The sequence below is a fragment of the Solanum stenotomum genome, chromosome 12 (genome assembly GCF_019186545.1).
Source record: "Solanum stenotomum isolate F172 chromosome 12, ASM1918654v1, whole genome shotgun sequence".
NCBI classification, from domain to species: domain Eukaryota; kingdom Viridiplantae; phylum Streptophyta; class Magnoliopsida; order Solanales; family Solanaceae; genus Solanum; species Solanum stenotomum.
In genome coordinates this window covers 1171089-1225833 of record NC_064293.1, presented here as the reverse complement: position 1 = coordinate 1225833, position 54745 = coordinate 1171089, and the positions used below count along the sequence as shown (strand labels likewise).

Below are 54745 nucleotides of genomic sequence, written 5' to 3'. Positions count from 1 at the left end.
AGGTGGGGTTGTAAAAAAATAAAAAATTGAAATTAGAAATATCTTTTAAAAACAACTTTTAATATTTTTTTGGGAGGGGTGGTGGTAGGGGGTGAGGGTAGGGGTGAGGGTGGGGTAAAAATATTGAATTTAAAAACAACTTTAGTGGTGGTAGGGGGTGGGGGTAGGGGTGAGGGTGGGGTAAAAATATTGAATTTAAAAACAAACTTTAAATTTTTATTTTTTTTGAGGGGTGGTTGGGGGGGCTGGTTTAAGGGTAGGGACGAAATAAATTGATTTTTTCAACAATTTTTTTTTAATTGGAAGTTGAAAGAGAGTTTTGGAAAATGTTTTACTTAAGTTTTGAAGGGAAGTCATTTTCCTTAAATTTGAGGAAAATGAGTTGATTTGAAAAACATTTTCCAAAACATTTAACCCAACCAAACATGAGAAAATTGGAAAACATTTTCTGGAAAATGTTTTCCTTCATACCAAACACACCCTTTATCTTAAAATATTATCAACATCACAAATATAATGAGTGAAAATTATACCTTGGGTTGAAATATAGTTCGTCGTTTATTTTAAATTTATAGTTTTTTGAATCCTCTAAAAGGGACAAAAAAAGAGATACCGTCCATAACTTTTCTTTCATTTTATTTTTAAAAAAATTCCAAAAAGCGACGTAGTCCGTCGCTTTTCCGAAAATTGTTTTATTTTTGAAAAACCTAGAAAAGCGACGTTTTAAAGGACCCTGTCTATCGCTTTTATATGTTTTTTTTTTTAAAATACAGAAAAGCCACGGACAAAGCCACGTTGTCCGTCGCTATTTCTGCATTTTTGTTACAACACAAACTGGCAGTTTCTGCTCCCACCTGCAAATTAGATTCAATTCATTATCAAATCAATTAAGCTCATTCAAGCAAAACACATAATAAACATGCTACACAAAATACAAACTAACAAACTTAATTAAACCTTCAAAAAAATAAAAATCACAATTTAAAGACTTATAAAGTCTTTCAAAATTCGTTTCAAAATTCAAAAAAGTTCATAAAAATAAAAGATTCAAGCTAAGGGGTGCAATGTATGAAATCATCATCCTCCTCACTCACGTCGTCAGTGTCCTTGGAAAGAGACGATGTAGATAGTCGAAGAGTGAGGTTCAACACTTGTTCTTTGATTTGGTGAACGGTCACACTCATGCTTTCTTGTTCAACTACTCTTCTTCGCTCAAACTCTGCCACTGCTGTTGTATGTTTTGATATTTGATCCGACATAGCATCTACCTGAACATTGTCACATGCCTCGACTTGACGTGATGATCCAATACCTTCTAAGCCTGATTGGAGTCGTCGTTAATAGTTTCGAGAGCCTCGACCATCGACTCTACCCTTCTGTGACCCCCTACCACTTTTTCTTTCCAAATTTGAGTGGACATTTCAGGCGTCATTTGGATCAAACTATGTAGATCGTATTGATTATACTCTCCATGTATATTAAAAATAATATTAGCATTAATATATATATATTCACTATTCATATTAAATAACTTATAAAAGTTCGTTCAACCTTTTCCTACACCCACACATCCGAATCTGACTCATTTTATTTCTTCTTCACATGAGTCCTCTTGAAAACATCTGAAACAAGGGGAGTGCGCCCAAATTCTTTTTTCTATAAATAAAAATAAAATTTATGATGATAATAACCAACTAATTATATTTTATCAACTATTTATTTATTTAAAAGTTTGAATTAGAACTTACAATCTCTCTTGTAATCGTTCCAACGCTCTTTGCACCCTTGGTGTGCAACGAGTGTCACGTCCCAAGGTAGCCCCTAGGTGTAACATGGCGTATAGGACCCCGAGAGGACTCATACAAGCCACTTAGCATTCATAACATAAGAAATAGACAAACAGATTTAAAATAGTTTCAAGGTATAAAAGTTTTATAAAGCAAAAAGGAAAATCTAAGCATCGTCTCAATAGCCATCTAGTACATCATAATAAATATGGGACTTGCCCGTACATCATGTCAAAAATTGGAAATAAGGAAGAACTGAAAACAATGAAGATCCGGTCATTGAAGCATGAGGACTCACCAAAGCTTGGAATCTCATCAATAAACTGTAGCCACGAAACTGGGAACCCTGGCTGTCGGACCGTACATTTGGAGAAATGTAGGCAAGAGTATGAGTTAGTACAAAATATGTACCAAGTATGATAGCCATGGACAAAAACATATTAGAAAGGGACATTTTCAAGAAAATGCAATGATCAAGCTAAAACATGAATCTTGGATGTTTGAAAACATAAGTTGTAAAACATGATCAATGCAAGTGAACATCATCGTAAACAAGTATGAGATACGTCCTTGAAGTAACCTTAGTTCATAATAAGCTTGTTTGCAAGAAGTAGCCTTAACCGATATATATGACCATGTGATCTATCAACATGGAATCTAGTTCTCCCATACCGAAAAGGGTTGTCCTACTTGCAAAAGTAAGTATCATGAACCTCTAGCTAATTATATGGATCCACTAGCTAATGTCTATCTAGACAATCTTATGCTGGCACATAGTTTATGGGACATTGGTAATCGCGACTTGTCCGCTCAGTACTAAGCTTAACTTCCACGGAGTAGTCCTTATTCATATTCATATTAGCTCATAAAGGAACATGGGTAATCGCCTCTTGTCTTTATATCATATGACATGGGTAATCACCTCTTGTCAATCTATTAGAGAGCATGGGTAATCGACTCTTGCATCAACATTAGATTAACTCCTTAACATTGGTTCATTTTAGGTGAGAAGACATTTGAACCCTAAGAATGTGAGAAAACCTTTCACAAATCATGTTTTCATGTGTATATGAGAAATCCTTTCAACAACACAACAACAACAACATCATTTATACTTCACTCTCCAAGCTTTCTTAAAACATTTACATAAATTCAATGAGAACATGCTTGATTTCATAAACTCTTCTTTCATAATCCAAAACCCACATATATAATTATAACTTGGAAAACATGGGAATTACATGGGTTCATGGGGATCATCATAAAAAACATGAGATTAACTCAATTCATACATAAGAGATCATAAATCAATCAATTAAACCAATAATCAAGCAAGCCCACAATATGGAAGAAAAACCCTAACTCAATTGAGGGATTTCCAACTTTAAAAATTAGAGAAGTTAGAAACTCCATGAATGGAAGTTATCCATGGATGAAAACTATCATACCTCAATGTTAATTGCTTGACTTCAATGGTGGAATTGGGGACTTGACTTGAAACCCTAGGTTGAACCCTTTTTTCTTCAACTTTTAGAGAGAGAAATATTTGAGAGGTATTCTGTTGTGAATTTGAGAGAATGATTTGAATTGAGTAAATTTTGGGGTTAAAACATTTATATGGGGGTTTTGGTGAATGGTAAAATGACATATTATTAGGATAAAATAATTAGGAAAAGTCCCAAAAGACCCTAAGAAATAACTGTCGAACAAAGTCGACGATGGGGACCTACAGTCTGTGGGTCAACCTACGGACCATCCTGTCCCTCCTTCGATTGGTTCAGAGACTTAAATTTTGGAACCTCAAATAATGGGCACCACCCACAGGTCGTGGTCCAATCGATGGGCCGTGGGTCCCAGTTGTGGTCCTCAACTTTTGACCTCAAAATCTCTCTAAGTATGGGACTTACCTAGGAGACCTATACGAATCGTGCATTGAACGACGGACTGTCCTAGTGAACCGTTGAAAATTACTGAAAACTTAAATTTTTTAGAAAAACCAAATGGCCAACCATGACCACCAACTATGGACCGTTGTCCCACCTACGGTTCGTGGACTTACCTATGAGACCTATCCAAGACTCGTGCATTGAACGACGGATCATCCTGCCTGGTGAACCATTGAAAAATACAGAAAACTTGAAATTTTTAGAAAAGCCAACTGGCTAACCATGGCTACCAACTACGGACTGTCATCCCACCTACGGTCCGTGGATGGTGTCGTGGTTGCTGACACCAAGTTGTGAAAAACTGAAATTTTCCTGCCTTTTCAAATCCAAGGTGTTACATTATCTTCCCCTGGGGATTATTCATCCTTGAATGAGATTCAAGATATCATAAGGAGGGCAGGAACTTAAACCTAAAAACCCAATCATAAATGCAGTCACATAAATGCACATATCGGAGAAGGAAACATTAACTACAAGCTAAAGTATGTTCAAATCATCATACCATGAAGTCTATATGCAATTCATACTCAAATGCACATAAACATTTAGAAATCAATTAATTTGACTCATTTTCTCAAATTTAAGCTTTTTCAAGAACATTCATAAATAAGGAAATCATGGGAATATCTAATACACGTGACACCAAAAGAGTGAACCATGATGAACTCAATATCTCAAGCTAGAGTAGGGGTAGAAGGAAAGAGATGAGGATAACGAGACATCATATCTGCCTCGGCCTCCCAACTAGAACCCTCAACTAATTGATTCCTCCACAAAACTTTTACGGAAGCAACTTCTTTATTTCTCAACTTCTTGACTTGCCGGTCTAAAAGCTCTACCGGGACTTCCTCAGAAGAAAGATTTTCTTTAACTCCCAAATCTTCTAAGGGGACTATAGTTGTCGGATCACCAACACACTTCTTCAACATGGAGACATGGAAAATTAGATGCATCGATGCCAATTCATCAGGCAATTAAAGTTCATAAGAAAACTTACCAATTACCTCAAAATCTGATATGGGCCTACATGACGAAGACTATTCTTCCCTTTCTTGCAAAACCTCATTATATCCTTCATGGATGAAATTTTCAAATAAACTCAGTCAATCATATTAAACTCAAGATCTCTTCTTCTATAATACCGCGTAACTAAAAAGAGATAGAAAGAAGTTAAAAAGTGGAAATAGTCATTTTTGGAAAGTATAAAAAATTCTGGAAAATGTTAAGTATGTTGTTAAAGTTGAGTTTTTGGTCAACTTCAAACAAACATAACTTCTAGCTTAGGATGATTTAGGTGTATTTCCAGATATTGTAGGAAATATCTTGGAACAATCTTTCCAACTCCGCCGAGTTTGTGCGATTCCGAGTTCATATGAGGGAGATATGCCTATTGGAAGTTGGGCTGTTCAAATAAGGAAATGTCCAATCCGGATTTTAGAGGGGCATTATGGTCTTTCCTTACCCGATTAATTTATTTCATTTTTGGGTAATACTTTGGGGTCTAAATTGATCTTAGACAGTTTACTCTTTTGGAAAAAGAGTTAGGGTTTTGAGAAAAGAGAAAAAAAGAGGAGAAAGGAGGAAGGGAAGCAAGAATCGTCCAGATCTTCACGAATTGCTTGTAGATTTCGTCAAGGGGTGATCCTACGAGGTATGTGAGTTCACATAGCATTGGGTTCTTCCACCCATGTGCCAAATATGTTTTATTTAGTGTAATTTCGTCCTAAAAAGATTGAGAACTTAATGTTCTTGAGTTATATTCTTGAATTGGTAACGTTCTTGAATTTAGGATGAGATTGAGGAGTTCTTGAGAGTTTAAGATTTAGATTATTAGAGTTGATTTGAGTTAGATTCTTGTGTATATGTTGTGGGTACTTGAATCTAAAGATATATGGATAAAAAGAATCCAAATTAGGCGAATTGGGGCAAGAAAACGAAGAATGAACAAGTCGGAAAAATCTGGGTACCAGGTCCGCGTTGCGGACCTTTCCTCAGATTTGAAAATTTCCCTCACGTCGCAGAACGGTCACAGACCGTTCTGCCTAAAAATTTACTTCGCAACCAAAAATTTAAATACATGTTTGCGTTGCGGACCAACTTTCAGACAATAAATTCTTGATATTTTCTCATGTTTAGCTATCTAAAATCATTCTTAAACATCATTAGATAATTCATATCACAAATCACAATCCTTGAATCCATAATTCAATTCAAAGAAAGTTAAGAGTGAAGTCAAGAGAAGTTAAGGGTCAAGTCAAGTGAAGTTAAGAGCCAAGTCAAGAGAAGTTCATAGAGTCTTCCAAAAGTCTTTTACAAATGATTTAACTTTGTTGTAGACATGAGTTTTGAGTTCAGTAAAGAGTAAAGTTGAAGTTCATTTCTTCAAAAGTATATGGGGACTATGTATTCGCAAAGAGTTTAAAATTATTTCACATTTAAACAAGTAAGGAAACTTTGATTTCCAAAGAGGCTTTGAGCTAGTTTTCAGAAAAGAGTAAATTCTTTCACAATTAAGCAAGAAGGAAAACTTTGAATTCCAAAGAGTATTTGAGCTAGTTTTTAGAAAAGAGTAAATGCTTTCACAATTAAGCAAGAAGGGAAACTGAGATTTCCAAGATAGCCTTTTAGCTAAGTTTTGAGCAACAATCTCAGACCACAGAAAGAAGTTATGTTTTTAAAACATAAAGAGGTAGTGTATTTTGAGAGTAGTATTGAGCACCGATATGGGGGAGAGTTTAGAGAACTCCGAGGGGTTGAAAAGGGTCATATTTTTTAGATGATTCCTTTAGTGCTTTTTAGCATAGACTAGTAGATCCACTAAGTAATTTAGGTTCTATACCCCTGACAAAGTATAGGACAACCCTGGCAGTGTGAGGAAAAATGATGTATCATCACGATAGCTCTGAAGTGATGGCTGTCGGTTAGAGAAACTCCCACTGCAGTACTTTGTATTTTTATATACATCAGAAATATTTGTGTTTTTAGATACAAACAGAGTTTATATTGTATCTTTGCATACATATACAGAGTTATTATTGTATTTCTAAATACACAGAGTTGAAAACCATGTTTTAAAGTTTTCTTTATACTGCATTTATACACACTACTTTATATTGAAATTCAGTTGAGTTGAGCTAGGTAAGTTCTTCAGTTCCTTTCAAGCTTATGTCTTGTTTTAGAATTCCCCTTGCATACTCGTACATTGAATGTACTGATGTCATTTGGCCAGCATCTTCTCGTGATGTAGAGATAGGTAACCAGGATCCGCATCCAGCGCGTCGTTGATCCAGTTGAGTACTCAGAGTCTTGTGGTGAGCCTCCTTGCTTCCGGAGGATCCCTTTTATTGCTTTTAGTTTTATCATTAGTTCATTAGGATGTCGTGGGTCTTGTCCCAACATCCATCTTAGTTTTTTAGAGGCTTCATAGACAGTCAGATGTTAGTTATTGTGTTTCTATTTCCTGTTTTAATGGTTGAGAATTGAGTTGCCACTTTTGGCCAGTGAATGTTATCTTGATACATTCTAAGTGTTTATTGACTAGTTCAGTTTACTTTAAAAGTATTTTTTTCATGAGTTAAGTCTTCCACTGAGTAAGTAAGCCAAGTCAAGGGTTCGCTTGGGGCCAACAATGATTATCAAGTGTCGGTCACGTCCAGGGTGTAGGCTCAGGGTGTGACAAACTTGATATCAGAGCAAAGAGTTTAAGAGTTCTAGTGAGTCTATGAAGTCGTGTATGTCGAGTCCTAGTTATCGGTGTGAAGCGCGCCATATCTATAATTAGGAGGCTACAATATTTAGGAATTCCTTCACTTCTTTCATGCTCACTTCGTGCGATAGAGTGTATCTCTATAAATGTCTCTTTCTAACTCGTGCTTACGGGTAATCGATTTTGAGCTGGACTATGGTCGAGAGTGCCTTCATGAGACGTTTCTTTCCTTGTACGCTAACAGAAGCAAAGAGATGGTTGCTGACATGAGGAGCAGGATGAGTTATTCGTTATTGGGTTGACTCGTCTGTTAAGTAAGGAAAGTAAGGAAGCCATGCTAATAGGTTACATGGGCATAGCAAGGCCGATGATCCATGTGCAACAAGTTGAGAAGAACCAACTAAAGAATATAGAAGAATTTGAGAATAAGAGGGCTAAGACATCAGGGAATGAATTCAAGCAGCAAAAGAGTAATGCAAACCAGTCTTCTTTCCAATATAAGCAGAAAGGACCTGCTCCATCATCTGCTCGTGCACCTGCACCAAGGAACAAATGTGAGTACAAAATTTGAATTCTCCAAACTTCAGAGCTAGACCTGCGCATTCGAAAGGTAGTAATGCACAAGGGGCTACTAAGACTCATGCATGTGCTAAGTGTGGTAGGAGCCACTCAGGGATGTGTCGTGATGACTCCACTAGTTGCTTCAAGTGCGCCAGAACGGTCATTTTTATGAGGGAGTATCCTAAGAGCAGACATAGTAATGGTTATGGAGGCAATAGAGCCTAATCTTCTACAGTTGCTACACAAGATAGAGTTGCATCTAAATGAGCAACTTCAAGGGCATGCAGAGAAGGAAACCTTCTTTATGCTATCGCTAGTCGCCGAGAGCAAGAGGATTCGCCAGATGTTGTCACTGATTTGATCCAAGTCTTCAATTTTGATGTTCTTCCTGAGCAACTTCTTGAGCCTTCAGTGTTTCTACACCTGATAGTGTGTCTATTCTAGCAAAAAGAGTCTATCGTGATTGTTCCGTTTCTGTCAATCACAAGAGTACCATGACTGATTTAGTTGAGTTAGACATGGTAGAGTTTGATGTCATTCTAGGTATGGACTGCCTTAATGCCTGTTATGCATCAATAGATTGTAGAACTGAAGCAGTCAAGTTCTAGTTTCCAGTGAATCAGTTGTAGAGTTGAAGAGCTATTGAGCAGTGCCTAAGGGTCATTTTATTTCGTACCTTAAGGCGAGAAAGTTAGCTTTCAAGGGGTGTTACTAACACTCAGTCTGAGTTAATGACTCTAGTGTTGAGATATCTCCTATTCAATCAATTTCAATAGTAAAAGAGTTTCTAGATGATCTTCCTGGAGTCCCTCCTGAGAGAGAAATAGACTTCGATATAGATACTATTCATATGCTCGTCCTATATCTATTCCGCCATATAGCATGGAACCAGCTGAGTTAAAAGAGTTAAAAGAATAGTTGAAAGATCTTTTAGAGGAAGGTTTCATTCGACCAAGTATCTCACCTTGGGTGCTCCGGTCCCATTTTTGATAAAGAAAGATGGTTCCCTTAGGATGTGTATAGATTACCGTCAGTTGAACAAGGTTACCATCAAGAACAAGTATCCTCTACCGAGAATTGATGATCTTTTCGATCAGCTTCAGGGTGCTTCTTGTTTTTCTAAGACAGACCTCAGATCAGGCTACCATCAGTTAGGAGTGAGGGAATGTGATTGTCCAAAGACAACATTCAAGACACGTTATGGTCATGTCTTTTGGTTTTACCAACGCGCCTGCAGTATTCATGGACCTTATGAATAGAGTTTTCAAACCTTATTTAGATATGTTTGTTATCGTCTTCATTGATGACATACTAATCTATTCAAGGAACGAAGAATATCATGCTAGTCATCTCAGAAGAGTTCTCCAAACTCTAAAAGATAGAGAGTTGTATGCCAAGTTCTTTAAATGTGAGTTTTGGCTTGAGTCTATGGCGTTCTTGGGACACATAGTTTCTGGTGATGGAATTAGAGTTGATACTCAAAATATAGAGACATTACAGAATTGGCCTAGACCCACATCTCCCATTGATATTAGGAGTTTATTGGGTTTGGCTGGCTATTATAGAAGGTTCGTCAAAGGGTTCCCGTCAATTTAGTCTCTTTTGACTAAGTGACTCAGAAAAGAGTAAAGTTTCAATGGTCTGAAGCTTGTGAGAAAACCTTTCAGGAATTGAAGAAAAGGTTGACTACCACCCCAGTATTAACCTTACCAGAAGGTACGCAAGACTTTGTTGTCTATTGTGATGCGTCTAGAGTTGGTTTGGGTAGTCGTTAATGCAGAATGGCAACGTTATAGCTTATGCTTCCAGACAGTTGAAAGTTCATGAGAAGAGTTACCCAACCCATGATCTGGAGATAGCTGCCGTAGTATTTTTTCTTTGAAAATATGGCATCATTATTTTTATGGTGTTCATGTGGATGTGTTCACCGATCACAAGTCTTTAGTATGTGTTTAGTCAGAGAGTGTAACACCCCTAAATACTAACCAAGAGTCGCATGTCGATTTACCGTTGCTTAATTACTAGAATATGTTTTAGTCTCATTTTGGGAACTTGAAATGTTGTGATAATTGCTAACTTGCTTAACATAAATTGTGATCGTAGTTTAAGGTATTGTATTAGGGTATTTTCGTAATATTCTAATTATAATTATGTATAACTTTAAAAGGAGATGAGGGATATATATATAGGTGTATATGTATGCATTTTGGGCAGCACACAACTATTTGGGCAGCCCTTTTTGGAGACAGCTGTACAAGTGATAAACATCACTTGTGTGACTGTATATAATTTCACCTCCTTAAGTTAATTCGTTTTTTTTCCAAGTCTAATAAACCTTAGAGCCTTCTTTAATCAGTTGTTCTTCAAAATTACAAAAGAAAAACTTGGCCCTTTTGGCTGGAATTCAAGAACACACACTTTTTGTTGGTAAGTGACAAAATTTGTTTGTGAGTTGGGTAGTGTTTGGTATTTTATGCATATATCTCGTTCTAGAACTTAGTTTACAGTGATTAAATATGATTTGGAACGATAATTCGTATACCCACAATTCCTATGTTGATGTAAAACTCTGATTTAGCTGGTATGGATTCAAAATATTGGACGCAACATAGGACAAGTTCTGTCCAGATTTTGGAATTTCAAATCCTGTATGAACAACTTTTAGTGTTTTTACTATATCTTGTTGTACAAAATATATTTTGCGGTGATTCTTGTTTGTTTTCAACCTTAAGAGATGTAGCTACATCTTTCATGAAGGCTATAAAGTCTAGTTTTGCCGTTTTCCTTTCAAACCTAAGTTGCGACATGNTGAACAACTTTTAGTGTTTTGACTATATCTTGTTGTACAAAATATATTTTGCGGTGATTCTTGTTTGTTTTCAACCTTAAGAGATGTAGCTACATCTTTCATGAAGGCTATAAAGTCTAGTTTTGCCGTTTTCCTTTCAAACCTAAGTTGCGACATGAGGTACTAGGCTGGACAGAATCACTGTTTTGGGAGCATAGTTGTGTTTGTATAGGCTAATCTTACTTGTGATGATAATCCTATTTTACATCAATATTATTGAGCTACTAGGGATTAAAGAAGTTATTTAATTGTATTTTAAAGGTTGTATATACTCGTGAACCAGTTGAGGACATTGATACATTGGTTGGTCTACGGTTTGAACTCTTGAAGTTGTGTTGGACTGTTTCTTTGCTAAAGCACTGAGGTTTGTGTATAGACTTGTATTTGTACTCTTTTAAGTTCTGGTATATCTGAAGGTTGATCTTGGTAACTTGGTTACCTCTTGTCACTTTGCATTGTTGTGTTGGTATCCTTTAAGACGTTAAAGAGGCTTGTGTAACTCGCCCACTTGTACGGATTGTTTGATCACTTGGCACTCTTGTTGGGACCTTGTCCTTCTTGTGGCTATGACTTTGTCACTATTGGCATGCCTCTTAATTCAGATCATTTTCCATCTTGACTCTGGATTTTTAGTCCATCTTAAAAATGGAAGTTGTCCATTATAAGTACGAACTACAAAGCCATTTTTAATATGGTTCTTGGTTCTCTTGATTATTGGGCTTCGGCCCTTCTTGATACAGGGCGTCGGCTTTTCTTTATACTTTATTGTGCTTGGTGTGAAGACATGATGTACATATTGTGCGAGCCTTGTTATTGAATCTTTTGAAAATTGGTACTATGAGCGTTCTTGACATTTGGACCTCTAAATATTGAACTTGATACTCTTGATATATTGTTTACTTGATTTATTTATTATGTTCGATTATGCTGCCCATGACTTGAGAAAGGTAGTTTTGTGAATCTGATGGCTCCGAACCTATAGTTTTTACACCACTAAGCTATATGCTTAGCGATAGTTGTTTCTATCGTAGGGAATGATCGAGAGGAGGCATGAAGCTGGCCATTGGTGATGGAAGATCACAATTGCATATAGGCATCTATATTTTGTATAAACCTTGGGACTTGTACATGGTCTATGTGATGTATATTTACATGAAATTTTGAGGACTAATATGATCATATCACCATGGGTTGTAATATAAGTATGACTCTATGTTTTGTTCTTTTGGGATGTGTAAGCCCAAGTCTTGTAATATGCTAAATTTACCTCTAATTTTGAATGATTGCGTGAAGCATGAACCACATAGTTTGGGTTCTCGAAAGCTGGTAATATTCTTTTTATATCATTTTTACTAGTGTGAGGACAATATATATATATATACATGCAAAAATCTCGTGAGTTATTGGCTTATATTATTATAGGCTTATATTATTCCGGAAGGGTCGTTACAAGTGTTGGTATCAGAGCCTAGGTTTGTGGTTCTAGGACTTTTGTTGTGAATTACTTGTATACTTGTTCACATTCGAAAAAAGGTTTTATTTGGATTATTTGTTCACTTACATGGTTTAAAATATTTTTTATCGCATGTAGAGTGCTCATGCATCATGTACATGTCCCTAATGCAATGTGATCTTCCCTTTTGAAAGAATTAAGTTATGGCCTCATTTTCTGACCGACCTATGGAAGCTACTCGTGAAGGTTTGGGTACCTCTATTCCCCAACTTCATGCACTAGAAGAGGTTGGAGAACCTATCTCGAATCTATATGCTCCCCACACTAGTGGGCCTGAAGTGGGAAACCATCAGGGTGTCAGGGTGTAAGAGCTAGTTCACATCCTCACATGAGTCATAGTACTCAAGCCATGAATCCTCCTTTTCAACAAATGGCTGCATTCTTCCAGCACATGGCTGAAGCGATGTATGATCCCAACGTCATTAACTTTGAGAAAATGAGAAAAATGGGTAGAGTGGAGTTTGAAGGCACCATTGATCTCACGGATGCTGAACAATGACTGGAACGCATGGAGAGGGTATTTAAGTAGTTAGAGTGTTTAGATGTTGCCAAATTTAAATATGCTATTTCATTATTACAAAAGGATGCTTACGATTGGTGGGTAAGTGTTCCAAATGCCAAGGTAAAACCTCATGTTCTTACTTGGGATGATTTTCTTAGGAAATTTCGTGTGAAGTATGTCCCACCTACTTATTGTGATGCAAAGAGAAAGAATTTTTTGTATCTAAGGCAGCGAGGTATGTCTATTGTGGGTACCAACAAAAGTTTCTAAGACTCTCTCGTTATGCTGGAGGTATTATTAAATAAGAAAAAGACAAGTGTAGGAAATTTGAAGATGGTTTAAATGATTCCATTAGAAAGAATGTGGCGATCCTGCAACATGAGAACTTTTGTAAGCTAGTGTCTGCTGCTTTTACTTGGGAGCGACTTGATAAAGAAGAATCTAGTAGAAATGAAAACAAATTCTGGAAGCCTAGACTAGATTTTGGGGGTCCATCAAAAAGGGGAAGGTTTGATAACTCTAAGGATAGTAGTGATAACAGGCCACTGCAGCAAAAGCAAAACAGATCAGATTTTTCTACAGCTAGCACTCCAACTTATGGCCAAGGCAAGCCTCGTGTTCCCACTTGTCCGCAATGTGGAAAGAATCATTATGGTACTTGTAGGAGAGCTTCTGGTGCATGTTTCACTTGTGGGAGCTTTGATCATAAAGTGAAGGAATGCCCTAATCCTAATAATGCTCTTTCCTTGAGAATTGAAGGCTCAATTCATAAGTCTTCTATTAATCCTCCTCAAACTAATATAGGTGCAAGACCTAAAAACACCCAAGCAGTAGGTACAAGTGGAGCTAATCAAGCTAGTGGACAAATAACTACTGCACGCGTTTATGCTATGAGCCAGAGGGATGAGCAGGATGGACAAGACATGGTTGTCGGTAAATTTCACTTATTTGGCTTATGTGTGTTTACACTATTTGATCCTGGTTCTACACATTCCTATATTTGTTCATCACTTGTTCTTCTTGAAAATGTGAAATCTATGAGGCTTAATTATGATGTGCTGGTTGAAAGTCCTTTGGGTTATCAGGTTGTGTGTAATCGAATTTATCGTTATTGTCCCTTCGTGATTCAAAACCTAGTCTTCCCTGCTGATTTGATTGAAATGCCCTTCAAGGATTTTGATGTTATTATCGGGATGGATTGGCTTCATAAATATCATGCAGTGGTAGATTGTAGGTCAAAACATGTGACCTTTAAAGATCCGACATTTTCACACATTATTGTACAAGGTGAAAGATCATTGACATCTAGTATTATTTTTGCGGCCTTGGCAAGAAAGCTGATGCATCAAGGTTGTAGGGCATACCTTGCTCACATAGTTGATACACAGTTGAAAAGTCCTTGTATCAAGGACATACCTACTGTATGTGATTTTCCAGAAGTCTTCCCAGAAAACCTTCCTGGACTTCCCCTGGAAAGAGAGGTTGAATTTCCAATCAAGCTTATTTCTAGATCTACCCCTATTTCTATCACTCCTTATAGAATGGCTCCGGCAGAATTAAGGGAATTGAAATCTCAATTGCAAGAACTTCTTGAGAAAGGTTTTATTCGACCTAGTGTTTCTCCTTGGGGAGCCCCTGTTTTATTCGTAAAGAAGAAAGATGGCACTCTTAGGCTTTGTATTGACTATAGACAATTGAACAAAATAACAATCAAGAATAGATATCCACTACCGAGGATCAATGATTTGTTTGACCAACTAAAGGGTGCTAAAGTATTCTCAAAGATTGATTTAAGGTCTGGATATCACCAACTGCATGTTAGAGAGAAAGATATTCCTAAAACTGCTTTTAGAACTCGGTATGGTCATTATGAATTTTTGGTGATGCTGTTTGGATTGACAAATGCTCCTGCGGTATTCATAGATCTAATGAATCGAGTATTCAAGCCTTATCTAGATCAGTTTGTGGTTGTTTTTATAGATTATATTTTAATATTTTCTAGAAGTAGTGAAGACCATGATAAACCCCTCCGGATTATTTTGGAAATTTTGAAGGAGAAGGAACTTTATGCTAAACTTTCCAAGTGTGAATTTTGGCTTGATGAAGTGACGTTTCTGGGACATGTTGTATCAGCCAAAGGCGTGAAGGTAGATCCTAGTAAGATACAAGCAGTTGTTGAATGGAGACCTCCCAAAAGTCCAACCGAGGTAAGAAGCTTCTTAGGCTTAGCAGGCTACTACAGAAGATTTGTGAAAGGCTTTTCCATTATCGCTTCTCCCTTGACTAATCTCTTGCAGAAGGAAGTAAAGTTTATTTGGGATGACTAATGCCAAGAAAGCTTTGAAACTCTCAAATCCTTGTTGACTCAAGCGCCTATACTTACTCTACAAATTGAAGGGCAAAAGAGTGTAGTATACAGTGATGCTTCTCACAATGGTCTAGGATCCGTTTTGATGCAAGAAGGGAAGGTTATTTCTTATGCCTCTCGGAAATTAAAACCGCATGAATTGAATTATCCTACCCATGATCTTGAACTTGTTGTTGTAGTGTTTGCTTTAAAAATATGGCGGCATTATTTGTATGGAGAGAAATGTCATATATTCACTGATCACAAGAGCTTAAAGTACTTGGGTACTCAGAAGGAGCTAAACCTTCGACAACGTAGATAGCTTGAAATCATCAAGGATTATGACTGCACGATTGATTATCATCCAGGTAAAGCCAATGTGGTTGCAGATGCCTTAAGTTGAAAATCCTTTGCAAGCATTTCTTTGAGTCATTTACCCTTGCTCCTTGAGTTAAGAGCCATGAATGTTTGTTTTACACCTGATTCAAATGGTTCAGTTATTGCTAATTTGCAAGTAAAGCCAATATTACTTGAACAGGTGAAAGAAGCACAAAAGCACAAAAGATAGATGAGAAACTTGTAAAATTGACCAGAAAAGTTCAAACTGGGGAAAAGCTGGATTTTACATTAACAGAGGATGGTGTCTTATTTTATCAGAACAGGTTATGCGTCCCTAATGATGCCAACTTGAGGAGAAAAATATGGAATGAAGCACATACTTCACCATATGCAATGCATCCTGGAGGTACAAAGATGTACCAGACCATCAAAAAAACTTTATTGGTGGAATAGTACGAAGAGAGACATTGCGGAGTTCATTTCCAAATGTTTGGTTTGTCAACAAGTAAAGGCAGAACATCAAGTCCCAGTTGGTTTACTACAGCCCTTGTCGATGCCGGAATGGAAATGGGAGAGAATAACTGTGGATTTTGTTTCTGGACTTCCTCGCACTTAGAGAAATCATGATGCAATATGAGTGATTGTGGACAGGTTAACCAAGAGTGCTCACTTCTTAGCAATCAGGATGGATTACTCACTTGAGCGTTTTGCCGAATTGTACATTAGTGAGATTGTAAGACTACATGGTATCCCTATGTCTATTGTATCTGACCGAGACCCAAGGTTTACATCTAGATTTTGGGGTAGCTTGCAGGAATCTTTGGGTACTAAGCTGAAATTTAGCACTTCGTTCCATCCTCAAACAGACGGCCAGTCGGAAAGAGTGATACAAATTTTGGAGGATATGCTTCGAGCTTGTATTATGGAGTTTGAGGGTAGTTGGGACAAACACTTGGCTTTGATAGAATTTGCTTATAATAATAGTTACCAATTGAGTATTGGAATGCCTCCCTATGAAGCTTTATACGGAAGGAAATGCCGGACCCCTCTTTGTTGGAGTGAAGTTGGTGAAAGAAAGCTTGTTGGTCCTGAAATTGTGCAACAAACAGAGGACAAGGTAAACATTATCAAGGATCGTCCAAAGATTTCTTCGAATCGACAAAAGTCGTACACTGATCTTAAAAGCCTTGACATTGAATATCAAGTGGGAGATAAAGTATTCTTAAAGGTGTCTCCGTGGAAAAATATTATGAGATTTGGCCATAAAGGAAAACTTAGTCCCCGATTCATTGGACCTTATGAGATACTTGAAAGGATTGGACTAGTTGCATATAAATTATCTTTGCCACCGGAGTTGGAGAAGATCCACAATGTCTTTCATGTTTCTATGCTCAAAAGATATCGTTATGATACATCACATGTTCTTCCAGTTGAATCTATTGAGATTAATCTTGACTTGACGTATAATGAAGAACCTATCCGAATTGAAGCTCGAGAAGTAAAGCAACTTAGAAACAAGAGAATTCCCTTAGTAATGGTGCTTTGGAGGAACCATTCTGGAAAGGAAGCTAGAGAAGAAAACATGAGGACCCAGTATCAGCACTTGTTTCGGGACTAGTGTAAGGTAAATTTCGAGACGAAATTCTTTAAGGGGGAGAGAATTGTAACACCCTAAATACTAACCAAGAGTTGCATGTCGATTTACCATTGCCTAATTGCTAGAATATGTTTTAGTCTCATTTTGGGAACTTGAAATGTTGTGATAATTGCTAACTTGCTTAACATAAATTGTGATCGTAATTTTAGGTATTGTATTATGGTATTTTTGTAATATTCTAACTATAATTATGTATAACTTTAAAAGGAGATGAGGGATATATATATAGGTGTATATGTATGCATTTTGGGCAGCACACAACTATTTGGGCAGCCCTTTTTGGAGACAGTTGTACAAGTGATGAACATCACTTGTGTGACTATATATATTTTCACCTCCTTGAGTTAATTCGTTTTTTTTTCAAGTCTAAAAATCCTTAGAGCCTTCTTTAATCAGTTGTTATTCAAAATTACAAAAGAAAAACTTGGCCCTTTTGGCTGGAATTCAAGAACACACATTTCTTGTTGGTAAGTGACAAAATCTGTTTCTGAGCTGGGTAGTGTTTGGTATTTTATGCATATCCCTCGCTCTAGAACTTAGTTTATAGTGAATAAATATGATTTGGAAAGATAATTCGTAGACCTACAACTCTTATGTTTATGTAAAACTCTGATTTAGCTGTTACGGATTCAACATATTGGACGCAACATAGGACAAGTTCTATCTAGATTTTGGAATTTAAAATCCTGTATAAACAACTGTTAGTGTTTTGACTATATCTTGTTGTACAAAATATATTTTGTGGTGATTCTTGTTTTTTTGCAACCTTAAGAGATGTAGCTACATCTTTCATGAAGGCTATAAAGTCTAGTTTTGCCCTTTTTCTTTTCAAATCTAAGTTGCGACATGAGGTATTAGGATGGCCAGAATCACTGTTTTGGGAGTATAGTTGTGTTTGTACAAGCTAATCTTACTTGTGATGATAATCCTATTTTACATCAATATTATTGAGCTGCTAGGGATTAAAGAAGTTATTTAATTGTATTTTAAAGGTTGTATATACTCGTGAACCAGTTGAGGACCTTGATACATTGGTTGGTCTACGGTTTGAACTCTTGAAGTTGTGTTGGACTTTTTCTTTACTAAAGCACTAAGGTTTTTGTATAAATTTGTATTTGTACTCTTTTAACTTCTGGTATATCTGAAGGTTGATATTGGTACCTTGGTTACCTCTGGTCACTTTGCATTGTCGTGTTGGTATCGTTTAAGACATTAAAGATGCTTGTGTAAGTCGCCCACTTGTACGGATTGTTTGATCACTTGGCGCTCTTGTTGGGACCTTGTCCTTCTTGTGGCTGTGACTTTGTCACTATTGACATGCCTCTTGATTCAGATCATTTGCCATCTTGACTCTCGATTTTTAGTCCGTCTTAAGAATGGAAGTTGTCCATTTTAAGTACGAACTAAAAAGCCATTTTTAATATGGTTCTTGGTTCTCTTGATTTTGGGCTTTGACCCTTCTTGAAACAGGGCGTCGACTCTTCTTGATACTTGATTATGCATGGTGTGAAGACATGTACATATTTGGCGAGCCTTGTTATTGAATCTTTTGAAAAATGGTACTATGAGCGTTCTTGGCATTTGGACCTCTAAATATCGAACTTGATACTCTTGATATATTGTTTACTTGATTTATTTATTATGTTCCATTATGCTGCCCATGACTTGAGAAAGGTAGTTTTGTGAATTTGATGGCTCCGAACCTATAGTTTTTACACCACGAAGCTATATGCTTAGCGATAGTTGTTTCTATCTTAGGGAATGATCGAAAGGAGGCATGTGCTGGCCATTGGTGATGGAAGATCACAATTGCATATAGACATTTATCTTTTGTATAAACATTGGGACTTGTACATGATCTATGTGGTGTATATTTACATGAAATTTTGTGGACTAATGTGATCATGTCACCATGGGTTGTAATATAAGTATGACTCTATGTTTTGTTCTTTTGGGGTGTGTAAGCCCAAGTCTTGTAATATGCTAAATTTACCACTAATTTTGAATGATTGCATGAAGCATGAACCACATAGTTTGGGTACTCGAAAGTTGGTAATATTCTTTTTATATTATTTTTACTAGTGTGAGGACATTATATATATATATGCAAAAATCTCGTGAGTTATTGGCTTATATTATTAGAGGCTTATATTATTCCGGAAGGGTCGTTACAGAGAGACCTTAATCATAGACAGAGAAGGTGGTTAGAGTTACTCAAAGATTGTGACATGAGTATTCTTTATCTCCCAAGTAAGGCTAATGTTGTTGATGATGCCTTGAGTAGATTATCTATGGGTAATACTACCTATTTTGAGGAAGATAAGAAAGAGTTAACAAAAGAGGTGCATAGATTTGCACGGCTAGGAGTTCGACTAATGGATTCCATAGAAGGAGGAGTAGTGGTGATGAATGAGGTTGAATCATCGTTAGTGTCAGAAGTAAAAGAGAAGCAAGACCAATATCTTATTTTTCTTGAACTAAAGGCAAATGTTCATAAGCAAAAAGCAATGGCTTTGAACAAGGGGGAGATGGTGTTTTAAGGTATCAAGGTAGATTGTGTGATTGATTACAAAGGTAATTGGGATGATCACCTACTTCTCATTGAGTTACTTACAACAATAGTTACCATTCTAGCATCCAGATAGCTCCTTACGAAGCTCTTTATGGGAGAAGATGCAGATCTCCTATTGGATGGTTTGAAGTTGGTGAAGCTGGGTTAATAGGACCAGATTTAGTTCATCAAGCTATGGAGAGAGTTAAAGTTATTCAAGAGAGATTGCAAGCAACACAGAGTCGTCAGAAATCCTACAATGATGTTAGGAGAAGAGAGTTAGAGTTTGAAGTAGATGATTGGGTATATTTAAAAGTATCACCCATGAAGGGTGTTATGAGATTTGGAAAGAAGGGAAAGCTTAGTCCTCGGTATATTGGTCCTTATAGAATATTTAAGAGGATTGACAATGTAGCTTATGAGTTAGAGCTGCCACAAGAGTTAGCATCGATTCATCCGGTATTTCATATTTTCATGTTAAGGAAGTTCATGGAGATCCTTCACTTACCATACCAACTGAGGATATTTGTATCAATGATAGCTTATCTTATGAGGAGATTCCGATTCAGATTCTAGATCGTCAAGTTCGCAAGTTGAGGACTAAGGAAGTAGTATTAGTCAAAGTTCTTTGGAGGAACCAGTTTGTTGAGGAAGGTACTTGGGAAGTTGAGGAGGATATGAAGAAGGGATATCCACATCTCTTTGAAACCGGAGAAATTCTAGATCAAGGTACTAATCCTTTTCTTAGCTTTTATTTATAAGATTAGCATGTTGGAATTGCATTGCTTGTTGGGTGTTTGAACTGAATGTTAAATGTTACACCCTTAGCCTACTAAGAGAAAGCTCATTCGAGGACGAATGTTCCCAAGGGAGAGATATTGTAACACCCCGTAACTAGAAAGAGCTAGAAAGAAGTTAAAAAGTGGAAATAGTCATTTTTGGAAAGTATAAAAAAATTTGGAAAATTTTAAGTGTGTTAAAGTTGAGTTTTTGGTCAACTTCAAACGACCATAACTTTTAGGTCAGGATGAGTTAAATTTTTTTCCAGATATCTTAGGAAATATCTTGGAACAATCTTTCCAACGCCGCCAATTTTGTGCGATTTCGAGTTTGTATGAGGGAGATATGCCGATTGAAAATTGGGTTGTTCAAATAAGGAAATGTCCAATCCAAATTTTAAAGGGGCATTATGGTCTTTTCCTTACCCAATTATTTTATTTCGTTTTTGGGTAATTTATTGGGGTCTAAACTTATCTTAGACAGTTTACGCTTTTGGAAAAAGAGTTAGGGTTTTGAGAAAAGAGAAAAGAAGAGGAGAAAGGAGGAAAGGAAGCACGAATCGTCAAGATCTTCACGAATCGCTTGTGAATTTCGTCAAGGGGTGATCCCTATGACGTATGTGAGTTCACACAACGTTGGGTTAGTTCACCCACGCACCAAACATGTTTTATTCAGTGAAATTTCGTCCTAAAAAGATTGAGAGAATTTGATGTTATTCTTGAGTTATATTCTTGAATTGCTTTCGTTCTTGAATTTTGGATGAGATTGAGGAATTCGTGAGAGTTTAAGATTGATTATTAGAGTTTCTTTGAGTTAGATTCTTGTGTATATGTTGTGGGTACCTGAATCTAAAGAGATATGGAGAAAAAGAATCGAAATTAGGAGAATTGGGGATAGAAAACAAAGAAGGAACAAGTAAGGCAAATCTGGGTAGCAGGTCCGCGTTGCGGACCTGTTCCTCAGATTTGAAAATTTCCCCTCGCGTCACAGAGTGATCACGGACCGTTCTACCAAAAAATTTATTTCGCGACCAACAATTTAAATACATCTCGGCGTCGCGGACCATCTTTCAGACAGTTAATTATTGATATTTTCTCATGTTTAGCTATCTAAAATCATTCTAAACATCATGAGATCTTTCCTATCACAAATCACAATCCTTGAATCCATAATTCAATTCAAGGAAAGTTAAGAGTCAAGTCAAGAGAATTTAAGACTCTAGTCAAGAGAAGTTAAGAGCCAAGTCAAGAGAAGTTCATAGAGCCTTCCAAAAGTCTTTTACAAATGATTTAACTTTGTTTGAAGACTTGAGTTTTGAGTTTAGTAAAGAGTAAAGTTGAAGTTCATTTCTTCAAAAGTATATGGGGACTATGTATTCCCAAAGAGTTTAAAATGTTTTCACTTTTAAACAAGTAAGGAAACTTTGATTTCCAGAGAGCCTTTGAGCTAGTTTTCAGAAAAGAGTAAATGCTTTCACAATTAAGCAAGAAGGGAAACTTTGATTTCCAAAGAGCCTTTGAGCTAGTTTTTAGATAAAAGTAAATGATTTCACAATTAAGCAAGAAGGGAACTGAGATTTCCATGATAGTCTTTGAGCTAAGTTTTGAGCAATTATCTCAAACCACATAAAGAAGTTATATTTTTGAAACATAAACAACTAGTATATTTTGGGAGTAGTATTGAGCACCGATATGGGGGAGAGTTCATAGAACTCCGAGCCGCCATAAACCATATAGCCATAATGAGTAGAAAAGGGTCATACTTTTTAGATGATTCCTTTAGTGCTTTTTAGCATAGACTAGTGGATCCACTTAGTAGTTCAGGTTCTATACCCTCGACAAGGTATAGGACGACCTTGGCAGCGTGAGGCAAAATGTTGTATCATCACGATAACTCTTAAGTGATGGTTGTCGGTTAGAGAAACTCCCACAACAGTACTTTGTATTTTTATATACATCAGAAATATTTGTATTTTCATATACAAACATAGTTCATATTGTATCTTTGCATACATACAGAGTTATTATTGTATTTCTAAATACACAGAGTTAAAAACCATGTTTTAAAGCTTTTCTTTATACTGCATTTATACACACTGCTTTGTATTGAAATCAGTTCAGTTCAGTTCAGTTGAGCCAGGTAAGTTCTTCAGTTCATTTCAAGCTTATGTCTTGTTTTAGAATTCCTCTTGCATACTCGTACATTTAATGTACTGATGTCATTTGGCCTTCATCTTCTTATGATGCAAACACAGGTAACCAGGATCAACATCTAGCACATCGTTGATCTAGTTGAGCACTCAAAGTCTTGTGGTGAGCCTCCTTGCTTCCGTAGGATCCCTTTTATTGCTTTCAGTTTTATCATTAGTTCATTAGGATGTCCTGGGTCTTGTCCCGACATCCATCTCAGTTGTTTAGAGGCTTCATAGATAATCAGATGTTAGTTATTAAGTTTTTATTTCCTATTTTAATGGTTGAGACTTGAGTTGCCACTTTTGGCCAATGAATGTTATCTTGATACATTCTAAGTGTTTATTGAGCAGTTTAGTTTAATTTAAAAGTATTTTTCTGCATGAGTTAAGTCTTCTGTTGAGTAAGTAAGTCCAGTCAAGGGTTTGCTTGGGGTCAGCAATGGTTCTCGAGTGCCGGCCATGTCCAGGGTGTAGGCTTGGGGCGTGACATCTTCTAACATCGGCATATGACTTTGCCGACTTTGAGCCGTTTTCAACCTTTCTCTAATAAGTCAAAATTTTTCCATAGCATCATGTACCAACTCGGGGTGTATCAAAGCGACTTCACCTATTTCAAGCAAACCCAAAGGAGATCCACACCTACCATATAATGCCTCAAATGGAGCCATACCAATACTTAAGTGATAATTATTGTTATATGCAAAGTCAATCAAAGGCAAGTGCTCATCCCAATTACCTTTTAAATCAATCACACAAGCTCTCAACATATCTTCCAAAGGTTGGATAGTACGCTCCGCTTGCCCATAGGTTTGTGGGTTAAAGGTCGTACTTAGCTTAATACGAGTACCAAGACCTTTTTGAAAAGATTACCAAAACTGAGAAGTGAATTGGGTACCCCAATTCAGAGATAATGGATAAAGGAACTCCATGCAACTTTACCATTTCTCTCAAGTACAACTTAGCATGGTCCTTCTCCAAATAAGAAATCTTGACGGGAATGAAATGAGCCGATTTTGTATTTCGATGTACTATAACCAAAATTGAGTCATGTTGTTGCCGGGTGCGAGGCAACCCAACGATGAAGTCCATATTCAAATCTTCCCACTTCCAAGTAGGAATGATAATGTCTTGGGAAAAACCTCCCGATTTCTAATTCTCAACTTTCACTTGTTTAAAATTGGGACATTTAGCCATAAATTCTGCAATATCCTTCTTCATCCCATTTCACCAATAGATCTCCCGCAAGTCACGATACAACTTCGTGGCTCGTGGGTGAATGGAATATCGAGAGCTATGGGCTTTTGACAAGATCTATTCTCTCAAGTCATCGACATTAGGAACACACAAATGACCTTGATATCTAAGTACACCATCTCCCCCTTGGGAGAAAGCCTGTACGGACTTTTCAAGCACAACTTCCTTTAATTCAACAAAAGTTGGATCAAGACCTTGCTTGGCTTTCACATCCACCACAAAAGACGATTCTGACCAATTGTGAACCATAACACCACCGTTGGCAGAGTCTACTAACTCAAGACCCAACCGGGCCAATCTATGAACATCTTGAACCAACTCATTTTTACCATCTTCTATGCGAGCAACACTACCCATAGATACCAACTAAGAGCATCTTCCACCACATTCGCCTTACCGGGGTAATAGAGAACACCCATATCATAATCCTTCAATAGCTCAAGCCACCTTCTTTGGCAAAGATTTAGATCCTTCTTATTGAACACCTATTGCAAACTCATGTGGTCGGTAAAGACATCCACATGAACACCATACAAATAATGCCTCCAAAATTTTAAGTAAAAGACTACCCCCGCTAGTTCATGGTCATGGGTAGGATAATTCTTCTTCTGTATCTTAAGTTGTCTTGAAGCATATGCAATGGGTTTTCCATTTTGCATAAGCACACATCCTAGCCCAATTCTCGAGGCATCACAATAAACAACCAAACCATCAGTCCGTTCTAGTAAGGTCAACACCGGAGCGGAAGTAATTATATCCTTAACTTCATAAAGCTCTTTTCACATGTTTCGAACCATATGAACTTAGCCTTCTTTTGGGTCAATGTGGTCAATGGAGAGGTAATCGTAGAAAATCCCTCAACAAATATTTTGTAGTAACCAGCCAAACCTAAGAAACTTCTAATATCCGAAAAGAATAGAGGTCTAGGCCAACTCTTGTGTCACTCCCCAATCTAGCAGAGGCGTAACAAACACCCAGTGCCTTACTTGACCGAGCAAATCAACTAACATCTAAAGGAAATGAAACAGTGAGGGCTGACAAGGCCGCCACAATAACCTGTTGAAACAAAATAACTAGATTGGCAAGGTCACAACAATACGAAAGACATAAAGCAGGCCGGCAAGACCAAATTACTGATAAAGAACTAGCATGACGATGAGGCATCATCTGAGACTATGAATACAATAAACCGATAAGGCTATAAATGAAAGCTGAGAAGACCCAACCAAAAATGTCCACAAGTCTCTACGAATACTACAACTCAACTGGTTAGGATAAGTCCCCAACGATGTCAACAACTATATATGAAACTCGAGTATGTAAAATGTATAAACAACCAACAACTCCAGGAAGAATGAAGCTTATCAATCCTCAGCTGAGACAACACACCTATGGGAAAGTTAGATTAAGACATATGTTCAAACCTGCAGCACGACATGCAGCATCCCCAGGCAATGGGACGTCAGTACGAATGAAAATGTACTGGTATGTAAGGCGGAAAATGATGTCATAAATAGTTGTGATAGAAAGGGTAATAAAGATACTACCTTAAACTGGAACTCTGATAGCCTCAATGCCTGACATCTGACCTCCCAATAATTAAATATGCATGATATGCTCGTTTAATCGTATGTCGTGAGTACACACACACATATATATAGATGCAAATGCATGACATACCCAACCAAATGCTAGCAATGGTGGTGCCTTCTGGTAGCGAACCGACATCATATTCCCCAACTTGTGGCCATCTGTATCTAATACGTATAAATATAGGCAATAGGCCACATACCTTCCGATTATAGCTCGGGAGTAGAATGCATAGCATATCATGTCATGGATTCATAATGCATATATGTTACCATACTCTTGTTGCCAACCTTGGCCCGTTGGAACTCATGTTCTTATAATTCCATATTCAGTTTCATATAACATGTAAACGCCTCAAAGAACTCAAGGTGCAAAAAGAATTTTTTCATGAACTCATTTAACTTCTGTACAACCATTTAGGTCTATAGACTCATAATGGATTCAAAGCTCTTCACTAGACTTCAGGTTAGAAAATCAGTCATCTAGCAACTTAAAAGGAGACTAACGTGCTTAACTTGATTTACATAAATGACTCCAACCTGATACTGGTATGGTCCGTTTTAAGAAATATGTTGCTTGACAAGCATATAATTAACAAAAAGAATAGAGTACAAGATTTAATATTAGTATCATTTTCAAATTACATTTTTGAAAAATGTTTTGACAAGAAAGAATGACTTAACAACTCCCCTTGGTATAACATGAAAATTCCCCAATATTTTCGCCATAATCTTAAGACAATAGCTCGCGAATAGAGATAAGAAATAAGAAACTTAACGAAGGATAAATTTACTAGCACCACAATTCAAAATGATACAAGTATAAGAACAATACGATAGAATCAAAGCATAACATGACTTTCCAATGCCCTTCACAGAGGGTCTTTCTAGGAATAGAATAGTAAAAACAATTTATTCGATGATCTATAAATTTTAAGATTTTACGCGATATGAAAAAGAAAATTTTGCCTTAACATACCTTGAATAAAACCTTGCAAAACCTGATGTAAAACAATCAATTTCATTTAGACAGTAGAATATAGCACTAAACATGTTTTCCACCAAATTTTCTTCACCGCATAGACAACAATAATGACTCAACCATGATGGTATATATTTTACCATCAGTATAGACGTTGAAGGAATTTAGATATATGAATACTGTATAGCTGAAGTGGGAACTAGATAAGTTTACTCCTAAAAAAGATGAATGAAATTTTGCAAAGCTCTCATATATATATATATATACTAGATGGGGATGGCCCGTGCTGAGCACGGGTCCAACATAATAAATCTGCTCACCGTTGATGATAAATTTTATTGCTAGAAAATATATATACCACAAATTACAAGGAAACAATTTATTCAAATTACGTGTGTAATAGTAAAAAGGATGATCTAATAGGTAAGGAACAAAGTATGCTCATTGAATTTATTAATTGTACACAATAACAAATCATCTATAAAGTAGAAGACATTAAATGTCGACACAACTCCAAAAAAATCGAAAAGAGAAAAGGAAAGGAGAATGCTCAAGACATTGTTGGAAACATTCTGCTTTTATCTGTCATTCAAATTCTAGTGGTTTCACAACTTCTGGACTATCCAATGTTGCCATGAGAAACATCAACTGTACATTTATTTTTTCCTTTTTTGATGTTGTATGTTCTTGTATGAAATGAGGGAATGAATATTTAATTCCTATACCCTTTCTTCAACGTAGTTAATTGCCTTAATGCTATTATTAGTAATAATTGACCCTTTATTTTCTTCTTGCATAAGTTGTCTCCCTCAGAGTTACTGGACTCTCTTTTCTCTTCTTTTGAGTATTCTCTTGTTGGGGTGAAATCTCAATTTACATTGTCCATCCAGTTGGCTCATTTCTCGTGGAAAACCAAAAAGAATGAGCATATCGTCAATTATCGTAGGTGCACAACAGAAGGAAGTTGTTTTCAATTATGAAATATACTTTTAACTTGTTGGATTTGTGACAAACTTACAGTGCTGCGTGTGTCGAATTTGTCAGAATTGGCAAGTGTCAGCTTCATATAGGCCCCCCACCGAGACTTATTCCTGCTTGTTCACTTCATTTAACAGAGCAACAATTATATCTGCAGTTAAAATACGCTTAAAGGAATAAATATCAAATTTGAAGAAAATTATCATCATTGATCAAACAAATTACAAGGAGCAGAATAAATAGTAACTAATCTGATTATGAACATATAAGTAAAAAATTCACTTGCGCAACCAAGGTTAGTAATCACTGGTTGTAAGCATTTGAAGAAATTGAAGACCCATAAAAAAGATATGTTTTTTCAAAATCTGCTTATGAAAAATTAACTTCAAGCACCACTTGTTTACTTGAAAGTGTTCATCTCAAAACGTTATCCATTGTGTACACAAACTAAAGAGACCAGTTAAATTGGGGGCAGAAGTAAAGTTCAGTGAAAAAGAATAAATAAATTAACAGGAGACTCATGGCTCCATAAAAAGAATTTGAAGTTGAAACGAAAATTAAGTCTTAACACATGCAGCTGAAGTTGTTCTCAACATCTTCTCCAATGAAGGCAATATCAATAAATCGTTCAAGAGCAACTCAATATGATAAGAATTCCACAATTGTACATTATAGAGTTCACTAACAGAGAGATTTTCACCTATGTTTTCAATTGAAATATAATAGAAACTATAAATGTCAACTAAAGAATCAAGATATCAATTTACTTTAAAATCAGTTCCCTATTTAATCTTTCCAACTCATTAATATCATCACATGGGTAAATCAAATACTGTAAGCTGGGATTCCTAATCCATAGATACCTTCTATCAATCATTCTGTAAAAAATTCCTAGGATACTTGTTCAAGAAAAACTCACACGGAGCCAATTCAGTCCGAGGGAATCTAATTTTGAATGCCCACATTACATGCCTTGCATTAGTCCATCTACAGTTGGGATGTTGTGATGCTAAAATAACAAAGTATCAAATTGTTTTTCTAGATTTTCATTTGAACACTTTCAGAACTCCCTGAAGATGGGCATTCAATATTTAGCTACAAACAATGCAGTTCTCTGCAATAATATTTCATTGGCAATTTACTACCATGGTGTTTCTATTTAAACTTGTAATACACCAACTCAAAATTTTAAGTATCTGGTGCGACAATGAACATTATATTGAACTCAAGTCTAGCTTTCTCAGACTTTTAATATACGAACTCAAAATTTTAAATATCTGGTGCGACAATGAACATTATGTTGAACTCAAGTCTAGCTTTCTCAGACTTGTAATACACTAACTCAAAATTTTAAGTATCTGGTGCGACAATGAAGATTATGTTGAACTCAAGTCTAGCTTTCTCAGACTTTTTTCAGAAGCCAAATAATTTTCTAATTGTACTAATAAGATGAGGATTGAAATGATGTATCATATCCATTATAGCAATCTAAATGCCATTATTAAGTCACATGTGAGTGATTGTTCTTCTTTCCCATGGTAAGCACTCCCTCAATTTCACTAAGTATGTTTATTTTTCTTTCCGATTAGAAAGATACACTTACAATGGAAGACAACCTGAGAGTGTTTTAGGTCAAATCCATATATAATCGATACCTTCACAAAATTATGAAGAACAAGAACATCTAACACCATAGACAACCAGTGATGATTTTCACATCCACAACAGAATCATAGAAGAAAAGAAAAGATACATTAGGCAAAAAAAGGGATACCTTGTACGTGATTTCTACTACCCATCCAACTAACACAACAAAAATATTCTTCCCAACTAAGCTATTCAGGCTCAACCAAATTTTCCAAACTTTATTTCCATCAACCAAATTTCTGGACAGATGACATTGCAGCAACATTGTCCATATTGACCTTGTTCATGGTCAATTGAGGTTGTAAATTAGGTGGAGCTAACTACTTTACAGTTGGCCTAAAATGTCATGAAGTATTACCATACAAAAGTGGTTCATATATAGAGCTCTTTGATCCCGCGGCAGCAGGTGCAAGTGGTCTATTATTAATATGAGATGCAGTCTGTAGACCTCTTCCGTTCCCCTGCATGTGAAAGGTCATTTTTCACTGAGAAAGAAGTTTAGCTGTTGTAAATCTTTAGAATTAGTTTAGCCCTCTACAATGAGACACTTTTCAGATCAAACATGACTTACTAATGAAGGAGAATAATCCCTCATATCCAGGAACAAGCCAAGCACAACATTTTTCAGGTCTCTTGGAAATCCACAAGATGTTTTGATGAAAAAGCATTTGGCTTCAACTCGACTGAACAAAAGACTTATCTCACATAGAAATATCACCCTTAGATAAAAGAATATAGATTAAGCATTCAACAATTAATATAAGAAAGAACAATATAGAAAAGGATCAATATATATATATATATCGCAACCTCAGGCTAAATTTGATATATTCGATGTATAGGTCAACCACCATTCATCAAAATAATTTTAATCTAGTACTTAAAGTCATAGGTCTATAGCTCTATATCCAAGACATCGCCTTAGTCTTTCACACTCATTCGTAATTGTGCAACTTATTGATTTTTGAAAGTCTATGCAAATAAAAGATCTTACCATACCTGATACTCCAGCCAAACAAAGTATATAAGGGACGTATGGACTGTGATGAGGCGCCATCCAATTGAAGCAGTCCATAGAATGTCACTGTTGGAGCATTTCTGCAGCCCTTTGGTCTTGATCATATAGATTCTTATGATGTCCATGATAAAGCACTTCTTGAACTTCACTAAGCGCATTCTCATGTTTCGTCGTAATTGAAAAGGGACATAACACCTACAATGAAAGACACGGTGAAGGTGTTATATATATATATATATATATATATATATATATATCTTTCGAATTAGGACACATAAAATACACAAAAAGTAGAGAGCGCTATCATTTACAATCAGCAGGTGTTAAACATAGTAGCAAACCAAATTCATGGATGGGTATTTCACATTATTAGGGACTTTAAATGTCAATGATCTATACTCACTGGGGACAAAATTAAGTTCACTAAATGGAAAGAAAATGTCAAAGCTTTAGTACCACCAGGCAGAATAGGCTTGCCTACTAACATTTAAGCCATGAGGCAACCTGCACTTCAAAGATCAGTATGTATTCCATAATCTGGAGCACTTAGTAGAAGTTCTGAGGCTCTTTACCAAAATGTGACAACTTGACTTGACAGAGGATGCTCTTTTACATGATTGAAGTAATTTGCGAACCTAGAATCAGTGAATTTAGCATCCCATATTTGTCAATCAACAAAGCAGACCCCATAATATTTCGGTGCAAATACACTCTGGTGACAATGTTGCAGCTGTGCAAGTAACTACCACATACAACAGTTTATATGAAATCGAAAAAATACTTTGAAAATCAGCAAGTGTAATGACCAACAACAAACGAAAATTAATCTCGAACGATACGTGTCTGTGTATTTTTCATTACAGGGTTGTTCTGCATCAAATCCTTAATAGAGAATGGGGCATTCTCACTATACCCCTCTTCCATCTCTCATCCAAATAAGAAAATATTGCTCCCTCTATGCTCATCAGTCAATGTGAAGTCTCAAAAAAGACATATCACATCTTCAAGCAGCAAAAACCAAGGGAAAAAAAATAAAGAATCCCCAAGAATAGAGCAAATGCCAGCTAATAGTGAATATACTAAAGAGGGCTACCTTTGCGGTAGTGAAAAATGCCAAGCAAAGTGGGTTGCTTCGTGCAGATGGCAAGCATAAATTAGGAGAAAAATGAGATAATTAGGAAACTATTGTTAAACTATATCATTTCCAAATTCAGAGGAATTGAACTGAACAGTTGAAAATATAAATTCAGCTATGGCTAATTGGTAAAAATTTCTTATGAAGCAATAGAGATCCAAGCATACAATATTTAGCACAAAAATATCTATTTTTTCTCTTTCAGTTCTCCTTTTTTCCTATTCTTCTTACTCTCTTTTCTCCTCCTCTCTTGTAGCCACCACTTTCCCCATCAGCCACGTTCCCAAAAACATTTTTCTCTACACATGTATTCTAGTAATTTTCTTCATTTTCCTGCAGTAATTTTCCCCCTAAACTTAGCTTGTTTTTCAAGAAAACAATTATCTTAAAAAGTAGCTTATGAAAGTCATGTTTGAAACTTTTCACTCTGTAGGAGGTAAAATACCTCTTCATAAGTGCAGCATGCATGGATCATATACCATGAAAAAAATCTCAAGGGTAAATTGCTAAGGAAAACTTTATTGCAAAAGATATATATATTCTCGTTGAAAACATAGGTAAGTTCATAGTAGTGTAGAATCGTGGTGCAACTTGTGAAATGATGTCTTGGTACTGATATTTAGTATCAGTTTTGTACTCATCAAATAAAAAGATCTAAACTAAAACAAATGTCTTTTTTGAAATAAAAGTAAAAGAGTTAGTGACATCTATTATTGATCTCACCAAATTTACCAAAGTGAAACATCAAAAAGATAAAGGGTGAACAAATGAGAGTTCAACCATTCATATATATCTTCTTATATGGTCTATGAATAGTTCAAGCCAAGCTTGCAGTAATATCCTCATAATCATGAAGTTGCAACAAATTGGAAAATTACTTGGCAACCTTATCAATTGAAAATGTACAGCAAATGACTATAGACCAAACTATAAGCATGTGCAAATTGTGGTATGTATATTTAGAAATTAGAAGATCTTTGTTCTTTTATTCGATGAGTCAATCTATCCATTCTCATTAGGGGAATTCCTTTATCTTATCAAGAGTCCTAGGGAAATAAAAAATAACTTCGAGGTATTTGTTTCCTTTCTTTAAATTTCTTCAAATTTTATCATCCTACACCTGAGGACTCAGATAGCTTTGAAGTTATTTTCTATTCAAGCAATCCAATTTCCACAAAGGATGGCAAGAACACACATGAAAAGCAAGCTTTGTAAACATAAATTTGGCTAACCAAGTTGTGTTGGTGATCCTAGTTTCAGCATCTTGCCTGAAGTTGCATATTTTGTCACTGCTACTTCCCTTTATTGTCAATAGTAGTTAAAGAGGTCATATTCCTTTTGTTTCTTTCAGCGGCACTTGTAATCCATTGATTTAGGATGTTACAGAATTTGATAATATATTTACTAAGAATCAATGGATCATTCTTCTAACAATCTGAACATAACTTTCATCAAATATGTTGGGTACAAAGGAATATGACTACAAAATGAGGATACAAAAGCAACTGGAGTTTCCGTGACCTCAAGGTTATGAGCCTTGCGAGCTATCAGATTGCTCTACCACAAGCGAAAGATAAGAACTGAAAACTAATAGATAAAAAGAATTAAATATTCCCCTCCACCCTATCAGTACAAATGGAATAACTCATTTATACAGAATGGTAAAAGGGCTACTATGATCATCAACAATAGAAATAGAACTAAAGTGTTAATTCTTACCTACTTGACCTTGTTGCTCCTGGTAACAAACATGCTGAACCATTTCAGCAAATATACACAGTAAACTAAAGACGATGAGGTGATTTGTTCAGTGTAGTGACAGAGGAACACAGTTTTCTGGCATATGCAATTATTGAGAGAACAATAAACCATTCAAACAGTTAGGAAGCATGAGTAAACAGTTCCAAATTCTAACAAAGAATTTCTTACTTAACATCGATCTTTATGGTTGTCCATTTGGACATCTTAGTTTTTCATGTGGTACCTGCAATCGAAAAATGATAATATACATTATACAAATAAAAAATAGGATAATATTGATTAGAAAACCGTCTAATTTTTCTAGTTATGTTCAATACAAATTTTAGATGCAAGAAAAAGGTTTTGGAAATTTATTTAGTTCTTTCTTTTGCCTTTTTGTTTCATAAGAGGCGTTTGAACAAACAAACAAATTTCTGTACATAATTAACAAAGAAACATGAAGAAAGACAGAACAATTATGTACCATCCATCAAAAAAATACTAAAAGAAAGACTCTATATTATTGGGAAAAAAAGAGACTCAAATCCATATAGATAAAGATGTCTAAATCAATGATCTGTAAGAAAAATAAGAATAAAGATACTATTTTTAGATAAATTCAGAGACTAACTTCCACCTTCAAATGGAATCGGTCAAAATTAGAATGATTTAGGATGGGGACTCGAAGACCATTCCCGTCGTTTGCAATATTTGACTGATTTTCTCTGGGGAGAGAAAGTGTGGCCGATTCTAGTAGCAGAGAACTTGCCGCGATTTCACCTGAGACGGAAACCGCGTACCATATAGACTGCTTTTGGTACTATCCGTTTGTGTTGTGTTAGTCGCATTTTATAATTTCTAAGGCTCGTCTTACAAGCATCGTCTAATGCTAGACTAAGATCATCATAGCTTGTTTAAGCCTACATCTTACCATGCGGTCCACATCCACATTTGCGTCACGTTCTCTGAAATTATTCCAATCTCAAATGGAACCAGAGAAAGAGGCATGAATATAAATCAGTATATTATAGGTTTTATCTGCAAGAATCACCACAATCCATAAAACCTCAAATTTCAGAGATTCTTGCAAATGTTTGGTTTTAACCTACTCCTCTTTCCGATTAGCACCACAATCATATTATCAAATTTGACCAGAAAAAACTCGAAATTTAACCCTAGAGTAAGATTCGCAAAATCAGGTTAACATTAGTAATAAAGAAATAAAGATAAATCAACAAACTAAAAGTACCTTAACATACACCACCATAAAACCCAGAAGCTTCTAAAACAGAGAGCGAAAGAGTGTGATCGACAGAAAGACAGAAAATTTGAGAGAGCAGAGAGAAAGATCGGCGGCATGCAATGAAATCAAATCTTAATGAGGACACGTGGGGACAGACAAAAGAACCACGCAAGACAACATATAATGTTAATTTCCTAGTACACACTTATTCAACTCTACTTTAACGGTACAACTCATACTACTTTTGGTACAATTAAAAGAGTTATAATTTTTTCCTCCTTTTGTGTTACCACGTCTCTATATATTAGAAATAAGATGTAAAATTTTATCACAATAATTTCTTCCTCTTCCATAAAAAGCACTAAGAAATCCAAAAAATATTATCTCGACTATCATCATCATCATTTTATAAATTCTTTTGTTCAATATCTAAGCCTTTTGGTAACAAAAGAACTAAAGTTACGATTCCTCTCTAAATTAGAGTAAGTTTATGAAATCTCCCTTATGCCTCACGCCTCTTTACCTTAAAATAAATAACATAATAGTTATTAATACATAAGTGATACTTACAAAGAAGAATTGCTCCATCCGGTAGAATCTATTTGTCTTACTTTCCTTTTAGTCCCAAAAAGAATGTCTCTTTCCTTTTTTAAGCAACTCTTCAATTTCAATTTTTTACCTGAAATGTTTAAAAACACAAGATTAGATGACATTTTGGTCCCATTTGACATAAGTTTTAATTAAAGACCACAAGATTGAAGATTCTTTTATAGTTTTTTAAACTTCATGGCAAGTCAAAATAGGACAAACAAATTGAAACAGGGGGGAGTATTTTAGAAACAGCGAGACAGAAAACGTGAGCTATTGTTACAGGTAAATAGATGTATTTTCAGCTAAGACAAACACTATTGAATACCTTGTAATAGCGAATCAACTGTGACCTTTTAAGTTACAATATATGGTATCTAATATACTCTTTCGATCATCCCTATTATCAACATTAATCATAGTTTTTGTGTTTAAAACAAATTACCAACTTGTGCAGGTAATTGTTTAAGACTTTTAAGATGATTGAAATGTATATTCATTGCTGTAAATTAGTATCTAGCGATTACATTAGTGAAATTAGAGAGACCAATTAAAAGTTTTAGGGCTCTCAAGCCATAAACTACCATCAGATATCCATCAACAGGATATTTGACACTTTGAAAAAGTGAGAAAAACAGGGAGAAGTCATGAAGATAGTTCAGAAACTAACCCAAACAGTGGAAACCAAACTTTATACCAAAAAGGATAGAACCTGCGACCTTCCTTCAAGGCATGCAACACTCTCAATTTTTTTGTCCACATTCCTGTTGCAAGTAGTTTTCAATTTGTTAAAGTAATAGTCACAAATTTTTTTTCTAAAAGTCACACATTATATTCTACTTTTTTGCTGGACACAAAGTCAGGACAAACAATATCAAACTGTTGTTGAACTACATTCATACAAAGTATACACATCTCAAGTGAATTTTGTGGACATAACCATAAATAACACATATATTGCTCACTAATCTTCTCCAATAAAACTAAGTAATGTAACATTCCAATTGATGATTGGCAGAGGAGTATGTTACAGTAAACCTGATGAGACAAATAAGAAAATTTGAAATAGTGTAGTGCTTTGTCATACTATCGAACACCTTAGGTGCATGAACATTTAAAAAAGGAGCAGCCAAAATGTTCACCATTAGAGACATGCTCTATTAAGTTTATACATTTTTGAGAACATCGAAAATTAATTGAGATGTATACAAACTTACAGCAAAGGAAGAAGCAACCCAATTATTTTTTGGGTTATTATAAACAATGAGAGTAGAGTCTCGCCAATACAAAGAGCTAAGATAAACACCAAGATAGAGAAATGTAGTAACTTCTAAAATGTTTGATACAGAAAAAAACCTGATGAAATTGAGAGCCACAAAAGCCAAAAAGATTGTAATAGAATTATCGGTAGTACACATAATTTGATTATGGACAGAGTCGGATATGAGCAAGTATAATGTTATGCTAAGGAAAAAGTAAAACAAACTCTTACAATCAAATTAGAGAAGATGAAACATAGTTTAAGAGTGTAATTTGTTTTCCAATATTGAAATCGTAGACCAAGAAATCAGCAACTTACCCTATGAGAAATGGAGAAATTGGGCAGATATTTTGAATATGAAGTTCCTACGCTTCATCCCTGCAAAATACGAAGGATCAAAACAACATCAAATTAAATCTAAATTCAGTGCATGAAACATAACTACAACACAAAAACCGAATAGATCAACAAATTGAATGAAAAATCAAACCATTCGAGTAATAAGTGGACAAAATAAGACCTAAAATCAAAACGAAAAAATAAATTCAAAGTACCACTTAAATTTTCGAGACAAAACTTATGAGGATAGTGGGAAAAAACCTAAACATCAACGATTGAAAGAAGGTGGAAGAATGACTAAAGTTTCACCGAACATCCAAGGCTTTCTGTGAAGATGAAGATGCACAATTAGGTCACTCAGTACAAAGTACTTTTTTTTTAATAAAAATAAATGGGATGGAAAAGATTATCAGAATTCAGTACACGTGATTTGCTCACAAAAGTACACGTATTAGCAGATGGGTCCAATATAAATGAAAAATGAGGTGATAACAGTGTATCCCACATAGCTAGTAAAAAGACAAAAAGACATGTCTAGAAAAGGTGCATACACGTGGTGATGTGATTGTGGAAAATTAGCAGTACAAATACTATTTCCTTGGGTACAACAACATGATGCAGTGTTGGTCCTTTAGAAGTGGTATTTCTAAATAAGCCTTGGGTACAACAACATGATGCGGTGTTGGTCCTTTAGAAGTGCCATTTCTAAATAAGGGTAATAATAATATATTATATGTGACATATGGGTCACTTTCTTTGCCGACAAACATTTTCTCAACCTTCCATTAAAATTCAATTTAAATAATATACTAAATGGAACAAATGGTAGGCCTAATTAATGTTGCTAAGGCTTGGTGCCCATCTACTCCACTTCCACGTGGAAGTGGAGGTGGAAATATATATATTTTTTATTTTACATTATGAAACAATTCAGGTATTGTATAGATTCGTGATAAAATACATGCAACTTTTCTATCATAATTAATAAAAACCTTATATGAATAAAGCCTATCTCATACCATAATAATTTATTGGCACACCTAGACTTACCAACTCAGTAATTTTTTTTTAATAATTTCTAATGCTTTTATAAGCTAAATAAATATGATATTATATCGTAATTAAAGATTTTTTTCCATCAATATTTAAGAAATTTTAGGAATATAATAACATGTAAATATTATTATATTTATATAAAAATTCGATTAAAAATTCAATGTTATAGAATCACACATGGTGATGTAATAAAAGTATCAAATTTTGACTCGTAAGGCTACGATATGGGACGAAGGATATCCAAAACAATTGAGGTGTTATATTTCCCTCCTTAAGAACATTCGTCCGCGAATGAAAATATCACCTACATAGATAAGTGTGAGAATTTTTGTAAATTTTAGCGAATTCTCTTTATATACCGTATCATTCTTAATTTAAAATTGAACGAAACCCACTTGTGTGCCTCTAAGGGCGAGATACACCACACCAATAAAATAACATCAACATAAAACATTTTCAAAATACCACATAATGCAAATTGCTTTAACAAGGAAAATGCTTCTTTAATTAATTATATCAAGCAAGAGCATAACACATAATGTATGAAAAAGATGTCATTTAGAATTCATGTATTGAGAAAGAAAGGAAACATTATTATCTAAAGTACAAACATGTGAGTTCAATAAGGAACTCTTTGTGCGATGGGCAAGATATTCTAGCCCTCACTGAATGCATGTCTGGAAAAAAAATCAAGCTATGACATATAGAATAAAATTTAAATAAATAATCATTAAACTCTTTTTTCATTTAAACATTTGACCCATTACCAAGTAATACCTTGACATATACACATGTACTCTATGTCCTTGAAATACGTAGGTCATGAGACCTATCATAAATGGATAAATAATTTATAAAGGGTTTAACATAGGCACTAAAGGTGTTTGGTATGTACAACCTATGTCTCATGGATTGGCAGTTTTGGGCACACATAGCATATATCAAATATTTTTTTTTTAAGGGACCGCAACTTTTAATTACTAAACCACAAAGATAACGAATATATGAGCATACCTTCAAACACACATAGTCAAATTCTACAAATCATCACTCATATAATAGACAAACAGTTTAAAATATATGATATAATATTTTGAGTATTGAAAAGTGGTAACATCCAATTAATTAGTCTATAAAAAGTGGTCATGGTAAAATATTGTCATGTATTTTTTTGAAAGTAACGTTAAGAAATTCATATGTTGGTCATGCATCAAGTGAGATATTATTCTTCAAAGTGTACAACATGTAAAACATAAACATGTTCATTACAAAGCACATATCATTTAAAACAAGACTCACTTAGCGTGATACATTTAGCATGAGAAAAAATTAATTGCTGATACCTAGGCATATGATATTGAAAAGAAGATTTGTACCATATAACATATGTGCTAACATTTTTGAGAATATAGCATATAAACACATCTTATTTGAAACACATAGAATATAAGCCATTGATATGGATAAAATAAATTCTATGAACAGATGATATGAATAGCATTTAAGTACATAATTCTGATAGGACGCCTGAAATGTAACTATCAGGCTTTTTGTGACATGTGACATATTAACACATAGATTATAAGCTTTTCTTTTAAAAAAAACACATTTATGTCTTATAGATGAGATTCATTTGAGTGGTTAAAATTTGGCATACTAGTTACACAATATTTTGGAAGGAGAAAAAAATAAAAATAAACTAAAACTCAAACAAGCTATCCACGAGGAATGCAATATATATACAAGTGGTTTACAATATCTATAACTTATATACAAGGTATGAATTATTGACTTGCAAGTGTAAATCCTTTAACATGTATGCACATAATATGTAATCTAGTATTTTATGAATAAGGCGTGAGAAAAAAAGATTGTGAGTCATGTAACATGTGAGGCTTTATCCTACAAAATGTATAACATATGAATATGTTCTTTATGAAACAGATAATATTTTAATAATAACTCATACACATTGCCTATGAACAAGTTATCTAGAATGTAAATAACATAGAAGCAATTATTGAAAAACATTACACATGCGTCGATATCTTTATGAAATATATAACATGTAAGCATATCAGTTATAAAACAAGTGGGCTATAACCCATGATTCATACATCGCATAATGTATGGATTTTTCCTATAAATAAATATTGTTAAACGATTTATCACATACATATGAATAGCCAATGACATGTGGGTATATAATCTATCGTGTGTATGCATAAAATAGTGTGATCGAGCATTTCTTAAAATAAGTAATATATAAAAAAATAACTCATGAATCGCATAATCATATAAGTCTTTATCTCATGAAGCATATAACATATAAATAATTAGTTTGTGTGGTATGTAAGTGGGTCTAGCTAACAAGTAAGCAATTTGTGGGTTAGCAATTAAATTATGATAAACTTATAAGTAAATTTATACTATCATATAATTTGTTAGAAAATAAAAAAAAATACTCCTCACTTATCCTACTAGGTCTCAAAGATTCATAGGGTAGTATAATTACTCAAAGAATTCTATCATATTATGACAAGGACTCTAGAGAGTTTTTTTTTTTTTTTTTTAAAAAAAGAAGATACTTCCTTATGAGATAGTCCATACATAACATTTACAATACAAGTTTTTTTTGTTTGGACCATAAATTAAATGATGGTTAGGGGACAAAAGATACCTCATGTAGATTTAGAGCGCTTTGTTATCCCAATACACTTTATAACATGAAATAATTGACAAATATCAAATACATAACATGATACCTAGAAAACTCTTATTTAGTGAAATAGTATTATGTCTCTTCCAGTAATGACTCAAAATTGAATATATACCATAAGCTTAGTCATTATAGATTACGAGATAAATAATACATAACAACGTAGAAGCTAATTTATCATGTACTTTTTTTTTTTTACAATATTAGGAGCTACAAGTATATCGATCCGAGTCATAAAAAATAATACGTCATAATGATTATAAGCTTTACCCAATATTTTTTTTAAAGGAATGTTTTTCAAATAATCAAGAATACCGATCATTAGTAAGAACTCAAATACAAAAGGTGAAGAAATATTTCATGATAAATGATTAATAAGTAATTATGAAGTATCTATTTAAGCATTCATGAACAAAAATTATGTTGAGGAGAGTGCATATGTGCAAAACACTTCATATAACATGTAGTGTGAAAGCAAATTCCTTATAAAGTAAGTAACATATACCTAAGGAATTCTATTACATATAACTATAGACAAGAGGTCAGCGGTACATATAATGTGTTCATCATGAATTCCCAAAAAGGGCATTTAACATGCAAACTAGTAAACTCGTGCAAATAGTACCATGTATACTCTTATGTCATGAAACACGTAGCACATATAATATATTACATGTAAATGTATTGTAATATGTTCATATATTGATTTTTTTAAACCTATCTTTCTAGGTATCTAATGGTATGACCAACTACAAAATATTCAACAGTCATTTTTGTCATGATTTATAATTTATAACATATCTAGTGCATAGGTTGAATACAAAATATAGTCCTTTTATCTACAACACTTGTGATATATAAGAAATTGTTCTAATGTAGTACATTCTTCATGAACAAATTACTTATAATACCAATATTATAAATAAATGATCTCCAGAATATAGAAGCAAAATAACATATCACTACTAACTTATGAACCAAGCAACAAGTAATAAATATATAAGGCACATTACACACATAATTGTATAGCCAAGAAAACTATAATAGACATACATATGAACTTATATTAAATTAATTCACCAAACAACTAATATTTGTGCAAATTATGAATTCTTTCCTTTCGTCCTAAGAAGAGTAGTAGCGTAGTTGAGAACTTCATGTCACATATACATTAAGCTTAAATTAACAAATATAACTTGGTTACCAAACTCCAGCTCGACAAGAACATAAACAATGAATTTTGTAGCACAATAATCTTAGCTAAATCAGTAATTTACAATAGATATATAACAATTTCTATAGGTCACCATGACAGCTAGAATCGCAGAAAAAATATTAAAATGCACATATGGCCACAATGCTGATAATACAATTGACTATACTCCTGAACTGCGTACATATGGAAGAGATCATATATATCACTTTTTAGTTGGGTTATTCTAAGTCACACATTCTATAGGAGATATCCATGAGACTAACAAATATATGCTAGAAATTGTCTCCTTGAAACAAAAAAAAAACATTTGTCCTATTGGTCTAATATAAGGTCGCCTTTAATACATACAATTTATACGACACTACGCAGAGTGTGAATAAGAAGGAACCTCCTAGATGATGAAAGATTAGTAAGTATCTCTAAATGCCTTGTATCCTCCTGATTATAAGTAAAATGCACAACACACCTATAAGCAAGACTCTACTAGACATAACTTGTGGACTCCCTGGGACACGACCCGCTCTGATACGTATATCAAGTTTGTCAGGCCCCAATCTAGCGAAGGTGCACCAGACACTCAATGCCTCACTTGACAGAGCGAATCAACTAACACACAAAGGAAATGAAACAGTGAGGGCCGACAAGGCCACCACAATAACCTGCTGAAAAAAAATAACGAGATCGGTAAGGTCACAACAATACGAAAGACATAGAGCAGGCTGACAAGGCCAACTTACTGATAAAGAACTAGCATTCAGACGATGCATCATATGAGACTATAAATACAATAAACCGATAAGGCTATAAATGAAAGTTGAGAAGACCCAACCAAAAATGTCCAACGAATACTACAACTCAATTGGTTGGGATAAATCCCCAACAACGTCAACAACTATATACAAAACTTGAGTATGTAAAATAAATAAACAACCAACAGCTCGAGGAAGAATGTAGCTTATCAATCCTCAGATGAGATAACACACCTATGGCAAAGGTCTATCAAGATATTTGTTCAAACCTGCAGCACAACATGCAGCATCCCCAAGCAATGGGACGTCAGTATGAATGAAAATGTACTGGTATGTAAGGCGGAAAATGATGCCATAAATAGCTGTGATAGAAAGGGTAATAGAGATACCACCTGAAACTGGAACTCTGATAGCCTCCATGGCTAACATCTAACCTCCCAATAATTAAATATGCAGTATGCTCGTTTAATCGTATGTCGTGAGTACATACATATATATATATATGCAATTGCATGATATACCCAAGTAAATGCTGGCAATGGTGGTGTCTTCTGGTAGCGAATCGGCATCATATTCGCCAACTTTGGCCATTTGTGTCTCATACGTTTGAATAAACGCAATAGGCACAATACCTTCCGATTATAGCTCGGGAGTAGAATGCATAGCATGTCATGTCATGAATTTTTAATGCATATATGTTACCATACTCTTGTTGCCAACCTTGGTCCGTTGGAACTCATGTTCTCATAATTACGTATTCACTTTCATATAACATGTAAATGCGTCATAGAACCTCATATACTTTTAGAATAGACCTAAGTGCCTAACTCGATTTCAGAAAGGTAACTTAAACCTGAAAATATTAAAAAAGAACTCAAGGTGCTGAAAAAATCTTTTCATGAACTCATTTAACTTCCGTACAGCCATTTAGGTCTATAGACTCGTAATGGATTCGAAGCTCTTGACTCGACTTCAAGTTAGAAAATCAGTCATCTAGAAACTTAAAAGGAGACTAACATGCTTAACTAGATTTACATGAATAGCTCCAACCTGATAATAGTATGGTCCATTTTAGAAATATGTTGCTTGACAAGTATATAATTAACAAAAAGAATAGAGTACAAGATTTAATATTAGTATCATTTTCAAATAATATTTTTGTAAAGGGTTTTGACAAGAAAGAATGACTTAATAATCCCCTGGGTATAACATGATAATTCTACAATATTTCAGCCTTAATCTTAAGACAATAGCTCGCGAATAGACATAAGAAATAAGAAACTTAACGAAGGATAACTTTACTAGCAACACAATTCAAAATGATACAAGTATAAGAACAATACGATAGAATCAAAGCATAACATGACTTTCCAATGCCCTTCACAGAGGGTCTTTCTAGGAATAGAATAGTAAAAACAATTTATTCGATGATCTATAAATTTTAAGATCTTACGTGATATGAAAAAGAGAATTTTACCTTAACATACCTTGAATAAAACCTTCCAAAACCTGATGTAAAACAATCAATTTCATTTAGACGGTAGAATATACCACTGAACATGTTTTCCACCAAGTTTTCTTCGCCGCATAGACAACAACAATGACTCAACCATCAGGTGTAGTGTTATAAAATTCCACATGAGCAGAAAACATGGTGGTATATATTTTACCATTAGTATAGACGTTGAAGGAATTTAGATATATGAATACTGTGTAGCTGAAGTGGGAACTAGATAAGTTTACTCCGAAAAAAGATGAATTAAAGTTTGCAAAGCTCTCATATATATATATACATTTTCTCAACCTTCCATTAAAAATCAATTTAAATAATATACTATATGAAACAAATGGTAGGCCTAATTAATGTTGCTAAGGCTTGGTGCCCATCTACTCCACTTCCACGTGGAAATGGAGGTGGAAATATATATTTTTTATTTTACATTATGAAACAATTCATGTATTGTATAGATTCGTGATAAAATACATGCAATTTTTTTAATATATCATAATTAATAAAAACCTTCTATGAATAAAACCTATCTCATACCATAATAATTTATTGGAACACCTAGACTTACCAACTCAGTAAAGTTTTTTTAATAATTTCTAATGATTTTATAAGCTAAATAAATATGATATTATATCGTAACTAAAGAATTTTTTTCCCATCAATATTTAAGAAAATTTAGGAATATAATAACATGTAAATATTATTATTTTCATATAAAATTTTGATTAAAAATTCAATGTTATAGAATCACATATGGTGATGTAATTAAAGTCTCAAATTTTGATTCGTAAGCCTACAATATGGAACGAAGGATATCCAAAATAGTTGAGGTGTTATATCTTGACCGCATCTGTCTCAATAGACATCTAATATAGCGTAACATGGCGTATAGGACTCCGAGAGGCCCCATATAAGCCACTTAGCATTCATAACATAAGAAATAGACAAAGAGATTTAAAAGAGAGTTTCAAGGTATCAAAGTTTTATAAAACAAAGGGGAAAATCTAAAAATCGTCTCAATAGAAATCTAGTATATAAGAATGAATCTGGGCCTAGACCGTACATTATGTTTGAAACTGGAAATAAGGAAGAACTAAAAACAATGAAGATTTGGTCCTTGAAGCATTAGGACACACCAAAGCTTGAAATCTGGTCAACGAACTCTAGCCATGAAATTGGGAACCATAACTGTCGGACCCTACATTAGGGGAACTGTAGGCAAGAGTATGCATTAGTACAAAATATGTACCAAATATGATAGCTATACACAAAACATATAGTTCATGTTAAAAAGGGACATTTTCATGAGCATGCAATGATCAAGCTAACACATGAATCTTGGATGTTAGAAAACATAAGTCATTCAATATGATCAATGCAAGTGAACATCATTGTAAACATGTATGAGATTCTTCCTTGAAGTAACCTTAGTTCATATTAAACTTTCTTGTGGGAAGTAGCCTTAACCGACATATAAGACCATGTAAACTATCAACATGAAATCTAGTGTCTCCCACACTGAAAAGGGTTGTCCTACTTGCCAAAGTAAGGACCATGAACCTCTAGCTTATGTGGATCAACTAGCTAATGTCTATCTAGACAATCCTATGTTGGCATATAGGTTTTGGGACATGGGTAATCGCCACTTGTCTACTCAGTACTAAGCTTAACTTCCACAAAATAATTCTTATTCATATTCATCTTAGCTCATAAAGAAACATGGGTAATTGCCTTTTGTCCTTATATCATATGACATGGGTAATCACCTCTTGTCATTCTATTAGAGAGCATGGATAATCGCCTCTTGTCTCAACATTTGAATAACTCCTTAACATTGGTTTATTTTAAGTGAGAAGACCTTTCAACCCTATGAACCCTTATTATGTGAGAAAACCTTTCACAAATCATGCTTTCATGTGTATATGAGAAATCCTTTCAACAACACAACAATAACAACATCGTTGATACTTCACTCGCAAAGCATCATTAAAACATTTACATAAATTTCATGAGAACATGCTTCATTTTATAAACTCTTCTTTCATAATCCAAAACCCACATTATATAATTATTACTTGGAAAACATTGGAATTACATGGGTTCATGGGGGATCATCATAAAAATATGAGATTAACTCTATCCATACATAAGAGATCATAAATCAATTAATTAAGAGAACCCACAACATGGAAGAAAAACACTAACTCAATTGGGGGATTTCTAACTTTAAAAATTTAAAAAGTTAGGAACTCCATGAATGGTAGGAATCCATGGATGAAAACTATCATACCTGAATGCCAATTTCTTAACTTCAATGGTGGAATTGGGGACTTGAGTTGAAACCCTAGGTTGAACCCTTCATCTTCAACTTTTAGAGAGAGAAATATTTGAGAGGTCTTCCTTTGTGAATTTTAGAGAATGATTTCAATTGAGTAATTTTTGGGGTTAAAACATTTATATAAGGTTTTGGTGAAGGGTAAAATGACATAGTACGTATTGGCATAAAATAATTAGGAAAAGACCCAAAAGCCCCTAAAATAACTGCCGAACCCAGTCAACGGTGGGGTCCTATGGTCCATGGGTCAACCTACGGACCGTCCTGTCCCTCCGCCGATTGGTTTAGAGACTTAAGTTTTGGGACCTCAAACGACATGATCCACCCAGGGGCCGTGGTCCAATTGATGGGCCATGGATCCCAACTATGGTCCTCAAATTTCGACCTCAAAATATCTCTAAGTCTGGGACTTACCTTGGAGACCTATCTACGGCTCCTGTATTGAACGATGGACCAAACTGGTGAACCGTTGAAAATATAGAAAACTTGATTTTTTTTAGAAAAACCAATTGGCCAACCACAACCACCACCTATGAACTGTCGTCCCACCTACAGTCCGTGGATGGTGTCATGGTTGCTGACACCAAGTGGTGAAAACCTGAAATATTCTGGCCTTTTCAAATCCGAGGTGTTAGAATGAGCCACCCTTAAGACTGCCTCTAGCCTTTTTGGCTAGTTTGGACATTGCCTAGAATATATCGTTGTTCGAATACTAGCGCAATATATTAAAAACATGAGGCAATATCCAACACAAACATTGTGTTTAGGAGGAGGGTGTGAATATTTGTTGAGGAGCTTTGGAGGGCTCACTGATAATTAGCCCCTTATTTCTTTCCAAAGAAGGGGGAGGAGGATACTCTCTCTCAGAGTCTGAGTCACATATCACAACTCTATTTCCTTTACTTTAACCCATTTCCCGCAAGGAAAAACTATTCTAACACAATTCGGGTGAATGTTAGTTTACACAAGATTAAACACAAACACAGTTCAAAATCAAGTTCTGATGTTCGCTGACTGGGAATGTGATTTGCCTAACAGGTTTTGTGTGCTCAGGAGAGCTCGCTGAAGTTGACAAAATACAGATTAATTTCACTCAGGCATGAAAGGTGAAGTCATCTCTCACTCGGTGATCCACCGAGTTGGTTTCAGCAGACTAAGATAGGTCCACTGAAAGTGACAATGCACAACTAAAAGGGACAGGCAAAATAGAAAATCACTAATCCTACTTGACGATTCGCCGAGTTTTTTGTAGTGAGCTTTGATAAGCTCGCCCAATTAAACAATACTTAAGTCACTTATTCAAACACTGAAGGCAAAGCGAGACTTACATGGCAATTTGCCTAATCATATTGGTGATCTAAGACAACCTCATTGAACAGGTAATTTCAGCCAAATGACAAATTATCGTAAGTTCAACACCAAATGCAACATTACCCATTACCCAATCTATTTTACAATCTACCCAAATGCTATTAAAACAATAGGTACTTAGATTTCTCCCAAAGTTCACATATATTTTCCTAAATTGATGATTTTCCTTTAAGAAAGTCATCACTCTATCTATCATTGGGAAAATACAAGTCCTCGAGACAACACTGGGCTAATCAGACTTTACACATACTCAATCCAAGAAAGACCCAACATATTCATTCATCAATTTCAAATTTTAACCTTCACAATCAAGTTTAACAATTTTAGGCACAAAATCAACTATCCTAACTCATGTGCATAGTTTCATCCTTAATATTTAGCAAGACCCAATCAACTAACATTTCAAAACAACAATATAACACATGACCCATATAAAAACACCAAGATTAGGCAAACATATCACTAAAGGCCTTGAAAACCAACCTCAAAGAAGATCACAAAGCACAAAATTGATGGGGACATGTATGGGATTGAGAATTATGTACAAAAATACACTCTATGAAAGTAAATCAATGCAAATGAGGTCACAAAACCAAAGAAACAATGGTACGGTGAGTTTGGGAAGTGAAAGAGTTCTAAAGGATGAAAGGTTCTCTTTCTAAACTTGAATAAACTCTTGGCCTTTTTATTTCAGGAATCCTCGACGATTTGCAACTAATGATGCCGAATGCATTAGGTGAATTGTCAAAGCAGCCTAATCTCACTGATGATACCTGAAAAACATTCAAACTTGATGGTCAATTCGGTGGATCCGATGGAGTCTACTTAATGTATTTTGGTTGATCGCCGAATGGATCCCTTTTCGACATAGTTGATAGTACCATATTTTTCAATTACTCAACCAAGAATACAAACACAAAGATATCTGCCCAAGGTATTCGGCCCATCATTGACATTGTATTCTCATAATCAAATTCACCATTTTGACTTCTTTTCAACATGCACTCACAACAAACGTTATAGAATGTACTAAAATAAACTTGGGTTGCTTTCCAAGAATCATCTCATCAACAATCATTTTTGGGATTCGGGATGTGTCACTATGCAACGTTCTTTTTTGCCTTGGGTTTTGAAAGGTAAAGATCTGACATATTTAAATTTCCAACTACTTATTTGATACTGAATATGATTTAATCGTTTGAGTCAAAGTGAAGAAGTTATTTTTAAAATCCTTCAACACTTTATCGTGATCCTTTAACCTTGTTGAAGATCCTTGTTAGCATATCATCTGTTCGGTTTCCCTCTGGTTTAGCTGGTTCTTTTTTCATTGGAAAATCGTGAGGTGGGATGTATCGATCTTTTTCAACCTCACACTCTCTCTAATGGCCACCTCTCTCTCTCAAACCTTTCCAACCATTGTCTTGCTCTTTGTTCCAACCTTGTCTTAGGTAGTTTAGGTGAGAACCCCCCAATTAATTTCCTATGTAATTAGCCTATTCATTGTACAATACCTCAAACTTGGCATCTTTTTGACACTGCCTACTGCTTGTTCCAATTGCATTTACAATTTTCATTCTATTTCCCATGACATGTTTAAAAAATCAATTGAGTTTGGTCATCATTTTTGTCGTGTTTTCATCACACTCATGGTTATTCTCAATTTGTTCTCTACTCATGCTCCATTGTAGAGAAGACACATGATCCTCCCTAGTATGTCATGATCTATTGATCTTTGTAATAACATCTCTCAATAATGATTCTACCTCATACGATTGTCGCATCTGCCCATCTTGAATAAGTTGATCAGCCAAGCCCTTGTTGACTGAATAAAGGCTACAATAAAAGTAGTTGAGAAGTAAATTGTCAAAAACACCATGTATTGGACATTATAGTAACAATTTTTGGAACCACAATCATGTCTCGTGATTTGGTTCACCTCCTACTTTTTAAAAGTTCTGGATTATGTCCCTATGCTTTACCATTTTCCTGGGAGGAAAGAATCTCTCGAAGAAAGCACCGGTCAAGTCCTCGCAGGAACTAATAGAATCCTTCAGCAACTCAACCAACTATCTAGTAGCTTTCCCTGTTAAGGAGAATGGGAATAATCTCAGCTGAATAGATTGTTTTGAGATGTTCTTGAAAACGAATGACCTATAAATATTTATAAAGTCTTGAAGGTGTTCATGAGGGTCCTCATGAGCTAAACCCCTGAACAAGATAGATCATGCGGTCTCAATGACATTCATGTGATTTTCATTCAAGTCACATATGTTATTATTTTACCCATAGTGACTATCATTGTCACTATCATTATCACTCATGTTTTATACCTGCAAAATAGCAAAACTGCAACACCAATCAACAATATACTATAGTTCAACAAGTTCACAAAATAACTTCACTAATTGAATTCATAGCTTCCATTCCCTGGCAGCGGCGCTATTTTTGATAACGTTCAAAATTACTCTAAAAAAGATTAGATGAGTAAGTTGTCATTGTCAATGAAAATACCCAACAAGGAGTCGGGGTTGAATCCCACAAGGAATGGTTTAAGGATAAGAATTCAACTAGGAAATTAAAAATACATACTTATTCATCATAGCACGTTAGAAAAAGATGGTGGATGATTCCACCAAATTTACTAAAATGGTTTGAAGTATAAAGTATCATAATTAAACTATAATTAAGGAATCAAACAATTAAGACACAATATAGGTGTGCGGGGATTGGTATCAATATCACATAGGGCTAATTGTGTTTCTCATTAGTGCTAAATTGTCATGGAGAGGATAGGTAATCTTCAATGACACCAATCAATTCGATCTCATAGCATGGTATCATAGAATCTAATTTTGGTCTCATATATGTGAATCACAAATCAACCTACTATATCCTAGGAATCTCTCTATGAGCAGATTTGGGCACCTAGATCTGAACCATAATCTATCACTCGAGCAAACCATAGAAATCAAACCTATATTGCATGCAGCAAACTAATTATCCACTTCAATTGATCTCTTTTGATCATCAATTGAAAATCAAGACTAGGAACTAAGTTTGCAACCTTAACCCATGAAATAACTCCATGCTAATTAGCTCAAATCCATGAATGTATAGCAATAGAAAAGATCAAAACACAATACCCACTAGGTTAAATCAACAACCAACCTCATAATTGCACCCCTAGACTGGGGGTTTTAGCCGTACATCCTAAAAAGTAAATAAATTAAACCTATCATGACAACAGTCATGGATGTGATGAAATTAAGCACTTATAATCAATATGCACTTTGATTGAAACTTCCAATTTTCAATTTCAAAAGTAAAATTTTAAAACTACAAAACTAAAGATTTTTTCACAAGGTAAGAAGTCTCATACAATAACCTAATGCAAAATCTCTCAATGTCAAAATATATCATAAAAAAGATCTCTGTTTTCTCTCATTTAGGCTATTTACAGTTATTAGATATCTAGGACAAAATTCGGTGAAATTATTAAGGATCGCCAAACAAGATTTGTGTCTATTCCTTACCTCGCCTTTCTTTTGTTTCAGGCTTCACGTGTTTGAACCTAAGGTAGAAATCTCTATTGAGTCTACCTTTAAAATATGTCCAATCAGTGATTACCACCTTTTTTGCCTTTTAAGCCTTTGATACACTCAAATTACACCTCCCTACAGAAGTTTAAGCGATCGTTATCAAGTAAAGAACCCAACTTGTAGGTTGGGGTCGATCCCACGAGGAAAATGGTTTAGACTTTACTTTAGCCAATAATTATATTCAATTAGTCAAATTACTTCCAGAAACATGTAATTAAAGGGGGGGTTCTGTTTGTGTGAAACAAATAGTAAGAATTTAATAAGTAATCAGTAATCAAAACTCAACTTTGGTTATTATCAAGATGAGAGAAATAACTAGAGTATATGTGTTCCCCACAAGCTCATAACACAGTAATCCTAGTAACAACAATCCTTTCTTAGTGTATTACATGCAAAGTGATAAGTTAGGTATCTCTAAATCCTTGGTCCGGCATCTAGAGAATTTCACCCTGCACCTTGGTCCGGCTACATGTGTATAATTTACTAACCCTTACCTCTACCTCATATTAGACATCATAATCGATGTTTGACTTAGTTATTGCCTCGCACCAATCGACACTAGACTATTAGATAGTATCACACTAAATCTATGTTGATAATTCTTTTCTCGTTAATTACCTCCTTGGTCCAGCAAGTAGTAACAAGGCAAGTTCTAACGTTGGCCACCGTTAAAAAGACTTCTAAACGAAAGAATTATCAATGCATGCAAAACACTATTCAAGAATTGCTTATTTACTATTCATACGTTGATAATCGCTCATGGTTCCCACAACCCTAGTTGTGGATTTAGTTACCCATATTAGCAAGAACACAATTCATAGTTTTAGATGAAGAAATCATGAACTTACGTAAAGAGAATAATAAACCCAAAAATTCAACTTGAATTGCAAAGCCAAAATCTTCAAAACGAACTTAGGAAATCAATAATTGTTAGGTTTTCCAATTAATCTCCCAAGTCACAAAGTAAAACTAGAATAATAATGTCTAACCCCCAAAAACGAGGTTTACATGCCATATTTATAGAAAACAAATCCTAAATTAAAAGAGAAACAAAATAGGAAAATTTGTTCAGGCACGCGTCTTCATTCCACGAGACTGACTTACGGACCGTCAATGGATCTACAGTCCGTAAGTCCCTTCCGTCAGCCAGGACTTAGAAAATATTTTAGCTTCCAAAAATCAGTTTCTCTAAAGCAAACGACGGACTTGTAGTACAGATCGTAGATCGATCTACGGTCTGTGAATCCCCTCCGTAGCTCCACACTTAGAATCTTCAAAAATTAGGTACTGGAACCCTCGCAGTATCAATTTACGGATCAATCAGGACGGTCCGTAGATTAATCTACGGACCGTCAATGGCCACCGTGGTTCAACACTTGGTCAAATTTCCCTGATTTGTCTTCCATACCTTGCCTGCTGATCTACGGTCATTACCTACAGACCGTTAATGGACCTACGGTCCGTAGATCACCTCCGTGAATGCTCCTTTTCTGCATTTCTTTCAGCTGTCTCTATACTTCCGCGCCTGAACATCTTTCCTGCAAAACATGATAAAAACACATAAAAACCAATACAAAAAGGCCCTAGACACACACAACTTGTAAGTGACATGTATTAGAAATACCGTAAACTCACGGTATATCAGCCTTCATTTTACATCAAGGTCATGTCACTTTTGATGATGGTCATCTTGTTTTCTCTTCAATTTTTGTGAGTCACCGTTTCACTTTTAGTTGGCCGACCTACCTTGAAAAACTTCAATTATGAGAACTGTCACTTTGGGCGAGGCTAGGCCAATTGAGTGGTCGGCCCTTTAGTTAGGTGACTACCACTGTGGAGTTTATACTTCTTTAAATAATTTTGTCCTTTCTTTCATATATGCATCCTTGCCTTGTCCTTTAGCCTTCATAGTTGTAAATCATCAAAGTATCATCATAATATGACATTATAGGCATTGAAGACACTAATAGTTGAGCTAAAAAGGCCTCAAATAAGTGTAAATTTACCTCTTATCAAGAGTCTCACTCGGGTGGTACCAATTTGCTTTAGGACGACTTGGGAAAAGTTCAAATGATTCACGATACACTTGGTTTAGCACATAGCAGGTATTACTGTAGAAGCCATCCATAGAGAATCCAAGTTGGTTAGTTGGTGTTCCTTCGAGTACCACCTATTAAGGTCATGATGAGATTTTGGAGGACGAGAAAGCATAGCCCCAGGTATATAAATCCATTTGAGATTCTTCAAATTATTGGTGATGTATCTTATGAGTTGGCTCATCCTCTTACATTTAATGTTTTTATTGGTGTTCCATGGTTCTACGCTTCGGCAATATGTTCTTTAGTAGTCTTATGTGCACCACTATGACTCTGTTTAATTGGCAACTATTTGCGTGGAGAAGCTAGTTGCAATTTAGACCAGCGATGTGTAGCAGTTGTATATGAGAGCCATTCATGTATTTAATGTCTAGTGAAAGCATCGTCTAGTTGAAAAGGCTACATGGAGGCAAAGTGTGAGATGTGATTGTAGTTTCCTTGCTTGATCAAGCCTTCGGGAACTTCTTATCTCTTTACTTTCGAGGAAGGATATTTTATTAGCACTGAATGTTGTAATGACCTTCCTAGTCATTTTCTCTTTAATATATTCATTTTAGTATTTTGAGCATTCCTATAGTGACTCTAAGTCATTTATGACTTCTTGGGAATGAAAAAAAATTCATCTCATCATTTGTTTGGGTTTATTTTTGCATCATTCTATGTTTTAGAGCTTTTGAAACCTGAATAATGGACTTTAGTCAAAATTTCAGGTAGACAGCCTCATACTTCAATTTTGATGGTTAGATTAGTTTCAGAACGTCGGGTTTTGTCTAGAAACACCTTCAGTATAGATCCCTAGGCTTATGGCCTCATTTCAAGCAACCTTTTAGCTTATGACTTAAATTGGAGTTTTGGTGTGGGGCATACTTCTTAGCAAGAAGACCTTAGATTGATGTTTGACCATCTCCATTAAGTTTAAAATTCCTAATTTTGTGGGGTAGAATATATTATTAGCATGTACAAGGTTCTAAACAAATATCAAACACCCTATCGGGGATTTTTAACATTGGGGAACCAACTAATGTGCATCATCTAGTGCAGCCTTTCTTTAGCCTTTGCGTTTGTATGCATCATGCCACTTCTGCAGAGGCCAATGATCCTGGTCTCAAAGTTTGAGAGATCTGATATATTGGCCAACAATTTAACAAGGCTCCTACCGTTATCAAGTGGGCCATGAGGCTGGTCCTTCACGTTCTTGGGCTATGCTCCGCATTTGCAATGCTTTTCGGGTTAAACCTTCCTTGATTGGGTCCCACATTCATGAAGGTCATTTTTTTGGTTTCTTAATTAAGACTCTACATGATTTGATCTTATTCCCATATTTTAAATTGAGATATCTATTTATTGGAAAGTCCAAATTTATTCATTTAACATAATGTGTGTCAGGGATTTTTTGAGGCATCGCGTGTGGTCATTGGGATAGTTTTGGGGACCTAGTTCCTTGTGTAATTTCTTGTCCAATATGACAACTCGAGCCTATTTAATGTTGTCTTTTTAACCAAATTCTTGAATGTTTAATTTTAATTAGTTTCTGAGCTTGAATTGTGCCCATTCTTGGGGCACGAGTTTTGTAAGATAATTAGGATCTTTAA

General features: G+C 35.1%; 1 long non-coding RNA gene across 4 annotated transcripts; it reads right to left on the bottom strand.

The window, feature by feature from the left end:
- Nucleotides 1-26927: 26927 nt before the first annotated feature.
- Nucleotides 26928-36888, bottom strand: LOC125846737 (uncharacterized). Of its 4 annotated transcripts, XR_007444386.1 has the most exons (10): nt 36764-36888; nt 36482-36541; nt 35573-35666; nt 34885-34993; nt 33261-33315; nt 32564-33167; nt 30173-30391; nt 29750-29873; nt 29306-29663; nt 26928-27682 (listed from the first exon to the last, which is right to left on the bottom strand). It is a non-coding gene; the product is annotated as an uncharacterized LOC125846737 (long non-coding RNA). The 4 variants fall into 4 exon arrangements; XR_007444384.1 differs by lacking the exon at nt 29750-29873 and having other exon boundaries at nt 26929-27682; nt 32564-33315; XR_007444383.1 differs by lacking the exon at nt 29750-29873 and having other exon boundaries at nt 26930-27682; nt 29306-29639; nt 32564-33315.
- Nucleotides 36889-54745: the final 17857 nt, after the last annotated feature.